Source organism: Triticum aestivum, chromosome 5B, assembly GCF_018294505.1.
Source record: "Triticum aestivum cultivar Chinese Spring chromosome 5B, IWGSC CS RefSeq v2.1, whole genome shotgun sequence".
NCBI lineage: Eukaryota > Viridiplantae > Streptophyta > Magnoliopsida > Poales > Poaceae > Triticum > Triticum aestivum.
Window position 1 is genome coordinate 256,036,171 of NC_057807.1, and position 72,089 is coordinate 256,108,259.

General features: G+C 45.3%; 1 long non-coding RNA gene across 4 annotated transcripts; it reads left to right on the forward strand.

Annotated features, from left to right (window-relative positions):
* Positions 1-49,270: 49,270 nt before the first annotated feature.
* On the forward strand, positions 49,271-51,465 carry LOC123111242 (uncharacterized). 4 transcript variants are annotated; one of them, XR_006454316.1, is made up of 5 exons: positions 49,271-49,688; positions 49,867-50,152; positions 50,228-50,243; positions 50,335-50,493; positions 51,099-51,465. It is a non-coding gene; the product is annotated as an uncharacterized lncRNA (long non-coding RNA). The 4 variants fall into 4 exon arrangements; XR_006454317.1 differs by having other exon boundaries at positions 49,867-50,126; XR_006454314.1 differs by having other exon boundaries at positions 50,228-50,493.
* The last annotated feature ends 20,624 nt before the right edge of the window (positions 51,466-72,089 follow it).

Sequence of the window (72,089 nt, forward strand, 5' to 3'; positions counted from 1 at the left end):
CAAGTTATACCGATACTATCGCAGAGAAGACTTGAAAACATGGGTGCAAGCTTGTCTGGTTGCATCATCTTGGCTATCCAACTTGAACCTCATCTGTTGAAAATTATGGGAGTCTCATTATCAGCAACCTAGAAAGTATGGGATAGAACAAGATGATGTTACTAGTTTCCATACATAACCATACATACAAATAAATGATAGAGGAAGGTGTTGAACTGGGTTTCGTCTTTGTCATTCATGTACTGAATCCATGTTGGGAGGATACGTACATGACACCTAACGGCAACCGCTGCCTCTGATACTAACTTGGCTGACTATGTAGCATCACGTGTCCTTTTTAAACCTACCTCAAAACGGATCTCCATTCTTGCTCCTCTAGATTTAGTTAACCTATCAAGCATTATCCCTGATGTTTGTTTCCTCTTGCACCTAGGTGCTAGTCCAACAACGAACATAGGAAGTTTTAGTGTACATCAAACTGTGAGACTACATATAAAGAAGCACGCAACTATAACTTGACTCCAGCAACTACCTTCTTGTTGTTGAAGCTCACAAGGTCCATCTGATCTTGCCAACTTGTCTTGTGTCAAGAGTGCTTGGGAAGTAGTGTCAGGTGGCAAGGGAGCTTGGGAACGTGCTGCTAGCTCGGTGGACGCACGATTAACTCGTGCAGCTGGTAGTACTATGGAAGGTGTTGCAAGAACTAGGGTTGTCTCTGCTTGTTTGGTGGCAGCTATTTGTTCCTGTTTGGCTTTTTCTATAGCTCGTGTAGCATGGGATACCCTGTTTGTAGAATTTTCCGCTAGACTTTGACCTTCTATTGCACCATCAGTACCAGCAGAATCTGCAGGATTCTTCCGGTTCCTATTCCCCGCCATTCTGTGTTTCTTCCTCTTTCTCTGTGCCATGTTAAGTCAAGCCGGCAAGAAAAATGAATAACAATTTAGTTCTTCAGAACAAATTCATGTGTGATACAGACGAACTTAACTTTGATGTTAGACAACTACATGATAGGAGGATGTAATATGTACGAAAAACAGGACGGAAGAGATAACCAGAACTATGATGTGTAAACTAAGCAGAAGACATTTCACTAAATTAGAAGCGATGCAATGGAAGGTAGACACCATATGAAAGATGCTACAAATATCGCTCTGCCAAGTTAACAGTGTCTCATCATAAATGGTGTTTAAACAAATGTGAAGCAGTACAAGAAATAAATCATATGCAAGATGCAAACAACATCACACTACCAAGTTAGAGGTCTCTCGTCATTAGTGCCATTGCATATTCACAGCTTATGATGTGTAAACTAAGGAGAAGGCATTTAAACAAATTAGAAGCATGAAAGCTAGACACCATATGAAAGATGCAATGAATATCACTCTACCAAGTTAAAACTGTCTCGTCATAAGTGTCGTTTCAACAAATTAGTAGTACATGCTAGAAAAGAATGCAAGATGTAACCTATATCACACTCTGAAGTCAAACGTGTCTTATGATAAGTGATTGTTGCAGGTTACACAACAGTAGTAATTTGATGTAAGAACATGGTGTGATAGACATATATTGTATGTTCTAGAAACAGGAACACGTGTCTTATTAAAGTATATTGTGTAAAGTAAGCAGATGGGATTCAACAAAATTAGAAGCAATACAAGCTAACATCACACATAACATGCAACCACATATAACAGTGCCAAGTTAGAGGGAGCACCGGTGATGGTGCACTAGGGGAGACGTGCTCATCATAAACACATCTACGTTGAGTGTCTATGCATGTGTTGTCTTGGAAATCATCTTGGGGAGTGGAGGAGTAGAAACTGTAGAGGCCCCCCGTTTGGAAGGAACACCTTTATCCGCTACCTTGCTAACTTCCTTCTACTTTATTGATTTTGAATTGTCAAGTAAAACCGACAAGAAAAAGCAACAAAATTCTCTCTTCAGAACTCATTCATGCATGATAATGACAATCACTACTTTGATGTAAGGCAAACACATGATACCAGGATGGAATATGTACAAAAAACAGGATAGCATGGCATGTTCACAACTGTTTGTGTAAACTAAGCAGAAACCATTCCAACAAATAAGAAGCAATGCAAGCTAGACACCACATGAAAGATGCAACCAATATGACTCTGCCAAGTTAAAAGCGTCCCATCATAAATGGAATTTCAACAAATTAGAAGCAGCACATGCTATAAATCATATGAAAGATGCAACTAATATCGCACTGCATATATTAAAGGTATCTCCTCATATTGATTGATGCAGGATACAAAAAAACAATAGTTTTATGTACTTGCTTAATAGACAAATGTACTATGAACTAAATACAGGAAGGCATGTCACATTAACAGGTATAATGTATATGCTAAGCAGAATAGCACATGCAGTTTAACCAGATTGGAAGAATTACAATCTAGACACCATATGCAACATGCAACCACATATCATGCTGCCAAGTTAGAGCAAGCACCTGCAATGCTAGTGTAGGGGAAACACGGTAATCAACTACAGATCTATGTTCACTATCTTTATCTAGCCTTGTTGTTTCTTGAGAATCATGTCGGGAGGCTGACGCTGCATTCTTTAAATGAGGAGTAGTACACTTTCCTGACTGCCTCATCATAAGTGATTGATGAGGGATACACAAGAACATTAGTTTGATGTAAGAACATGGTTAATACACAGATGTACTAGTATGTACCAAAAACAGAAAGGCATGTCATATTCAAAGGTATAATGTGTAAGCTAAGCAGATGCAATTTAACCAAATTGGAAGCAATACAAGCTAGACATCCGGCTGGAGTGGTGAGCATGATCATCTAGGACCTGAGAGCCTGGTGGGAGGCGGGCTGCTTCGCCACCATCGCGGCTTTTTAGGTGGCTTCCAGGTGATGCCTGTCTTTGCTGGGCTTGTCACTGGCTCGGCCAGTGCCCTGACTAGCTATTTATCTTCTGGTGCTCATGGGATGGTGGTTCATGTAAAAAATATATTTCCTTATCTTAATAAAGACCGACTTTGGCCTTTCAAATACAAGCTAAACACCATATGGAACATGCAACCACATATGACACCGCGAAGTTAAAGCAAGCACCTAGGATGGTGGTTCACTGCGAGCGAGGTCATCAACTCCAGAGCTACGTCCCCCGTCTCCATCTACTGACACTACACCCTTTATAGTCTTGAAACGTGACTGGCCTAGCCGCGTACCACGCTGGAGCGACTTCTCTCTTTTGTTTCCTTCTTCGGTCAAGGAAGGGTCTGAAATACCCTTGCATAAAAACACAATAGTGAGAGTATGGGTGAAGTGTGTGCAGACCTAGTGCACTGTAAAAGTAGCAGGTAGCAGGTGGCTGAAAAATAAATGACAGGAGACATATGATAGCTATACAACATTGCATGGCAAACAAAATTAGATTCTACTCCGTATGATTTTGTAATATATGAGCACAGGAAATGCAGGTACTCCTCCAGCACACCACCACATGTGGTCCTATCAAGATAACAGTCGACTGAAAATAAATAGGTCAGTCGATTTTTTTATGAACCATCCGATCTATAAGGAATGGGCAGATGGCCTTCGTCTACCTCCCGCCAGGCACTGTTGACGATCTTTCTCGAACCACCAGCGACCACCGGCCCAGACCCCTGCCTCCGCCGCCCTGCCCTCCCCTCGACCTCACACCACCGCCGTGCTTGGCAGCGCCCCCAGGCCATCCCTTTAAACCAGACCGACCTCCAGATCGGGCACTAGCAGCTCTAGGCCCCACACACCCCTAAGATAAACACCGAGGCGCTGCTTCCCCGGTGAAATAGGCGGACTAGCGCTTGTTACGCCGAGGAATGCTTCCGTTAATTGGGAATCAATTGACCAGGAATTGAAATCCAGGGGGCGACGGACCTCTAGCTAAGGTGAAATAGTATATGAGGAGAAACCTTGTGCATCGTGAGTAACTAGGAACATCTAGTATCAAGAAGAAGCGATCAACTAGTGTATTCTGTGTGATGAATATCGTGCAAGCAGACACGTAAGATTTGCACGAATAAGGGAAGAGGAGTACCATTTTTGGTTGCCGGTGTGGTTGCATCCACATGTCGCGCTGATCTTCTTCTTTTTGCCGGGGAAACCGATGTTTTGGAGGAGGGTGCAGGCTTGGACGAACCCATGGACAAATTGTTGATTGTGTTGCCATGGTTGTATGTCGGCGGAGGGGAAGCAGATCCGAGGCGGCGAAGGACGGCGTAGCAGGAACAGCTCCGGTGCGGTGGAGGGTGGCGAAGTTGGAGCGGCAGCTGTGAGGCGCAGGACGGCTTGGTTGAACTAGATCGGGTACGGACGGCTCAGCCTTGGCTTCAACTACTAGCCGTGGAGAGCTTTGCGGTTAAGGTTGCGGTGGACGACGACGTCGGGGTATTGGCTCCGGCTCATGGAGGAGGGCTGCGGTTGATGGGTGGGATGGAGTGGCGGACGGAGGACGCTGGGGTTTCGCGGCTGGTGGAGAGGTAGTTTTTGCGCCCATGGAGTACGAATGGGGAATCCGATGGGTGGGCACGGGGAGGGGGGAGAACCATGTTTCGGTCTGGGACGCGCTTGTTTTTGGCTGTTTTGAACAGAACATGGGACACACTTGTTCGAAATTGGGGGAAAGTACAAACTTTGCCCCCCTCTTAAATTTCGGACCTACTACGGGTCGGGAGTAGGATGGTAATCCCAGGTGTCCCAAATAGTGGGCGGGAGCAATTTGGGCTACGCGCATGTGTGCTTAGGCGGCCATTGTGTATGAATGTTTTTCGGAGGCGGTTGCGTGGCGTCTATATGAAGCTACAAACCTACCCCGGTTTAGACCTTTGGACGTCGGGCCAGTAGGTTTCACGGGTCCGAGTTATTAGAAAAGTAATTTCCTTGTACTACCAAACATTGGTCTCACGCGGATTCGGGCGAGTAGAGGCTCTTTTGGCGCTTCGTTCGAAATTTTGAAACACAAGCATTCGCGTTTAGAGTACTCTTGAACTTTGAGGATTGACCTAAATAGACAACGTTAAATTTGACCTTGTATGTTTGAAAACCTCATTAAATTATCCGCTTCTTTTTGAAATTCTGACACTTGAAAATCCTATAACTACAATTATTTTGGAATGGAGGAGCTAAATTTGAATCTATTTTGTACACGACTACATATGCTATTATGTACAAAATCAGAGCAAAGATTGGTGCCCCCATAATTTAGGTATGATTTACAAATGCCATGATATCAAATTCAAATAATAGAATGGACTTCATGTTGAATTCGATTTTTTTAAACCACCTTAAGTTGAATTCAAATGTATGCTAGTTCATAGGTAGCTATTTATAATGTTCATTGTGTAACTTTCGTATGTATAATGTGCTTTACACGCACAACATGAACTATACTCACGTTTATATTCGATTGCTAAACCGATGCATTGTATGGAGTTCAAAATACTAACTATGTGGATCAATTGTGTCGAATAATAACGTAGACATGCTCAAATTCGATAGAATCTAGATGTTTGATGGATCAATGACCGTTCCTTACGCGAATTGCAAATATCATGATCCCATCCTAATATTTGGATACAATTTATATCTTTAATCAATGTGTACATTAGTCTTTTACGTGTAGTTTCACTCTCCATCGGTGGTCTCTCACACACTCTCTCCCGAGGTGTCTTTCTCGCACACATGCTCTCGATATAACCCTCACTCCCTCTCGTAACCATTTACTACTGTTTTCACTAACCTTTATCACAAGCACTCTTCCTCTCGCAAGCATACACACGCACAATCCCCATCGACCATTTCTATATACATAGACCTGCTTATGTGTCTCCTGTACGCACATTATCTTTAGGCCTGTCTCTCACGCATTGTCTCACACCTCTCTTCCTAATTGACGAGTATGATTCTAGCAGAGCATTCTGTAGGATGCCCCTTAAAGTTAGGTTGGATGAATAGTAATATCAGAGATAAAGGGGTGACCTTAGTCCAAGAACCTAGGGTTACAAATCCTAGCCAGCTTTGTCAGTGGACACATAGTCCTTCATAGTTATGCTATCTTTGTCTTGTACGACTAGTCATCCATGGGTCTCCCTAAATGCGTCACGGGCCGACCACTGTGGCGCGGGACAGAACCGAACGAAGGGCCTCACCTCGACCCACCGGACCTCATGCGGTGACACACCCTCTGTCCCCACGTCTCGTTATCTTCTCACACCCACACATACCAACACAGACACCACACACAAAAAAGATATTCTCCTAGTGCCTCTATCCACTCCCCCCCATGCATATACACACTCAAGGGAATCTCTCGTCGTGACGTCATATTTGTCTCTCTCTCTCTCTCTCTCTCTCTAGACCACTCTCATTTCTCGTGCTATCTCTCCCACGCCCCCCCCCCTGTCGGCCCCTCTATCCATGCCTCTCTCGAATACATAATACACACACATACCTCTCTAGGCCCTGCCAAATGCGTCAACTACACATTCACACATGTTACATCACGTACCCCATTGATCTAAAAAGCCCTCTTTTCACGTTTATTTTGCATACAACATTCCTTTTGAATAAAGTGTGGCCAAAAAATTATTTTAGAATTTCTACATATATACAACATTACAAAGTTATATGGAGGAGTATGAACGCTAATTTGCATTGCATGGTGCCCACAATGATATTTATTCCGCACTGTGAATTTGTATATTTTTATACTATATATAAAGTTAGTCATAATAAAGAGAAATGAAGAGCATCTCTCTCTCCATCGCATACCCCCCCTCTACGCCCCTTTTACGTACGCACACAAACAATCTCCAGGTCCTCTAAAAGTAAGCCCCCAGCACATTCATGCATGTTTCATCTTTCTCTCGCGATATATACAGTGACGATCATAATATTTCAAGCGAAAGCACGATACGTACATTGGACTTCAGAATCCACTCATTATGGTCACCATTTATGTTTTGTGGTTATTATATAGTCACGGGCTCACCGTACAACTCTGTATTTGCTCAAGACACGACTAGTTGACCAGTTAAACGCTCCACGTGGCACCTCTAGTGTTGCATCACATTATCTCACTACCATTGGGCCCACTCGTCGGCTTGTATCTACTATACATCTACACTCTTATAAAATACACTTAAAATAAACTCTTATAAAAACAGAGTTGGTGATGATGGTGTGCCCGCCATCCTGCAATATAGGCCGTCCGATTTATATCTGACGGATAGGAAAGAAACTATGGCAATTTTGCAAAAAGGTACCCACACACCTCTCCACATTTGCAAATAAGACCTTCCCTCGTTCATCCTTTTCTCTCACAAGATAAACTACTCATACAAATGCATCTTGATGTTACGTGCAATGCACGGGCATCTTGCAGGTAAGAATGAAAACAAACAACAACAAAATATTGGACGGTGGTTCGAAGTCATGACCGCGGGCACAACGGACAAGGTGGCCTTGTATTGGTATGCTGAGCCGTCTATTTTAACACACAGGAGCTGGTGTGGTAATTATACACACACGCACACATGCACACGAACTGCATGCACGCAACACTCACACAAACACATGCACCCACGCACGCACGCAACACTCACACGTACACACGCAGCCACGCACGCGCGCAGCACTCACACGCACGCATGCATGCACACACCAGTACACCACACAACCAACACACACTCTCACGCTCAAGTGCTCAACCTACACGTGCATGCGCACACATTAGGCCCTGACAAACACATACACAACCAGGTGATTCCCACGCACGGGTTGGAGTCTTGTCACGCATGTGTAAATTTGTTTTTGTCTGACCTTTTCCCTATGCGAACTGACAGGTGGGACCCACAAGGAACGTGGTCAATTTAACTAGTCAACATGGTGCCACGCAGACTATTTGGCCGGTCAACAGAGTGCAATCCGATGCTGAACCATGAGCAAGTGACTGTATAATCACCACAAAACATATATAGTGACCGTAATCAGCTTATTCTGAAGTTCGGTGACTGTATTACGTTTTTCTCTCTGTAGGCCCTCCGAAACTACATCTCTACACGTTATCACATGTTACATCTAACAACTATGCAATATAGCACTACTACTACACTCTAACACAATAAATCATATGTGTTTTTAGTTTTACTAGATATCATATTGTTACTTAATTATTCAGTTTGCATACATTAAAATTTCCTTTGAAATGTATGGCCAGTATCATATACCACGCGGGAAAAATACCGCCCTTTCCTGTTTAATCGGGTTTGTGTCGATGGATCATGCGAAACAACAAAACTATAGTACTATACAGTACAAGTGACAGTTCACTGTGCCATCGTGTCGTGTACTCCTCCGTCGTAAGAGTGGAGCGTTCTCTTTCATAAATCTTCTAGTCCCTTTCGCCGACATGTGGGACATCAAGCTAGCGGGTCCACGTGCCATGCCGTAATACAGTACAGAGTAGCCGGGGTGAAGCACCAAGTCATGGCGCCGGCGTAGTAATGAGCAATGAGGCGTCAAATCACAAAGCTGCACCTTTCCCACAGTTAAGTTGGAGGGACGAAGTAATAATGCTCAAAAAAGAAGTTGGAGGGACGAAGCAACCATCATTTCACTCGTTGCTGAATCTGCTTCTCCCTCATCTTCTTCAAGTTAACCACGTGTTGCTTCTACCGTTATTCTGCCTCATGTGGGACGCGGACCGGCTTGGTAAAGCACTGGCACGTGGGACCGCATGTTAGCAAACCGCCAGGACAATGTCCTCTAAAAATAAGAAACCTCCCCCACCATCCGCGCAGCAAAATCACCTCCTTTTACTAATCTTGATTCTATAATTTTTTAGATCAGTATAATTGAGATTTGTATAGATAGCACACAGGAGCAAAACCAAGTGGTACAGTTAAGGACATCCACAATGTGTAGCCAAATATGAACATAGCTTTTGGCATCGTGGGAACCATTGTGGACGGTGTTGCCAAAGCCAAAAGGATGGAGTCGAAGCTCCCTGATTGATTGATTGAAGGAATAGAAAAATGCAACGTCTCTCCTCTTTCTCCCTTGCTTGGAGCATGTACCGTATAGAGCATAGAGTCTACTCCCCTGTCCCTTCTATCACAAATCACAAAGCAGCGAGGCATCAAATCACAAAGCACGGAGGAAGCAACCATCATTTCACTCTTCGCTGACTCCGCTTCTCCACCGTCTTCTTCGACAAACCATCTCACCACACTAAGCTGGACGGACGACGCTATTGTGTACGAGTAGTACTAGTACATTTATGCATCCTTTGGTTCAACGGACTTTCTGGATGCAAATAAGACGGTTGTCTCGGCTTGCAGGCGACGCTTGCGAACGACTTACCGTGGTCTCCCTCAATGGTGTTCTCCATCGAGTGCACTTCGCCAAACCACAACGTTCGAGATATCGTCGATGTCACCGTGATGTCTACTACGCAACCTTCTTCTTGTAGACGTTGTTGGGCCTCCAAGTGCAGAGGTTTGTAGGACAGTAGCAAATTTCCCTCAAGTGGATGACCTAAGGTTTATCAATCCGCGTGAGGCGTATGATGAAGATGGTCTCTCTCAAACAACCCTGCAACCAAATAACAAAGAGTCTCTTGTGTCCCCAACACACCCAATATAATGGTAAATTGTATAGGTGCACTAGTTTGGCGAAGAGATGATGATACAAGTGCAATATGGATGGTAGATATAGGTTTTTGTAATCTGAAAATATAAAAACAGCAAGGTAGCAAGTGATAAAAGTGAGAGTAAACGGTATTGCAACGCTAGGAAACAAGGCCTAGGGTTCATACTTTCACTAGTGCAAGTTCTCTCAACAATAATAACATAATTGGATCATATAACTATCCCTCAACATGCAACAAAGAGTCACACCAAAGTCACTAATAGCGGAGAACAAACGAAGAGATTACGGTAGGGTACGAAACCACCTCAAAGTTATTCTTTCCAATCAATCCGTTGGGCTATTCCTATAAGTGCCACAAACAGCCCTGGAGTTCGTACTAGAATAACACCTAAAGACACAAATCAACCAAAACCCTAATTTCACGTAGATACTCCAATGTCACCTCAAGTATCCGTGGGTAAGATTATACGATATGCATCACACAATCTCAGATTCATCTATTCAACCAACACATAGAACCTCAAAGAGTGCCCTAAAGTTTCTACTGGAGAATCAAGACGTAAATGTGTGCCAACCTCTATGCATAAGTTCATGGGCGGAACCCGCAAGTTGATCATCAAAACATACATCAAGTGAATCACGTGATATCCCATTGTCACCACAGATACGCATGGCAAGACATACATCAAGTGTTCTCAAATTATTAAAGACTCAATCCGATAAGATTACTTCAAAGGGAAACTCAATCCATTACAAGAGAGTAGAGGGGGAGAAGCAACATAAGATCCAACTATAATAGCAAAGCTCGCGATACATCAAGATCGTATCACCTCAAGAACACGAGAGAGAGAGAGAGAGAGAGATCAAACACATAGCTACTGGTACATACCCTCAGCCCCGAGGGTGAACTACTCCCTCCTCATCATGGAGATCGCCGGGATGATGAAGATGGCCACCGGTGAGGGTTCCCCCCTCCGTTAGGGTGCCGGAACAGGGTCCCAATTGGTTTTTGGTGGCCACAGAGGCTTGCGGCGGCGGAACTCCCGATCTATTCTGTTCCCCGAAGGTTTTAGGGTATATGGATATATATATAGGCGGAAGAAATACGTTAGGGGAGCCACGAGGGGCCCACGAGGGTGGAGGGAGCGCCCTAGGGGGGTGGGCGCAGCCCCCTACCTCGTGGCTCCCTCGTTTCTTTCCTAACGTGCACTCCAAGTCTATCAGGTTGCTTTCCTTCCAAAAATAACTTCTCCAGAAGCTTTCATTCCGTTTCGACTCCGTTTGATATTCCTTTTCTTTGAAACACTGAAACAATGGAAAAAACAGGAACTGGCACTGGGCTCTGGGTCAATAGGTTACTCCCAAAAATAATATAAAAGTGCATAGTAAAGCCCATTAAACATCCAAGATGGATAATATAATAGCATGCATACTTCATAAATTATAGATACGTTGGATACGTATCAGCATCCCCAAGCTTAATTCATGCTCGTCCTCGAGTAGGTAAATGATAAAAGAAAGAATTTATGAAGTGTGAATGCTAGCAGGTGCACAAGTTTTATCAATGATAATTTCAATCACCTTTTCTAGCATCACTATATGTCATAACAGTAGCTCAACTCATAGAACCTTTCATGATCAAGTAACAAACTATTCACATGTTAAAGTATAGATCATAAGCTTTCTTGAAAACTAACAAACCATGTTATTAGTCATCAAACAATTACAGTTCATCTTACTTTCAGGAAGAGTCTATGTCAGAGCTTTGATTTAGCAAACTTCACATACTCAACTATCATTTAGTCCTCCATGATTGCTACCACTCAAAGCATATTTTTAGAACAAATAGTATTCATCAAACACAAAGAAAGATAGGGGCTTAATGTTTCGCCTCCCAACCTTTTACCTCAAGGGTAATGTCAACAGTAATAATTCATGCTCAAACATATTTGAATGGTCATATATGCTTAGATCTTTCCATCACATGATGCTTGCCAACTAAAGAGTAGGTTGGAATGAGAAGGGATACTACTGACTCTTGCATAAAAGTAAAAGATAGGCCCTTCACTGAGGGAAGCAAGGATTTGCAGAGGTGACAGAGCTCGAAGCAAAAACAGAGATGAAAATAATTTTGAGAGGTATGCTTTAATTGTCAACATAACGACCAAGAGTTCCCAATATCTTCCATACTACATACATAATAGGCGGTTCCCAAACAGAAAGGTAAAGATTTTTACTCCCCCTCCACCAACAATCATCAATCCATGGCTTGCCCGAAACAACAGGTGCCTCCAACTAACATCAAACCTGGGGGAGTTTTGTTTGCAATTATTTTTGATTTGATTTTGATCTTTTTGATCATGGGACTGGGCATCCCGGTTACCAGCCATTTTCTTGTGAATGATGAGCGGAGTCCACTCATCGTGAGAATAACCCACCTAGCATGGAAGATACTGCTAACCCGTAGTCGCTACATGAGCAATTTGGGCATACAAAACAAATTATTACTTGAAGGTTTGGAGTTTGGCACATGCAAATTTACTTGGAACGATAGGTAAATACCGCGTATAGGTAGATATGGTGGACACTCATGGAAGAAACTTGGTTCAAGGAGTTTGAATGCACAAGCAGTATTCCCGCTTAGTACAGATATTTTGGCTAGCAAAGGGTTCTAAATAGCAAGCACCACATGTTAGAGGATCCATAACAATATAACTTCTATACAAATATACCCAAGCATAACTCATTACGTTGTCTTCCTTGTCCAACTTCAACTAATTTGCTCAGGTTTGAAAATAATTAATGGGGCTCACAATCATAGAAGATGTCCAAGATAGTATATTTATATGTGAAATCTCTCTTCCTTCAATATTCTTTCATGAATTATTCAAGTGATCAATACAATGTTTGCTAACCTTCAATAAATTTACCACCTCTATATGTGAAGTCATTACTCCCCATGGGATAAGCATATGAAACATATATAATTTCAGATTTATGACATTCAAATCATTCAACCATTTACTCATAGGATATAAGTGAGGCACACGAGTAAATGACAAACTACTCCAAAAAGATATAAGTGAAGATCAATAAGTAGTTAAACAATTATGTAGCTATGTGAAAACTCTCTCTCATTTAAGAATTTCAGATCTTGGTATTTTATTCAAACAGCAATCAAAGCTAAAGAAAATAAAATGACGCTCCAAGCAAAACAGATATCATGTGGTGAATAAAAATATAGCTCCAAGTAAAGTTACCGATGGAAGTAGACGAAAGAGGGGATGCCTTCCGGGGCATCCCCAAGCTTAGGATCTTGGTTATCCTTTAATATTACCTTGGGGTGCCTGGGCATCCCCAAGCTTAGGCTCTTGCCACTCCTTATTCCATAGTCCATCGAATCTTCACCCAAAACTTGAAAACTTCACAACACAAAACTAAACAGAAAATCTCGTGAGCTCCGTTAGCGAAAGAAAACAAAACACCACTCCAAGGTACTGTAATGAACTCATTATTTATTTATATTGGTGTTAAACCTACTGTATTCCAACTTCTCTATGGTTTATAATTTACTATCCATAGATTCATCAAAATAAGCAAGCAACACAATGAAAGCAGAATCTGTCAAAAACAGAACAGTCTGTAGTAATCTGTATCAAATGCAAACTTATGGAACTCCAAAAATTCTAAAATAAATTGGTGGAGCTGAGGAATTCGTCTTTTAATCATCTGCAAAAAGAATCAACTAAATATCGCTCTCCAGTAAAAAGTTGAAGCTAATCTCGTGAGCGCTAAAGTTTCTGTTGTTTACAGCATGATCATAAAGACTTCACCCAAGTCTTCCCAAAGGTTCTACTTGGCACAAACACTAATTAAAACATGAAAACACATATAACCAGAATATAGATGGATTATTTATTCCTAAACAGAACCAAAAAGCAAGAAACTAAAATAAAATTGGGTTGCCTTCCAACAAGCATTTTTCTTTAATGCCTTTTCTAGCTAGGCATGATGATGACAATGATGCTCACATAAGAGATAAGAATTGAAATATATTGGGAGCATCATGAAGCATATGACTAGCACATTTAAGCCTAACCCACTTCCTATGCATAGAGATTTTGTGAGCAAACAACTTATGGGAACAAGAATCAACTTGCATAGGAAGGTAAAACAAGCATAACTTTAACATTTTAAGCATATAGAGAGGGAACTTGATATTATTGCAATTCCTACAAGCATATATTCCTCCCTCATAATAATTTTCAGTAGCATCATGAATGAATTCAACAATATAACCAGCACCTAAATCATTCTTTTCATGATCTACTTGCATAGAAATTTTACTACTCTCCACATAAGCAAAATTCTTCTCTTTCAGAATAGTGGGAGTATCATAAGAGACTTGAATACTATAAATTGTTTCAACATTAAAAGAGTAATGTTCAGAAAAAGGGGAATCATAATCATGACAAGTTTTATAAATATAATCACCACTACTTTTTATAGCATAAGTTTCATCACAATAATCATCATAAGTAGCAACTTTGCTCTCATCATAATCGATTGAAACCTTTTCCAAGATAGTGGACTCATCACTAAATAAAGTCATGACCTCTCCAAATCCACTTTCATAAATATTATAAGATTCAACATCCTTCAAAATAGTGGGATCATTACTTCCTAAAGTTGACATTCTTCCAAACCCACTTTCATCATCATAGGTAGAAGGCATGCTATCATCATAACAACTTTGCATATCAAAACTTGGGAGGCTAAAAATATCATCATTATTAAACATAGCATCCCCAAGCTTGTGACAAACATTAATTTCAGCAAATATATTCTCAAATATGTCATTCTCATCAAACATAGCTTCCCCAAGCTTGGGCCTTTTCATATCATAAGCATAATCACTCTCATCATTAATAGTATGGATAGCACCGATAGTATAGCAATTGTCATATTCCAAGCAAGTGCCAAAAAGATTTTCAGGATCATAAGAAGTATCATTATCTTCCCAATCATAATCATCACAACAAGTGTAGGCATAACGAGATCATCATCAAGGCATCATCTTCCACAATTATTTTTGATTCATTTTCATGAGGCACAACAATAATAGGAGCAACATTATTTGGGAGGGATACATTTTTACCTCTCTTCCTTTTTCTTTTCTTCTTCTTCACCACATCATGTGTGGGTTCAATCCTCTTTTTGGAGCTCCTTATTAATGAGATTGGTTGAAATGAAGGCTCCTCCTCGTTACCTGATTCATCATAAGAAATAATAGGAGGACATTGGGAAGTCTCTTCCCTTTCGTTAGTATTCTCTTTATCCTCTATTTGTTTTCTTTTCTTTATATAATTGGAAATATAAGGATTTTCATTGCAATTCACCGCGCAATACATATAAATTTCCTCTAGATCAAAATGAAGAACTGTATCAAGGGCAAATTTTGGAATATCCTTAGTTATACATTTCATTTCTTCATAACCCAAGAGCAAACTAAGTTCATTATGATGTGCAAGGGAAATCAAGTCATCACAATTTTTGGACACAATACAATCATGAAACAATTTGCATTGGGTACTAAAATGATCATGTTCATTGCAAAGTTCACAAGTATGGCTAAGAAAGTTTAAACTTTCAGCACACGCATCTAGCCTTTCTTGCAACCATTTAGTTTCTAAATGCTTATACCTCTTGCAATATCTATCTTCTCTATTTGGTGTGTACTTGCAAACCCAATGCACTCCACAAAAATTTACATGTTTATAGGAGACATTTTCATCATAACTAGTGCAATCATCATTAGTACCATGGATATTCAAGGAGTTCATACTAACAACATTGCAATCATACTCATCATTAAAAGATTTAGTGCCAAACATTTTAATGCATTCTTCTTCTAACACTTTGGCACAATTTTCCTTTCCATCATACTCATGAAAGATATTAAATAGATGAAGCGTATGAGACAAATTCAATTCCATTTTTTTGTAGTTTTCTTTTATAAACTAAACTAGTGCTAAAACAAGAAACAAAAAGATTCAATTGCAAGATCTAAAGATATACCTTCAAGCACTCACCTCCCCGGCAATGGCGCCAGAAAAGAGCTTGATGTCTACTACGCAACCTTCTTCTTGTAGACGTTGTTGGGCCTCCAAGTGCAGAGGTTTGTAGGACAGTAGCAAATTTCCCTCAAGTGGATGACCTAAGGTTTATCAATCCGTGGGAGGCATAGGATGAATATGGTCTCTCTCAAACAACCCTGCAACCAAATAACAAAGAGTCTCTTGTTTCCCCAACACACCCAATACAATGGTAAATTGTATAGGTGCACTAGTTCGGCGAAGAGATGATGATACAAGTGCAATATGGATGGTAGATATAGTTTTCGTAATCTGAAAATATAAAAACAGCAAGGTAGCAAGCAATAAAAGTGAGCGTAAACGGTATTGCAATGCTAGGAAACAAGGCCTAGGGTTCATACTTTCACTAGTGCAAGTTCTCTCAACAATAATAACATAATTGGATCATATAACAATCCCTGAACATGCAACAAAGAGTCACTCCAAAGTCACTAATAGTGGAGAACAAACGAAGAGATTATGGTAGGGTACGAAACCACCTCAAAGTTATTCTTTCCAATCAATTCGTTGGGCTATTCCTATAAGTGCCACAAACAGCCCTAGAGTTCGTACTAGAATAACACCTAAAGACACAAATCAACCAAAACCCTAATGTCACCTAGATACTCCAATGTCACCTCAAGTATCCGTGGGTATGATTATACGATATGCATCACACAATCTCAGATTCATCTATTCAACCAACACATAGAACCTCAAAGAGTGCCCTAAAGTTTCTACCGGAGAATCAAGACGAAAACGTGTGCCAACCTCTATGCATAAGTTCATGGGTGGAACCCGCAAGTTGATCACCAAAACATACATCAAGTGAATCACGTGATATCCCATTGTCACCACAGATACGCACGACAAGACATACATCAAGTGTTCTCAAATCATTAAAGACTCAATTCGATAAGATTACTTCAAAGGGAAAACTCAATCCATTACAAGAGAGTAGAGGGGGAGAAGCAACATAAGATCCAACTATAATAGCAAAGCTCGCGATACATCAAGATCGTATCACCTCAAGAACACGAGAGAGAGAGAGATCAAACACATAGCTACTGGTACATACCCTCAGCCCCGAGGGTGAACTACTCCCTCCTCGTCATGGAGATTGCCGAGATGATGAAGATGGCCACCGGTGAGGGTTCCCCCCTCCGGCAGGGTGCCGGAATAGGGTCCCGATTGGTTTGGTGGCTACAGAGGCTTGCGGCGGTGGAACTCCCGGTCTATTCCATTCCCCGAAGGTTTTAGGGTATATGGATATATATATAGGCGAAAGAAATACGTCAGGGGAGCTACGAGGGGCCCACGAGGGTGGAGGGCGCGCCCTAGGGGGTGGGCGCGCCCCCTACCTCGTGGCTCGCTTGTTTCTTTCCTGACAAGCACTCCAAGTCTATCAGGTTGCTTTCCTTCCAAAAATAACTTCTCCAGAAGGTTTCCTTCCGTTTCGACTCTGTTTGATATTCCTTTTCTTCGAAACACTAAAACAAGGGAAAAATAGGAACTAGCACTGGGCTCTGGGTCAATAGGTTAGTCCCAAAAATAATATAAAAGTGCATAGTAAATCCCATTAAACATCCAAGATGGATAATATAATAGCATGAATACTTCATAAATTATAGATACGTTGGAGACGTATCACACCGCAATGTGGAAGGAAGTCAAATATAGTTACTACCCCCATTTTTTGTACACAAGGCCAGTATATCAAAATTACAATTTGAAAAAGGCCACTAACACTAATTGAGGCAAAATTGATGGGGTTTGCCTCGTACTAGCAACCAAGGACATTATTATCCCCTGCATGCATGCGGAAGTGAGAAGGTTGGATTGCATGGCGCTGCATTAATCAAGTGATGAGGAGTGAGATGGTTAGCTCTTTGGGCTTTGGAGAAAAAAATACGCATTAATTGACACGTGAAACGAGGATTTGTATCGATTAATCCCGCGAAGGAAAACCCCGCCTTTCTTTATTAACACTAGTACTCCTAGTACGTGATAACCCACAAGTATATGGGATCAATTGTAGCCTCTTTCGATAAGTAAGAGTGTCGAACCCAACGAGGAGCTAAAGGTAGAACAAATATTCCCTCAAGTTCTATCGACCACCGATACAACTCTACGCACGCTTGACGTTCGCTTTACCTAGAACAAGTATGGAACTAGAATTACTTTGTAGGTATTTTTGGATAGGTTTGCAAGATAATAAAGAGAGCCTAAATAAAAAGTAGGGGCTGTTTAGATAAAGAAGCAATAAATTAAATATAGTGAGTGTGTAAAAGTGGTGGTAGGAGTTGTGAAATTGTCCCTAAGAGATTGACTACTTTACTAGACCGATAGCAAGTTTTATGTGGGAGAGGCCACGGCTAGCATGTCATCCCTGACTTGGAATTCTATGCACTTCTGATTGGAACTATTAGCAAGCATCCGCAACTACTAACGTTCATTAAGGTAAAACCCAACCATAGCATTAAGATATATTTGTCCCCCTTCAATCCCGTATGCATCAATTTCTATGCTAGGTTGAAGCTTCTGTCACTTTTGCCCTCCAATACATAGTCCTATCAACATACACCTAACCCTATGGTGTGATCCACGTATGCGCTCATATGATGGGAATCAAAGGACAGCAACATAACCATAAGCAAATTAAACCAATCATAGCAATTCATCAATCACCGATAGGACAACGAAAATCTACTCAGACATCATAGGATGGCAACACATCATTGGATAATAATATGAAGCATAAAGCACCATGTTCAAGTAGAGCGTACAGCGGGTTGCGGGAGAGTGGACCGCTGAATAGAGATGGGGGAAGGTGATGGAGATGTTGCTGAAGATGGCGGAGGTGTTGGTCTAGATCGCGGTGATGATGATGGCCCCCGGCAACGTTCCGGCACCATCGGAAGCAAGGGGGAGAGAGCCCCCCTTCTTATTATTCTTCTTCCTTGACCTTCTCCCTAGATGGGAGAAGGGTTTCCCCTCTGTTCCATGGTCTCCATGGAGTGGGAGGGGCGAGAGCCCCTCCGAGATTGGATATGTCTCTCTGTCTCTCTCTGTTTCTGCCTTCCAGATTCTGGCCCTTCACTATTTCTTAAATTCCCAGAGATCCATAACTCCGATTGGGCTGAATTTTGGACAAGATCTCTGTCCGGGTATTAGCTTTCTTGCGGCAAAAGAAGGGCACCAACCTCCTTACGGGGTGGCCACGAGGGCCCAGAGCGCGCCTGACCCCCTGGGGCGCACCCCCTGCCTCGTGGCCCCCTCGGGCATCGTCTCGCGTTGATTCCACTTCCCAAAATTCATAAATATTCCAAAAAAAATCTCCGTCTGTTTTTATTCTGTTTGGACTCCGTTTGGTATGGGTTTTCTGCGAAACAAAAAAAATGCAACAAACAGGAACTAGCACTGGGCACTGGATCAATATGTTAGTCCCAAAAATAGTATAAAAATTTGCCAAAAGTATATGAAAGTTGCATAATATTGGCATGGAACAATCAAAAATTATAGATACAATGGAGACGTATCAGCATCCCCAAGCTTAATTCATGCTCGTCCTCGAGTAGGTAAATGATAAAAAGATAATTTTTGATGTGGAATGCTACCTAGCATAATCTTGATCACATAATCTAATCATGGCATGAATATTAAGATACGAGTGATTTAAGGCAATATTCTATCATTTGACATAAAAACAATAATACTTCAAGCATACTAAGCAAGCAATTATGTCTTATCAAAATAACATAGCCAAAGAAAGCTTATCCCTACAAAATCATATAGTCTGGCTATGCTCCATCTACACCACACAAAATATTCACATCATGCACAACCCCGATGACAAGCCAAGCAATTGGTTCATACTTTTTAATGCGCTTCAGCTTTTTCAACCCTCACGCAATAAATGAGCGCAAGCCATGGATATAGCACCATGGGTGGAATAGGGTATGATGATAGGGGTTATGTGAGAAGACAAAAAAGCAGAAAGTCTCACATCAACTCGGCTAATCGATGTGCTATGGAGATGCCCATCAATTGTTGTCAATGCAAGGAGTAGGGATTGTTGGGGAACGTAGTAATTTCAAAAAAATTCCTATGCACACGCAAGATCATGGTGATGCATAGCAACGAGAGGGGAGAGTGTTGTCCACGTACCCTCGTAGACCGTAAGCGGAAGCGTTATGACAACGCGGTTGATGTAGTCGTACGTCTTTACGATCCGACCGATCCAAGCACCGAACGTACGGCACCTCCGTGTTCTACACACGTTCAGCTCGATGACGATCCCCGGACTCCGATCCAGCAGGGTGTCGGGGATGGGTTCCGTCAGCACGACGGCATGGTGACGGTGATGATGTTCTACCGACGCAGGGCTTCGCCTAAGCACCGCTACGATATGACCGAGGTGGAATATGGTGGAGGGGGGCACCGCACACGGCTGAGGAACGATCATGATGATCAACTTGTGTGTTCTAGGGTGCCCCCCTATCCCCGTATATAAAGGAGCAAGGGGGGAGGCCGGCCGGCCCTAGGAGGCGCGCCAAGGAGGGGGGGGAGTCCTCCTCCTAGTGGGAGTAGGACTCCCCTTTCCTAGTCCAACTAGGAAGAGAGAGGGGGAAGGAAAGAGAGGGAGAGGGAGAGGGAAAGAGGGGCTGCGGCCCCCTCCCTAGTCCAATTCGGACTCCCCATGGGGGGCGCCACCTCCTGGGCTGCTGCCCTCTCTCTCCCCTAAGGCCCAATACTTCCCCGGGGGGTTCCGGTAACCCCTCCGGCACTCCGGTTTTCTCCGAAATCACCCAGAACATTTCCGGTGTCCGAATATAGTCGTCCAATATATCGATCTTTATGTCTCGACCATTTCGAGACTCCGCGTCATGTCCGTGATCACATCCGGGACTCCAAACAACCTTCGGTACATCAAAACTTATAAACTCATAATAAAACTGTCATCGTAACATTAAGCGTGCGGACCCTACGGGTTCGAGAACTATCTAGACATGACCGAGAACTGTTTCTGGTCAATAACCAATAGTGGAACCTGGATGTTCATATTGGTTCCTACATATTCTATGAAGCTCTTTATCTGTCAAACTGCATAACAACATACGTTGTTCCCTTTGTCATCGGTATGTTACTTGCCCGAGATTCGATCGCCAGTATCCAATACCTAGTTCAATCTCGTTACCGGCAAGTCTCTTTACTCGTTTCGTAATACATCATCCCGTAACAAACTCATTAGTTACAATGCTTGCAAGGCTTAAGTGATGTGTATTACCGAGAGGGCCCACAGATACCTCTCCGACAATCGCAGTGACAAAACCTAATCTTGAAATATGCCAACCCAACATGTACCTTCGGAGACACCTGTAGAGCACCTTTATAATCACCCAGTTACGTTGTGACATTTGGTAGCACACAAAGTGTTCCTCTGGTAAACGGGAGTTGCATAATCTCATAGTTGTAGGAACTTTGTATAAGTCATGAAGAAAACAATAGCAACATACTAAACGATCAAGTGCTAGGCTAACAGAATGGGTCAAGTCAATCACATCATTCTCCTAATGATGTGATCCCGTTAATCAAATGACAACACATGTCTATGGTTAGGAAACATAACCATCTTTGATTAATGAGCTAGTCAAGTAGAGGCATACTAGTGACATTATGTTTGTCTATATATTCACACATGTATCATGTTTCCGGGTAATACAATTCTAGCATGAATAATAAACACTTATCATGATATGAGGAAATAAATAATAACTTTATTATTGCCTCTAGGGCATATTTCCTTCAGTCTCCCACTTGCACTAGAGTCAATAATCTAGATTACATAGTAATGATTCTAACACCCATGGAGTCTTGGTGTTGATCATGTTTTGCTCATGGAAGAGGCTTAGTCAACGGGTCTGCAATATTCAGATCCGTATGTATCTTGCAAATATCTGTGTCTCCCACCTGGACTTGGTCCCGGATGGAATTGAAGCGTCTCTTGATGTGCTTGGTCCTCTTGTGAAATCTGGATTCTTTTGCCAAGGCAATTGCACCAGTACTGTCACAGAAGATCTTCATTGGTCCCGATGCACTAGGTATGACACCTAGATCGGACATGAACTCCTTCATCCAGACTCCTCCATTTGCTGCTTCCGAAGCAGCTATGTACTCCGCTTCGCATGTAGATCCCGCTACGACGCTTTGTTTAGAACTGCACCAACTGACAGCTCCACCATTTAATATAAATACGTATCCGGTTTGCGATTTAGAATCGTCCGGATCAGTGTCAAAGCTTGCATCGACGTAACCGTTTACGACAAGCTCTTTCTCACCTCCATAAACAAGAAACATATCCTTAGTCCTTTTCAGGTATTTCAGGATGTTCTTGACCGCTGTCCAGTGATCCACTCTGGATTACTTTGGTACCTCCCTGCTAAACTAATAGCAAGGCACACATCAGGTCTGGTACACAGCATTGCATACATGATAGAGCCTACGGCTGAAGCATAGGGAACTCCTTTCATTTTCTCTCTATCTTCTGCAGTGGTCGGGCATTGAGTCTGACTCAACTTCACACCTTGTAATACAGGCAAGAACCCTTTCTTTGCCTGATCCATATTGTACTTTTTCAAAAACTTTATCAAGGTATGTGCATTGTGAAAGTCCAATCAAGCGTCTTGATCTATCTCTATAGATCTTGACGCCCAATATGTAAGCAGCTTCACCGAGGTCTTTCATTGAAAACCTTTTATTCAAGTATCCTTTTATGCTATCCAGAAATTCTATATCATTTTCAATCAACAATATGTCATCCACATATAATATCAGAAATGCTACAGAGCTCCCACTCACTTTCTTGTAAATACAGGCTTCTCCAAAAGTCTGTATAAAACCATATGCTTTGATCACACTATCAAAGCGTTTATTCCAACTCCGAGAGGCTTGCACCAGACCATAAATTGATCGCTGGAGCTTGCACACTTTGTTAGCTCCCTTAGGATCGACAAAACCTTCCGGTTGCATCATATACAAGTCTTCTTCCAGAAATCCATTTAGGAATGCAGTTTTGACATCCATCTGCCATATTTCATAATCATAAAATGCGGCAATTGCTAACATGATTCGGACAGACTTAAGCATCGCCACGGGTGAGAATGTCTCATCATAGTCAACTCCTTGACCTTGTCGAAAACCTTTTGCAACAAGTCGAGCTTTGTAAACAGTAACATAACCGTCAGCGTCAGTCTTCTTCTTGAAGATCCATTTATTCTCTATTGCTTGCCGATCATCGGGCAAGTCAACCAAAGTCCACACTTTGTTTCTCATACATGGATCCCATCTCAGATTTCATGGCTTCAATCCATTCTGCGGAATCTGGGCTCACCATCGCTTCTTCATAGTCCGTAGGTTCACCATGATTTAGTAGCATGACTTCCAGAATAGGGTTACCGTACCACTCTGGTGCGGATCTTACTCTGGTTGATCTACGAAGTTCAGTAACAACTTGATCTGAAGTTTCATGATCATCATCATTAACTTCCTCACTAATTGGTGTAGGTGTCACAGGAACTAATTTCTGTGATGAACTACTTTCCAATAAGGGAACTGGTACTATTACCTCATCAAGTTCTACTTTCCTCCCACTCACTTCTTTCGAAAGAAACTCCTTCTCTAGAAAGGATCCATTCTTAGCAACGAATGTCTTGCCTTCGGATCTGTGATAGAAGGTGTACCCAACTATCTCCTTTGGGTACCCTATGAAGACACATTTTTCTGATTTGGGTTCGAGCTTATCAGGTTGAAGCTTTTTCACATAAGCATCGCAGCCCCAAACTTTCAAAAATGACAACTTTGGTTTCTTGCCAAACCATAGTTCATAAGGAGTCGTCTCAACGGATTTTGATGGTGCCCTATTTAACGTGAATGCGGCCGTCTCTAAAGCATAACCCCAAAACGATAGCGGTAAATCGGTAAGAGACATCATAGATCGCACCATATCTAGTAAAGTACGATTACGACGTTCAGACACACCATTACATTGTGGTGTTCCGGGTGGCGTGAGTTGCGAAACTATTCCACAATTTTTCAAATGTAGACCAAACTCGTAACTCAAATATTCTCCTCCACGATCAGACCGTAGAAACTTTATTTTCTTGTTACGATGATTTTCAACTTCACTCTGAAATTCTTTGAACTTTTCAAATGTTTCAGATTTATGCTTCATTAAGTAGATATACCCATATCTGCTTAAATCATCTGTGAAGGTGAGAAAATAACGATATCCGCCACGAGCCTCAATATTCATCGGACCACATACATCTGTATGTATGATTTCCAACAAATCTGTTGCTCTCTCCATAGTACCGGAGAACGACATTTTAGTCATCTTGCCCATGAGGCATGGTTCGCAAGTACCAAGTGATTCATAATCAAGTGGTTCCAAAAGTCCATCAGTATGGAGTTTCTTCATGTGTTTTACACCGATATGACCTAAACGGCAGCGCCACAAATAAGTTGCACTATCATTATCAACTCTGCGTCTTTTGGCCTCAACATTATGAATATGTGTATCACTACTATCGAGATTCATCAAAAATAGACCACTTTTTAAGGGTGCATGACCATAAAAGATATTACTCATATAAATAGAACAACCATTATTCTCTGATTTAAATGAATAACCGTCTCGCATCAAACAAGATCCAGATATAATGTTCATGCTCAACGCTGGCACCAAATAACAATTATTCAGGTCTAAAACTAATCCCGAAGGTAGATGTAGAGGTAGCGTGCCGACCGCGATCACATCGACTTTGGAACCATTTCCCACGCGCATCGTCATCGTCCTTGGCCAGTGTTCGCTTATTCCGTAGTCCCTGTTTCGTGTTGCAAATATTAGCAATAGAACCAGTATCAAATACCCAGGTGCTACTGCGAGCTCTAGTAGGGTAAACATCAATAACATGTATATCACATATACCTTTGTTCACCTTGCCATCCTTCTTATCCGCCAAATACTTGGGGCAGTTCCGCTTCCAGTGACCAGTTTGCTTGCAGTAGAAGCACTCAGTTTCAGGCTTAGGTCCAGACTTGGGTTTCTTCTCTTGAGCAGAAACTTGCTTGCTGTTTTTCTTGAAGTTCCCCTTCTTCTTCCCTTTGCCCTTTTTCTTGAAACTAGTGGTCTTGTTGACCATCAAAACTTGATGCTCCTTCTTGATTTCTACCTCCGCAGCTTTTAGCATTGCGAAGAGCTCGGGAATTGTCTTGTTCATCCCTTGGATATTATAGTTCATCACGAAGCTCTTGTAGCTTGGTGGCAGTGATTGGAGAATTCTGTCAATGACGCTATCATCCGGAAGATTAACTCCCAGTTGAATCAAGTGATTATTATACCCCAGACATTTTGAGTATATGCTCACTGACAGAACTATTCTCCTCCATCTTGCGGCTATAGAACTTATTGGAGACTTCATATCTCTCAATTCGGGCATTTGCTTGAAATATTAACTTCAACTCCTAGAACATCTCATATGCTCCATGACGTTCAAAACATCGTTGAAGACCCGGTTCTAAGCCGTAAATCATGGCACACTGAACTATTGAGTAGTCATCAGCTTTGCTCTTCCAGACGTTCATAACATCTGGCATTGCTCCTACAGCAGGCCTGGCACCCAGCAGTGCTTCCAGGACGTAATTCTTCTATGCAGCAATGAGGATAATCCTCAAGTTACGAACCCAGTCCGTGTAATTGCTACCATCATCTTTCAACTTTGCTTTCTCAAGGAACGCATTAAAATTCAACGGAACAACAGCACGAGCCATCTATCTACAACAAACATAGATAAGCAAAATACTATTAGGTACTAAGTTCATGATAAATTTAAGTTCAATTAATCATATTACTTAAGAACTCCCACTTAGACAGACATCTCTCTAGTCATCTAAGTGATCACGTGATCCAAATCAACTAAACCATAACCGATCATCACGTGAGATGGACTAGTTTTCAATGGTGAACATCACTATGTTGATCATATCTACTATATGATTCACGCTCGATCTTTCGGTCTCCGTGTTCCGAGGCCATATTTGCATATGCTAGGCTCGTCAAGTTTAACCTGAGTATTCTGCGTGTGCAAAACTGGCTTGCACCCGTTGTAGATGGACGTTGAGCTTATCACACCCGATCATCACATGGTGTCTGGGCACGACGAACTTTGGCAACGATGCATACTCAGGGAGAACACTTCTTGATAATTTTAGTGAGAGATCATCTTAAAATGCTACTGTCAATCAAAGCAAGATAAGATGCATAAAGGATAAACATCACATGCAATCAATATAAGTGATATGATATGGCCATCATCATCTTGTGCTTGTGATCTCCATCTCCGAAGCACCATCATGATCACCATCGTCACCGGCGCGACACCTTGATCTCCATCATAGCATCGTTGTCGTCTCGCCAACTATTGCTACTACAACTATCGCTACCGCTTAGTGATAAATTAAAGCAATTACAGGGCGTTTGCATTTCATACAATAAAGCAACAACCATATAGCTCCTGCCAGTTGCCGATAACTCGGTTACAAAACATGATCATCTCATACAATAAAATATAGCATCACGTCATGACCATATCACATCACAACATGCCCTGCAAAAACAAGTTAGACGTCCTCTGCTTTGTTGTTGCAAGTTTTACGTGGCTGTTATGGGCTGAGCAAGAACCGTTCTTACCTACGCATCAAAACCACAACGATAGTTCATAAAGTTAGTGATGTTTTAACCTTCGCAAGGACCAGGCGTAGCCACACTCGGTTCAACTAAAGTTGGAGAAACTGACACCCGCCAGCCACCTATGTGCAAAGCACGTCGGTAGAACTAGTCTCGCGTAAGCGTACGCGTAATGTCAGTCCGGGCCGCTTCATTAAAACAATACCACCGAACCAAAGTATGACATGCTGGTAAGCAGTATGACTTGTATCGCCCACAACTCACTTGTGTTCTACTCGTGCATATAACATCAACGCATAAAACCTAGGCTCGGATGCCACTGTTGGGGAACGTAGTGATTTCAAAAAATTTCCTACGCACACACAAGATCATTGGTGATGCATAGCAACGAGAGGGGAGAGTGTTGTCCACATACCGTTGTAGACCGTACGCGGAAGCCTTATGACAACGCGGTTGATGTAGTCGTATGTCTTCACAATCCGACCGATCCAAGCACCGAACGTATGGCACCTCCGTGTTCTGCACACATTCAGCTCGATGACGATCCCTGGACTCCGATCTAGCAAGGTGTCGGGGGTGGGTTCCGTCAGCACGATGGCGTGGTGACGGTGATGATGTTCTACCGACGCAGGGCTTTGCCTAAGCACCGCTACGATATGACCGAGGTGGAATATGGTGGAGGGGGGCACCGCACACGGCTGAGGAACGATCACGATGATCAACTTGTGTGTTCTAGGGTGCCCCCTGCCCCCGTATATAAAGGAGCAAGGGGGGAAGGCCGGCCGGCCCTAGGAGGCTCGCCAAGGAGGGGGGAGTCCTCCTCCTAGTGGGAGTAGGACTCCCCTTTCCTAGTCCAACTAGGAAGAGAGAGGGGGAAGGAAAGAGAGGGAGAGTGAGAGGGAAAGAGGGGTTGCGCCCCCCTCCCTAGTCCAATTCGGACTCCCCATGGCGGGGGGGGCGCCACCTCCTGGGCTGCTTCCCTCTCTCTCCCCTCAGGCCCACTAAGGCCCAATACTTCCCCGAGGGGTTCCGGTAACCCCTCCGGCACTCCGGTTTTCTCCGAAATCACCCGGAACATTTCCGGTGTCCGAATATAGTCGTCCAATATATCATTCTTTATGTCTCGACCATTTCGAGACTCCTCGTCATGTCCGTGATCACATCCGGGACTCCGAACAACCTTCAGTACATCAAAACTTATAAACTCATAATAAAATTGTCATCGTAACGTTAAGCGTGCGGACCCTACGGGTTCGAGAACTATGTAGACATGACCGAGAACTGTTTCCGGTCAATAACCAATAGCGGAACCTGGATGCTCATATTGGTTCCTACATATTCTATGAAGATCTTTATCGGTCAAACCGCATAACAACATACGTTGTTCCCTTTGTCATCGGTATGTTACTTGCCCGAGATTTGATCGTCGGTATCCAATACCTAGTTCAATCTCATTACTGGCAAGTCTCTTTACTCGTTCCTAATACATCATCACGTAACTAACTCATTAATTACAATGCTTGCAACGCTTAAGTGATGTGTATTACCGAGAGGGCCTAGAGATACCTCTCCGACAATCGGAGTGACAAAACCTAATCTCGAAATATGCCAACCCAACATGTACCTTCGGAGACACTTGTAGAGCACCTTTACAATCACCCAGTTACGTTGTGACGTTTGGTAGCACACAAAGTGTTCCTCTGGTAAACGAGAGTTGCATAATCTCATAGTTGTAGGAACTTTGTATAAGTCATGAAGAAAGCAATAGCAACATACTAAACGATTAAGTGCTAGGCTAACAGAATGGGTCAAGTCAATCGCATCATTCTCCTAATGATGTGATCTTGTTAATCAAATGACAACACATGTCTATGGTTAGGAAACATAACCATCTTTGATTAATGAGCTAGTCAAGTAGAGGCATACTAGTGACATTATGTTTGTCTATGTATTCAGCCGCCCAAAAAATGATTCCTGGGGCGCACCGTTTCGGAGGCTGACCTGTGGGCCTACTAAGTTGACGCATACCAAGGGCTTTGTCAACTCAATCAATATAAATGATTCTAGCTACAATGACCGTACGATGTCCATCCAACGGCTGTCGTGCTTCTTCAAACTCTGGTCTTCTTGCTCCAGCCGCCCAAAGCAGTGTCGGTTGTGCCGCCGGCTCCTGCCTCCTGTGGTCGGTTGTGCTATCGCGGAGGCCTCACCGCCCCCTACTACTCTCACCGGTGGCCAGGCCATCCCTCTGCCCTTCCTACTTTTGCCGCTCAAACAAGCGCCGATGGGACTACCTGCTCCCTCCTCCCGTGGCCGGCTATGCTGCTGCGCAGGCCTCACCGCCCCACTGTACTCCCATCGTTGGCCTAGCCATCCCTCTACTCACCCAAACCTGTTGTTATTCTCCAGCGACGGCAGACGAACCAGTAAACCCTCGTACTCCCCTCCGCGTGGGAAACAACTGCCGAGTCTTTCCTGGCTCTGTGTCGTTCCCTTCCTAGGCCTCACCGTCGTCCACCACCCTGGTGCTCTCGTCGCGGCATGGTCAGCGTGGTCAACGAACGACATCCATCGGAAGTGGACTGTACGTGGAGAGGCTGACAACTGGGTCCATGGCCGCACGCAAGGAAATGCCTCCTTATTACACGCAAAATAATGATTCCTCGACCTGACAGCTGGGACCCACCGGAAGGGCCTCTGTATTTCGAGAAAAAAATGTTCCCCCCGCTGATAGGTCAAGCCCACCAGCTATATCTTCGCACGCAAGGAAGTGCCTCCTTATTATGCACAAAAAATGAATACTCCCCCTGCTAGCTAGGACCCACCATAGTGGGAGGCTGACTTGTGGGCCTACTAAGCTGATGGGGATGGAGGGCTTTGTCAACTTAGTCAATATGAACGATTCTAGCTCTAGTGACCGTACGATGTCCATCCAATGGCCGTAGTGCTTCTTCAACCTCTGGTATTCTTGCTCCAGCCACCCAAAGCAGCGCCGGCCGTGCCACATCTCCTTCCTCCCGTGGCCGGCTGTGCTGCCGCGGAGGCCTCACCGCCCCCTACAGTTCCCACCGCTAGCCAGGCCCTGCGGCAACGGCAGCCTCACACCGCAGCTGAACTAGTGAACCCTCGTACTCCTCTCCGCATGAGCATCCACTGTCGCTTCTTCCTCGGCTCCGCGTCGTCCCCTTCCTAGGCCTCGCCGTCATCCCCGCCCTGGTGCTATCGGCGCGGCATGGTCAACATGGTCAAGGAACGAATTCCATCGGAAGAGTACTGTACATGGAGAGGCTGATAGCTGGGTCCATGGCCTCAGCAAGGAAGTGCCTCCTTATTACGCGGAAAATAATGATTCCTCCACCTGACAGTAGGGACCCACCAGACGGGCCACCGTATTTCGCAAAAAAAATGTTTCTCCGTGACTACTAGGACCCACCAGCTACATCTTTGCACACAAGGAAGTGCGTACATTTTATGGGCAAAAAAATGATTCGCCACCCTGATTGCTGGGACCCACCAGCTACATCTTCGCACACAAGGAAGTGCCTGACAGTCGGGACCCGCCTAGTTGAAGCATACGTAGTGCTGTCATTCTGGTCGCGAACGTGTATGTACATACGATCGGTCTGTCTGTAGGCTGCACCGATGAACCATGGCCGTGTAAGGAAGGGCACGTGTCATAGTAGAGGCACGCACGTAGCATGTCACGCAGTCCCTTTAATATCGTGTACATGTACGTACAGCGGCCAGGGTGCAAGAAAGTAAAAACGGCCACGTACGTACATACGGGCGTGGTCTCGGATGCCTACTCGCGCATACGTACGGCCAAGGCTCGTGTACATGGCTGGGTCGAAACGGAGAAACTGCGTCATTGTCGTGTTCATCGGGAGGCAACGGAATGCATCGTGTTCATCGGGAGGCAATGGAATACATGGTGTTCATCGGGAGCCAACCGGCTTGCTTGGACGGAACAGCTGATCGAAATGAGACCTAGCGTACTACAGAATGAAGGAAACGGCCTTGTGTTCAACCGTCCAAGGTCGAAAAGGGATCCTGTTCATCTGGAGGGGTCTGGCATACCGCAAAACGGAGGAAACAGACCTACTACGGTCAAAACGGGGTCCTGTTGATCGGGAGGGGTGTGGCGTACCGCAAAACGGAGGAAACGGACTTGTGTTGGAGCGCTACGGTCGAAACGGGGATCCTGTTCATCAGGAGGGGTGTGGCGTACCGCAAAACGGGACTCCATGGGATACTGTTCATCTCCACCGTCGACCTCCTCCAGCCTCCACGGGCTACTGTTCATCCACCGTCGACCTCCTCCAGCCTCCACCTACGACTGTTCATCCACGGGGTCTCCCCTCCTGCCTCCACCTGCGACTGTTCACCCATGGGCTCATGTTCATCCAGCCTCCACTGCTCCTCCACCGGCTACTGTTCAACCAGCCCTCTCCACAGGGTCCTGTTCAACCACCCCTCCATAGGGTCCTGTTCATCCAGCCCTCCACGGGGTCCTGTTCATACACCGGCTCGATTGACCGGGGTCCTGTTCATCCAGCGGCAACGGCCTCTACTACCACGGGGTCCTGTTCATCCAACCGCCACCGGGAACTGTTCATCCAAAGCCCCAACAACGTTGACTATTCATCAAACGAAGGAGGCAGCAGTGTTTGATCGGCTTCAGTTAGCAGCAGTAGCGAAGGAATCGCTCGGTCGAGTTCAGTTAACAGCCATTGATCGATCGCTCGGGTTCAGTAGCACGTAGCCTGTAGTGCAATCGCTTGGGTTCAGCGAGAGCGCAACGCCTTGCACACACATGCGTACATACGAGAGAAACGTGCATCGCTCGGCCCCCGACCTCCCACTGTAACCGGGAACTCCCTCGATATTTTCCTCGCCCTCGCTTCTACCACGGTTTTCTCCGTCATGGACGGCCCAAAGAATGTCATGCAGCTGCGTCTCCGGCCCGCACAGGACAAAAAGCCCATTTTCTATCATGACTTTTTGTCATAGTAGGAGCCCACAACATCTATGATGATACATGGTTTTGTCACAATTATCGTCATAGAAGTGTCATAAGCATGACAGAAAAAAATTCATTCGGCCCAAAATGTCACGGATGTGTCTTTTTTTTGTAGTGTGACTTTCATTTTCTCTCTATCTTCTGCAGTGGTCGGGCATTGAGTCTGACTCAACTTCACACATTGTAACACAGGCAAGAACCATTTATTTGCTTGATCCATTTTGAACTTCTTCAAAACTTTATCAAGGTATGTGCTTTGTGAAAGTCCAATTAAGTGTCTTGATCTATCTCTATAGATCTTGATGCCCAATATATAATCAGCTTCACCGAGGTCTTTCACTGAAAAACTCTTATTCAAATATCCTTTTATGCTATCCAGAAATTCTATATCATTTCCAATCAACAATATGTCATCCACATATAATATTAGAAATGCTACAGAGCTCCCACTCACTTTCTTGTAAATACAGGCTTCTCCAAAATTCTGCATAAAACCATATGCTTTGATCACACTATCCAAACGTTTATTCCAACTCCAAGATGCTTGCACCAGTCCATAAATGGATCGCTGAGCTTGCACACTTTGTTAGCATCCTTTGGATTGATAATACCTTCGGGTTGCCTCATATACAACTCTTCTTCCAGAAATCCATTCAGGAATGTTGTTTTAACATCCATTTGCCAAATTTCATAATCAAAAAATGTGGCAATTGCTAACATGATTCAGACGGACTTAAGCATCGCTACGGGTGAGAAGGTCTCATCGTAGTCAACTCCATGAACTTGTCGAAAACCTTTTGCAACAAGTCCAGCTTTGTAGACAGTAACATTACCATTAGCGTCAGTCTTCTTCTTAAAGATCCATTTGTTCTCTATGTCTTGCCGATCATCGAGCAAGTCAACCAAAGTCCACACTTTGTTCTCATACATGGACCCCATCTCAGATTTCATGGTCTCAAGCCATTTTGCGGAATCTGGGCTCACCATCGCTTCCTCATAGTTCATAGGTTCGTCATGGTCAAGTAACATGACTTCCAGAACAGGATTACCGTACCACTCTGGTGCGGATCTTACTCTGGTTGACCTACAAGGTTCGGTAGTAACTTGATCAGAAGTTTCATGATCATTATCATTAGCTTCCTCACTAATTGGTGTAGGAATCACAGGAACTAATTTCTGTCATGAACTACTTTCCAATAAAGGAGCAGGTACAATTACCTCATCAAGTTCTACTTTCCTCCCACTCACTTCTTTCGAGAGAAACTCCTTCTCTAGAAAGGATCCATTCTTAGCAACAAATATCTTGCCTTCGAATCTGTGATAGAAGGTGTACCCAACAGTCTCCTTTGGGTATCCTATGAAGACACATTTCTCCTATTTGGGTTCGAGCTTATCAGGTTGAATCTTTTCCACATAAGCATCGCAGCCCCAAACTTTAAGAAACGACAACTTGGGTTTCTTGCCAAACCACAGTTCATATGGTGTCAACTCAACGGATTTAGATGTTGCCCTATTTAACGTGAATGCAGCCGTCTCTAAAGCATAACCCCAAAACGATAGCAGTAAATTAGTAAGAGACATCATAGATCACACCATATCTAATAAAGTGTGGTTACGACGTTCGGACACACCATTGCGTTGTGGTGTTCCAAGTGGCGTGATTTGTGAAACTATTCCGCATTATTTCAAATGAAGACCAAACTCGTAACTCCAATATTCTCCTCCACGATCAGATCGTAGAAACTTTATTTTCCTGTTACGATGATTTTCCACTTCACTCTGGAATTCTTTGAACTTTTCAAATGTTTCAGACTTATGTTTCATTAAGTAGATATACACATATCTGCTCAAGTCATCTGTGAAGGTAAGAAAATAACGATACCCGCCGCGAGCCTCAACACTCATCGGAACGCATACATCGGAATGTATTATTGCCAACAAGTCTGTTGCTCGCTCCATTGTTACGGAGAACAGAGTCTTAGTCATCTTGCCCATGAGGCATGGTTCGCAAGCATCGAGTGATTCATAATCAAGTGATTCCAAAAGCCCGTCTGCATGGAGTTTCTTCATGCGCTTTACACCAATATGACCCAAATGCCAGTGCCACAAATAAGTTGCACTATCATTATTAAACTTATATCTTTTGGCTTCAATACTATGAATATGTGTGTCACTACTGTCGAGATTCAACAAAAATAGACCACTCATGAAGGGTGCATGACCATAAAAGATATTACTCATATAAATAGAACAACCATTATTCTTTGATTTAAATGAATAACCGTCTTGCATCAAACAAGATCTAGATATAATGTTCATGCTTAATGTTGGCACCAAATAACAATTATTCAGGTCTAAAACTAATCCCGAAGGTAGATGTAGAGGTAGCGTGCCGACGGTGATCACATCGACTTGGAACCATTTCCCACACGCATCGTCACCTCATCCTTAGCCAATATTCGCTTAATCCATAGTCCCTATTTCGAGTTGAAAATATGAGCAACAAAACCAGAATCAAATACCCAGGCACTATTGCAAGCATTAATAAGGTACACATCAATAACATGTATATCAAATATACCTTCACTTTTCCATCCTTCTTATCCGAAAAATCCTTGGGGCAGTTCCGCTTCCAGTGACCAGTCCCTTTGCAGTAGAAGAACTCAGTCTCAGTCTTAGGTCCATACTTGGGCTTCTTCACTTGAGCAGCAACTTGCTTGCCATTCTTCTTGAAGTTCCCCTTCTTCCCTTTACCCATTTTTCTTGAAACTAGTGGTCTTGTTGACCATCAACACTTGATGCTCCTTCTTGATTTCTACCTCCGCAAACTTTAGCATCGCGAAGAGCTCGGGAATTGTCTTATCCATCCCTTGCATATTATAGTTCATCATGAAGCTTTTGTAGCTTAGTGGCAGTGATTGAAGAAACCTATCAATGACACTCTCAACCGGAAGATTAACTCCCAGTTGAGTCAAGTGATTTTCGTACCCAGACATTTTGAGTATATGTTCACTGACAGAACTATTCTCCTCCATTTTGTAGCTATAGAACTTATTGGAGACTTCATATCTCTCAATCCGGGCATTTTCTTGAAATATTAACTTCAACTCCTGCAACATCTCATATGCTCCATGACGTTCAAAACGTCGTTGAAGTCCCGATTCTAAGCCGTAAAGCATGGCACGCTAAACTATCAAGTAGTCATCAGCTTTGCTCTGCCAGGCGTTCACAACGTCTGGTGTTGCTCCTGCAGCGGGTCTTGCACCTAGCGGTGCTTCCAGGACATAATTCTTCTATGCAACAGTGAGGATAATCCTTAAGTTACGAACCCATTCCGTGTAGTTGCTACCATCACCTTTCAACTTAGCTTTCTCTAGGAACGCATTAAAATTCAAAGGAACAGTAGCACGGGCCATTGATCTACAACAACATAGACATGCAAAATACTATCAGGTACTAAGTTCATGATAAATTAAAGTTCAATTAATCATATTACTAAAGAACTCTCACTTAGATAGACATCCCTCTAATCATCTAAGTGATCACGTGATCCAAATCAACTAAACCATGTCCGATCATCACGTGAGATGGAGTAGTTTTCAATGGTGAACATCACTATGTTGATCATATCTACTATATGATTCACGCTCGACCTTTCGGTCTCAGTGTTCTGAGGCCATATCTGCATATGCTAGGCTCGTCAAGTTTAACCCACGTATTCGGTGTGTGCAAAACTGGCTTGCACCCATTTTATGTGAACGTAGAGCTTATCACACCCGGTCATCACGTGGTGTCTCGGCATGATGAACTGTAGCAATGGTGCATACTCAAGGAGAACACTTACACCTTGAAATTTAGTGGGAGATCATCTTATAATGCTACCGCCATACTAAGAAAAATAAGATGTATAAAGGATAAACATCACATGCAATCAATATAAGTGATATGATATGGCCATCATCATCTTGTGCCTTTGATCTCCATCTCCAAAGCACTGTCATGATCACCATCGTTACTGGCTTGACACCTTGATCTCCATGGAAGCATCGTTGTCATCTCGCCAACTTATTGCTTATACGACTATCGCTACCGTTTAGTGTTAAAGTAAAGGAATTACATGGCGATTGCATTTCATGCAATAAAGCGACAACCATAAGGCTCCTACTAGTTGCCGATAATTTTTACAAAACATGACCATCTCATTCAACAATTATATCATCACATCATGACCATATCACATCACAACATGCCCTGCAAAAACAAGTGAGACGTCCTCTTCTTTGTTGTTGCAAGTTTTACGTGGCTGCTATGGGCTTAGCAAGAACCGTTCTTACCTACACATCAAAACCACAATGATTTTTCGTCAAGTGTGTTGTTTTAACCTTCAACAAGGACCGGGCGTAGTCACACTCGATTCAACTAAAGTTGGAGAAACAGACAGCCACTAGCCACCTGTGTGCGAAGCATGGCGGTAGAACCATTCTCATGAACGCGGTCATGTAATGTCGTTCTGGGCTGCTTCATCCAACAATACCGCCGAATCAAAGTATGACATGCTGGTAAGCAGTATGACTATTATCTCCCACAACTCTTTGTGTTCTACTCGTGCATATAACATCTACGCATAGACCTGGCTCGCATGCCACTGTTGGGGAACGTAGTATTTCAACAAATTTGCCTACGATCACGCAAGATCTATCTAGGAGAAGCATAGCAACAAGTGGGGATGGTGTGTCCACGTACCCTCGTAGATCGAAAGCGAAAGTGTTTAGTAATGTGGTTGATGTAGTCGAACATCTTCGTGATCCAACCAATCAAGTGCCGAACGCACGGCACCTCCACGATCTGCACACGTTCAGCTCGGTGACGTCCCTCGAACTCTTGATCCAGCTGAGGCCGAGGAAGAGTTTCATCAGCACAATAGTGTGGTGACAGTGATGATGAAGTTATCGGCGCAGGGCTTCGCCTAAGCACTACGACAATATGACCGAGGTGTAAAACTATGGAGGGGGCACCGCACACGGCTAAAGATCAACTTGTGTGTCTATGGGGTGCCCCCCTCCCCCGTATATAGAGGGGAGGAGGAGGGCCGACCACAAGGGGCGCGCCCAAGGGGAGGATTCCTACTCCTAGTAGGAGTAGGTTCCCCCCTTTCCTAGTCCAAGAAGGAGAAGAAGGGAAAGAGGAGAGAAGAGAATGAAGGAGGGGGGCGCCCCCCATCCCCTTGTCCAATTCGGACTAGGCAAGGGGGGGCGCCACCTCTGGCCGGCCCTCTCTCTTCTCCACCAAGGCCCATTGTGGCCCATTAATCCCCCGGGGGGTTCCGGTAACCTCCCGGTACTCCGGAATTTACCCGATACACTTCGGAACCATTCCAGTGTCCGAATATAACCTTCCAATATATCAATCTTTATGTCTCGGCCATTTCGAGACTCCAAGTCATGTCTGTGATCTCATCCGGGAATTCGAACAGCCTTTGGTACATCAAAACACATAAACTCATAATACCAATCGTCATCGAACGTTAAGTGTGCGGACCCTGCGGGTTCGAGAACTATGTAGACATGACCGAGACACATCTCCGGTCAATAACCAATAGCGGAACCTGGATGCTCATATTGGCTCCTACATATTCTACGAAGATCTTTATCGGTCAAACCGCACAACACCATACGTTATTCCCTTTGTCATCGGTATGTTACTTGCCCGAGATTCGATCATCGGTATCATCATACCTATTTTAATCTCGTTATCGGCAAGTCTCTTTACTCGTTCCGTAATGCATCATCCCATAACTAACTCATTAATCACATTGCTTGCAAGGCTTATAGTGATGTGCATTATCGAGAGGGCCCAGAGATACCTCTCTGACAATCAGAGTGACAAATCCTAATCTCGATCTATGCCAACTCAACAAACACCATCGGAGACACCTGTAGAGCATATTTATAAGAACCCAGTTAGGTTGTGACGTTTGATAGCACACTAAGTGTTCCTCCAGTATTTGGTAGTTGCATAATCTCATAGTCATAGGAACATGTATAAGTCATGAAGAAAGCAATAGCAATAAACTAAACGATCATAGTGTTAAGCTAACAGATGGGTCTTGTCCATCACATCATTCTCTAATGATGTGATCCCGTTCATCAAATTACAACTCATGTCTATGGCTAGGAAACTTAACCATCTTTGATTAACAAGCTAGTAAAGCAGAGGCATACTAGGGACACTCTATTTGTCTATGTATTCACACATGTACTAAGTTTCCGGTTAATACAATTCTAGCATGAATAATAAAAATTTATCATGATATAAGGAAATATAAATAACAACTTTATTATTGCCTCTAGGGCATATTTCCTTCACTTTGGACCCTATTTCCTGCTGGATTTGGTGTGGCCACCTCTTGTGTAGCCTCCTCCCGCTCACAATTGACATAAACGAACCATCTTTACAAATCAAGCATGCAAAACATGATAAATTTTACTTTGTCCATACAAATGAGATATCCCACTTAAACATACAAGTCGTCAATCAAGCTTCACAACAAAATACACTCCATGAAACAAAGCATGAGCTAACTCATCACGGAAGACATTCACAATAGGGAGGGAGCCCGGAGCCCCTCACGCATCCAGGGAGGAGCTCGTCATCGTCACTCTGGAGGAAGGCTCTGTAGATCCCAAGCCCCGGGAACCCCTCCGACGCTGGCGCTTGCGAGTTGAGGTCGACACCGGCATGGGTAGCAGGGCCGCTTGCCGATGACTGCGAACCAAATCTTTGGGCCTCTAGAAATAATGCAAGCCTCAAACTGAAATACCTAGAAAGGCGAACTGAATCTTTGGGCCTCTAGAAAGATTTAATAGCTCCTCAAGCATCATCAAACAATTCCATGCGTGCACCACAAATATATACCAAGTTTAATCAGGATCTACTTTTCCAAATCAGAATTAGTGCTAGAGCGAGCAAGATCAATGATATGGCTGTGAGACAGGGAAGGAACGAACAAACTCAACCCCTCTCGCGACCTCCCTGGTAGATGCGCCGCCGCCGCGCACGACAGAGGGAGAAAAATGATCGGTGAAGGGGAGCGGGGCGAGCTTCGAAGGCCAGAGGGAGAGGGCGACCGGAGGAGAGCGGTGGAGGCCGGAGTAAGAGGGTGGGAGGAGGAGAGAGAGGGCGAGCGGCGGAGTGGCGCTTGGGCGGGCGGCCCGATGAGGAACAGAGAGGAGTCGTGCGAGGGGGCGGAGGGAGCGATCTGGTGTGGACAGGGGAGATTTTTTAGTTCTATTTCAGTGGGCCCGAGGAGAAATAACCAAACCTCTCCACCGGGCTAGTTTTTTAGCTGGGTTAGAGCAAACTAGCTCAAACTAACCCCTCCTGTTTGGATAATTTGAGGCTATTTCAACCCAAACTAGCTCTAACTTAGGGATCCAAACAAAGAGAAGTAGTACTGTAGATGCTACAGTCTGGGCCATAGCACATTGTTTTTTATGGCCATATCACCACATTGTTTTCTACTGCTGGTTCACTGGGCTGCCGTGGTTCCCACTGCTGGTTCACTGGGCTACCGTGGTTCGCAGTCCTCCGACGTGAGTAGTAGTACTAGTATATACCACATGATTCTTTGCTCCTTCTTACTACGTACTTTGCCGACATGTGGGAGAGCCAGCATCTGGGTGAACGTGTCATGCACCAGATTAGAGTGCGGAATGGAAGGGGGGCATCAACCCGGTCGTAGCGCTAGTAATTCATGACTATAGTGAGTAGTCATATCACAAGTCTTTCCAGCAGTAACACGCCGTCAAATCGCACAACCCGACCTTTCCAACAGTAAGTAAGTTGAATCCGGTACTCCCTCACCCTCCTCGCCTCTCTATCAAAGAGCCTACGCGAAAACTATCGCGCGTACTGCCCGGGAAAATCCCCGCCCCCAACTTTTAACTACATGAAAATAGTTCGAGCTTGTTCGTTCTATATAAATACTAGTACCATATGTTTATTCACCCGTGGGGTTGTTCAATGAATGGAGAGCCGGGGAGCACAAGTGAACAATACTACTACTAGTAGTAAGTAGGAGTCATACAGTTAGTCACCTTATATAGGGAGTTTCTTTTGTTCACTGCCATGTACACAAATTGAAACGCTTGTTGTGGAGAGAAAAAGATAATCACTCCACTATATATGTACGCAGGGGCCTGAGCACTTGCTTTACTAGGGTTGCTCTCTTCATTCTCTCATCCTCTCCAGATCTAAACAAGATAGCAGTAGCGACATTTTCTCTTTGCTCATCGCTGGTCACGGATCCGGCCGGATCCCTTCGGCCGGTGTGTGTAGAGGACTAAAAGGTGCATCATTCACGCGGTCATCACCAGCGAGGGAGGAAACCCATAGCTGCTGGCGGGGCCCGATCCTCTGCCAGTGTCATTCTCTTCGACACAGCACCGACTCGGGAGGTCCTCCGACCCTTCTTCCTCCTTGCCGTATTGTGCGCAGATCAGACCTACCGACGCCGACAACGATGAACCTCAGGTACAAGTTCTTCGAAAGCGGCCTTGCTCTACTGTCCCAGCTCCCCACGTGTCTGCATGTGCATCTTTTTCTACTTACATCAACTCTTCCAAATCCACCTAAATTTTTAGTATTATTAGAGGTAAAGCTACTTCATGTATTCGAATCTTGGACTTGGTTCAAACAACGAAGAAGGGGGGAGTCATAGCATGCATCTAGGACTTGATTCAAAGAGGAAATAACAGGGGGAAAGTAGTAGAGACCGAATACCCAACCGGTCTCTTGGTCGAAAAGGGAAATAATGGGAAAACTCAGTACAAACTGGATAAGGAACAAATCTATTATTGGTTGGAAAAAGGATAGAAAGTGGCGGCTGGTGGACAAGTCAACAGAGTATGTCCAGGATTAGATTTGCTGCCCTCACATAGTAAAAGGTCTCCAGGATTATATTTGCTACCCTCACATAGTAAAAGGTCTCCAGGATTCGATTTGCTGCCCTCACAGAGCATGAACAAACTCGGCATCACCACTTTATGCCTCCTTGTACGTACATTGTGCTGATGCGTCCACTGTCGCATGTCCTTATACCAACCTTTTGTTGTTGTTAATGTAAGGGTGCATGTAAAATGAAGCGATCACACTGTTACCTTAAGGACATGTCTATCCATTGTTATTGTTAATCTAATGCCTCAAGTGATATGATGCAATTAAACTGTGTTACAAATGGTACTCCTGCTATTTTCCCAGTATGATAAGTAAGTTGCTTCTTTACGTTGTTGAGTGTCCTGGTGTTCCCACGGTCCCATGCCCTTAAACCAACTCTTTAGCTGTTGTTGATTTACTGTATCTGGTAAAGAAGCAATGCCACCATTAAAGTAATCCCATATTTGACGAATGTCATAGCTGATCGTAATGCTTCCGGTAACATGAAGCATTGCTGGCGTTTTAAAATTTCTACTACCCTTGCGTGATTGCCATGAACATAATGAAGATGCTTCTTTCCATTTCGTGTATGTTTCGTATATTCTTATTGACCAGCAATTGTTTACTTTCTATCTTTTTGTGCAGATAGGGATATCCAATTCACCTTGTTGCTATTGTGACCTTTTGGTGAACTACACAAAACATTTTTTTTGGAATGAGTGCCTTGTGCAGTCCAACTAAAATGTCATGTGGGCAACATCTCTCAATTTTGGTGGAACTTCACAAAATGGTGCTTGGAGTTTCAAAAATCTCCATCAAATTTTGCTGGTGATCTCATGCAACATTTTATTAGCTTTTGTTAGATGAGTCGTCACTGTCACCACAATGGCACTTTATTTTAGTGGAACTGCACAAAAGGATAAGTAAATTATAGTTGCACCTTACATGAGCAGGACAACCAACCTTAATGTTGCTCAATTTTAATGCAACGACTAAAGAAGAACCTGCCAGCTCACGAGATCAAGTACTTCTTGCTAGCTGAATGATTCAATCTTTGCTTCATTTCAGGTGAACTACAGAAAAAGGCGCATGAATTGAATCATCGAGTGGAGCTGCAGGTTGAGTTCAAGGAGTGCCACAATTATAGTAATCATGCTCTTTCTTATTTGTGTTGTGCAAACAGGAATACTCAACTACACATGCTGTGATGGTCAAGAGCATTCGCCAAGTTCTTGGGTTGTATGACATGGCTAGCCAAGATGGATTTAATCCCGATATTCACTTTATCAAAAGGCTCTAATGGGTTGGTTCTGAATCTTGCAAGCAGGGAATCAATGAGGTGTGTGGGCATCTTTGTTGTACTTATTATTTGAATCTTATTTGTTGGTTCTGAATCTTGCAAGCTTGGATTGAATGAGATGTGTAGGCATCTTTGTTGTACTTATTATTTGAATCTTATTTGTTGGTTCTGAATCTTGCAAGCTAGGAATCAATGAGATGTGTAGGCATCTTTGTTTTATTTAGTATTTGAATATTATTTGTTGGTTCTGAATCTTGCAAGCAGGGAAACACGGCATGATGATGCGGAGGACAGCAACCATAGCAAATAGTTCAAACTTGCTAGTATTATCTATGTGAAAGTGCGAAAATGTGCCGATCATGTGCATCCTGAGAATAATAATTCTTATTGTTGTGCATGTTGATCCTGTGGCACTGATAGAACGAGCCCATGAACTGAGATAATTAAATTTAAGTAAAGTAACCACTAACACTTGTTATTACAGTATCAATACAGACCCGCTCGTGAACCGACGTGTGGCCGGAATAGGTTTCTTAATGGAGGTGTTTGAATGCGCTGAGGGTGCATGTTCTGCCAGGCGTGCATCGGGTGAGGGAGGGGTAGTAACTGTTGTTGCATGTACACACTCAGTTTATTGTTGAATCCAGTTCCCCAAGAGCTGAAAAACGAACTGCTGCCGCTGCCTACCCACTCGTTCACTTGAAGAGACTCCAATGGCGATCCGAGGGGTGAGCCTGGTGGATATAGACTTCAGCAAGGAGTTCACCATTGAGTTCGCGGTTTAGTCCCATGGCTGCACCAAGTTGGATGTGATGTACACCAACGATTCGGACTCGGTGAAGCTCTGCCTCGTTGAATTCGACCAGTACCTACAGGACAACAAAGCAGAAGCACAAGGTCGTAGGACTAGACCTTGTGCCCATCCATTCGTCTCCTGATAATGGCCAGCAGATCGCCATCGCCCAGGTATGCGTGCGGGACGAGGTTATCGTATACCACTGATGTAGGGCCATCAGAGGTTCTGGGGCATTTGTCCGTTTCATCGGCAGCGCCAACTGCACCTTCGCTACGCTGGAGAGAAGGAAGAATGTGATGATTTAGCTATCTGGTGCAACAAGCTTGTTGACATCCAGAAGAAATACAAGATCATCGGCAACGGACAGGAGAAGGACTTCGTGGTTGACCTCACCGAGACCATCATCGACCCCTACTACGCTAACATGAAAGAAGACAATGATAGCAAGGACCTGAACATGTGGAAGGTACCTCTGAATCTAGCCTACATAACCTACACGGCCAAGGACGCATACGCATGCAACGACATGTACAGGCGGATCTTGGACATGAGGGCGTGCCTGCTTCCCGTAACCGACGTGTACACAGACAGCCGCAGCATCATGATCAAGCATGCCAAGAAGGTCTAGATGATGTACTTTATCTGTTTAAGAACCTTTATCATCTGAGTGTTTCATGCATTAGCCTATGTGTCGTAATTATCTGTTTTGTCCGAAATATTTCGTCTAAGAACTCATTGAGGGAGTCCTAGATTAGGGGGTCCTCGGACGTCCAGACTATGTGATGTGGGTCGGACTGATGGGCCATGAAGATACAAGACAGAAGACTATCTCCCGTATCCGGATGGGACTCTCCTTTGCGTGGATGGCAAGCTTGGCGTTCGGATATGAAGATTCATTTCTCTATAAACCGACTTTGTACAACCCTAGCCCCTCCTGTGTCTATATAAACCAGAGGTTTAGTCCGTAGAGGCAGAATCACAATCATACAGGCTAGACATCTAGGGTTTAGCCATTATGATATCAAGGTAGATCAACTCTTGTAACCCCCATATTCATCCAAGATAATCAAGCAGGAAGTAGGGTATTACCTCCATCAAGAGGGCTCGAACCTGGGTAAACATTGTGTCCCTGTCTCCTGTTACCTTCGATCCTCAGACGCACAGTTTTGGACCCCCTACCCGAGATCCGCCGGTTTTGACACTGGCATTGGTGCTTTCATTAAGAGTTCCTCTGTGTCTTCATCAGAAGGCTCGATGGCTCCATCAATCGTCTACAACAATGCTGCCTTGAGGGAGGTTTTCCTCCCCGGTCAGATCTTTGTGTTTGGCGGCTTCGCACTGCGGGCCAACTCATTTGGCCATCTAGAGAAGATCGACAGCTATGCCTCTGGTCACCAGATTAGTTTTGGAAGTCTGGATTATGTCACTGACATCCGAGGAGACTTGATCTTCCAAGGGTTCACGACCCCGATCTCCGCTCTGGCCTTGGATCCGGAGCGCGTCGCCAGGCCCGAAAACGGGATTCTAAAACACGACGGACTCTTTGCAGCTATAGAGCCTAATATGGGAGAATCAGAGGAAATAGTGCCACCGGCAATCATCATGAAGACGGACTCTACTCCGGACACTGGTTCCGGACCCTTGGAATCAGCACTGCCTAAGCTCGGCCCAGGAGTTTCCTTCCTGCCATACCCCACAAACTCTCTTCTCCCTGGCCAAACCTCGCCCTTAAGCGAGGCTCTGGACTTAATGCGATCCCTCATCATTACGGAGGAGCATCAGAACAGTATCCGGCCCACTCTAGGGGCTGAGAATAGGGAATTTTACTTCCCACCCACCACCCACTTCATAGCCACTGTCGAAGATTTAACCGACATGCTCGACTATGGCTCCGAAGACATCGACGACATGGAACGACGATGCCGGAGAGGAGCAGGCCCAAAATCCGCCGTTTACTGGCCGATGGACGGCCACCTCTTCGTATGACGTATACATGGTGGACACACCTAAAGAAGGCGACGATGATAAAGAGAAAGAGCCAGTTGACGACAAACCTCCTGAGACTCAACCAAAGCGCCGACGTCAGCGGCGCCGCTCTAAGCCGCGTCACGAAAAGGACAGTAATACCGGCACCGGAGACAATAATACTCTGGATAATGCCGAAGACCGAGAAGACCCCGTCGAGCCAACCTCCAAATAGGATGAACGGGAAGAAGGGCAGTTCAGCCCTGATGAACTTACAGTTAATGAAGACTTGGAGGACAGTAATTATCTACCACCCCCGAGGATGAGGCGAGCCTGGGCGACGAATACTTCATTGTGCCTGAGGGACCCCTTGAACAGGAACGCTTCAAGCGCCGGCTAATAGCCACTGCAAGGAGCCTGAATAAGAAGAAGCAGCAGCTTCAAGCTAACCAAGATCTGCTCAACGATAGATGGACTCACGTCCTGGCAGCCGAGGAATACGGCCTCGGACGCCCAACCAAGAGTTACCTGAAGCGTAAGCTGCTGCCTCAATTCGATGACGAGGTGCTAGAGCCCGTCCCAACAGCTAATAATACGGCTGACCGACCACCACGTGGCCGGGGCAGAACAGCAGCTCAAGCCGAACACCAACCTGTACTACCTCACCGTAAAAAGCAGAGATATAACAACTCAGGAATACACGTATGACCTACGACAAGACTTGGAAAACAGAGCAGGTCAGACAAGATCGATCTACGGATCACGGGGGCACGCCCCAATACACGAAGACGGCCACTTAGCCGGACGCACCAGGCATAACCCTGCCCGGGCCGAAAACCGCATACGGACTCCATCCGAACTGCGTCATGACTTGGCCCGATACAGAGGCGCCGCACACCCCCTCTGCTTCACTGACGAAGTAATGGAGCATGAATTCCCCGAAGGGTTTAAACCCCTAAATATCGAATCATACGATGGAACAACATATCCCACGGTTTGGTTTGAGGACTTTCTTCTCCATATTCATATGGCCCGTGGTGATGATCTTCACGCCATCAAATACCTCCCATTAAAGCTCAAGGGACTAGCTCGGTACTGGTTAAACAGCCTGCCGGAAAACTCCATCGGCAGCTGGGAGGACCTGGAAGACGCCTTCTGCGACAACTTCCAAGGTACATACGTCTGACTCCATACGCCGATGACCTAAGTCACATAGTGCAGCAGCCCGGAGAGTCAGCCAGGAAATTCTGGACTCGATTCCTAACCAAAAAGAACCAGATCATCGACTGTCCGGATGTCGAATCCTAGTGGCCTTTAGACATAGCATCTGCGATGAATGGCTCGCCCGACACCTCGGCCAAGAAAAGCCGAAGTCCATGGCAGCCCTCACGGCACTTATGACCCGTTTTTGCGCGGGCGAAGACACTTGGCTAGCCCGTAGCAGCAACAATGCAAGCGAACCTGGCACCTCAGAGGCCAGAAATAGCAACGGCAAGCCCCGACGCAACGGGCATAAGCGTCAGAACAACAGTGATAACAACGAAGACACGATGGTAAATGCCGGATTCAGTGGTGCTAAGTCCGGTCAGCGAAAGAAGCCATTTAAAAGAAACAATTCGGGCTTGTCCAGCTTGGACCGAATACTCGATCGACCATGTCAGATCCAGGGCACCCCCGATAAGCCTGCCAATCATACCAATAGAACATGTTGGGTCTTTAAACAGGCCGGCAAGTTAAATGTCGATAATAAGGAAAAGGGGTCGCCTAGTGAGGACGATGACGAGGATCCCCGTCCATCGAACACAAGGGGTCAGAAGAACCCCCCCCCCCAAGTAAAAACGGTGAACATGATATGCATCACTTACATCCCCAAGAGGGAGCGCAAGCGCGCGCTCAGGGACATCTACGCGATAGAGCCAGTCGCCCATAAATTCAATCCTTGGTCATCCTGCCCGATCACTTTCGATCGCAGGGACCATCCGACCTGTATTCGTCACGGCGGCTTGGTCGCACTGGTTCTGGATCCAATCATTGATGGATTCCACCTTACGCGAGTCCTCATGGATGGAGGTAGCAGCCTTAACCTGCTTTATCAGGACATAGTCCGGAAAATGGGCATTGATCCGTCAAGAATCAAGCCCGCAAAAACTACCTTTAAAGGAGTAATACCAGGTGTAGAAGCTCATTGCACGGGCTCAATCACATTGGAGGTCATCTTTGGTTCGCCGGACAACTTCCGAAGCGAGGACTTGATCTTCGACATCGTCCTCTTCCACAGCGGCTATCACGCACTCTTGGGACGAACCGCATTCGCTCGCTTCAATGCGGTCCCACACTATGCCTATCTCAAACTCAAGATGCCCGGGCCACGTGGTGTTATAACAGTCAATGGGAACATGGAACGCTCCCCCCGCACCAAGGAGCACACCGCAGCCCTAGCAGCAGAAGTACAGGGCGGTCTTCTCAAGCAGAATATCAATTCAGCGGCCAAGCCCCGGACACTATTAAACGAGTCCGGACTACTCAGTGCCACGACAGTCCGGCTCGTCAGGAGCTCGACTAGCAATTCGGCCTCCGTCTCCGTCCCGACCAAATTGCGACATATGTACCGCGCGTACACAACTACGCACTAAAAATACCATGGGCACAGACGGAGGCATAGCACGATCATGGTCCAACATACGGCTCGACCTTACCTGGACCCTAATTCTTTCACTTTTATTTTTATCCTTTTTAGGTTTCTTTCCCATGGACCCCTCCTGAAGGCCAGATTGTCGATCCTTTCGAAGGATAAACATACCAAGGAGGAAAGCAGCATAGACGTGTCACAGAACATCTTGATGGCCTTCTTGAAGATCGCTTTGCCTGTTCTCAGGACCCGTACGTAGCTCTCCCTTGGTTTCGGCATGTTAAATGGCCCTGTTGCTTATCACATCATTTGTACAAGTATGCTTTAACGTATTAATCAGACCATAATGGAAACAGTTCTTCAGCTCAACCTATAAGGTCCTGACTTACTTTTTCTTCCATATTTTACTATTTTGTCGATTACCCCATACACTTCGGCATGACTTACCTCGCCAGGGACTCTATTGAGCTCCCTACGTGTACGACAAGTCCGAATACTTTTCATAGTATAATTCGGTGCCCCGAATTTTGCATTATATGCATCGGCTCCGAATCATGTCTTTGGTCAATAGTTGGGTTGCCCGGCTCCTGTGCTTGCTACCTTACGTTCCGTCCTATCGGCTAGGGTAGTAAAGGGAGAACTACTGCGATTGTGTTTCCGGTTCACCCGGTTAAGCACCTCAGTAGAGAAAGCCGAAAACTTGTCATGATAAGGCGAGAGCTGGTCAGCTATTCGGCGGCCATATTCAAATCTCTTGCAATTTTTTCCACTATACGCGAAGGATCGGCTCTTAACCGATCAGGTGCCTACGGCGCCCTAGTCCGGATAGACGAATACTGACTAGGGGATGCGCAGACATTTCTATTGTCTATCTCCTATGGCTAAGTGAGGGTGATAAAGCCATATAGTTCGATTGCCTGGTTCGCAATGCTAACACCTCCTTAAAGGACCAAACTCTTGGATCAAGCGTGTTTTGGTGCCAACCGAACACCCTCGTACTACCTACGTGGGGGCTGAAGCCGACGACTGGCCAACCCTCAGATTGCACAAATGGACGCATAGCAGGAAATATTTTTAAACAAAAGCAAGCAATATATTTTACATAGGGCTTTGTCTCATAAGTACATGACTGAATTACATGAATATACTCGTTCAAAGATGACGTCCTTCGCACATTGGCCCTCCACAATGCAAGCTCCTTCCAGGACATTGTTAAAATATCGCTCAGGGGTGCGGTGCTCTTTGCCTGTGGGCGGTCCCTCGGCCGCGAGCTTGACGGCGTTCATCTTCGCACATTGCACTTTGACACGGGCGAAGGCCATTCGCGCACCTTCAATGCAGACCAACCGCTTTATGGCATCAAGCTGAAGTAACTGCTGGGCATGGCTTCAGCAAGCCATAGCCGGATTATTAAATCCTTCATGGCCAATACGACCACCCTCACTACAAAAAAAATACACTTCCGTGATGATACGTGTTTGTCACAGTAGGTCGCGTTTTTTGTCATGCATGTACATCCATGACAAATTTATGACAGAATCAAGATAGTCATACATGTGCTGTCGTAGAAGTGTTCCATGACATTACCAAAATTATCATCACGGAAGTGTCCACTTCCATAACGATAAATCACGCGTCACAGAAGTGCTTTCATCAAGGGTGACCGACACGTGGCATCCACCGTAACGAAACACCGTTAAGCTATTCGGTCGGATTTTGGATCCGATAACCCGTTAACAGCCCTGACCAATGGGAAATTTTCACATGTAAAATTCTGATTGGCCGAAGGGAACACCTGTCAGCTCCTCAGTGGGCTAGATGTCGCCCGTCCATTGAAGGAGACATGCCTATGATACGTCGACACGTGGCTGGGCCCAACAGAGGCCCATATAGGTTAAAAAGGCCAGCCCAGTCAAATGCCCATAGAACTTAATCTCTACTCCTAATGTCTCAGTACGTAGGTTGTTCGTTCGCTTCGTTCGTTTCCCACCTCCCCTAATCGATCCCTTCGCACGATCACCTCCCCTCCGTTTTTTTGGCCCAACCAATCTTCAGTCCAGCCTACTCAATAGTACGAACCGGAAAAACCAGCCCACCCCACCGGTTCCTCCTCCTCTCTCCTGCATCTCCCAGACGTGCAGAACCATCTAGGGCAAAAACCACACGCGCACATGCCACCGTCGCCGCCGCCGCCCATCCTCTCCCCCCGGCCCTCCATCTCCAGCCAAGTCCTCTCTTCCGTGCTAGAGGCCTCCCCCGATCTGATGCATCACCGTGGGATGAGTCATGGCGACGGTGACGGCGGACGGCGTGCTGTCGGGCTACCTAGTGGGGGTGGCAATGCTTGACCGCACATGGCGGGGCGCGCGTCCTGTGCTTGCGACAGCTGCTGATGGTAGAGCAGAAGACTTGCAGGGGTAACCATCTGCAAGCTCAACATGATCGTTCACATGACCGTCGCCGTCGCGAGATTTGTTATCAAGGTCCATGTCATCTCCTCTAACTCCGGCTTCACCCCCTTCCCATTCCTTTCCGAATTCGTGTGTTGATTGAACCAGAAATTAAGTTTGTCTATTTCTGAATTTCTAATATGTATCTCTTGAGTTCACGTGCAATGCAACATTTATTTATAAGTTCTGAACTTGAATTTTGTGCATACAGTTGCATACCTGCATATACAGTAGTGAACCACACACGTGAATGGGAGAGGAGGGGAAGAAGAGGATGCATCCTGAAGACAGAGGTCGAGAAGCTTGCGGAGGCAGGAAGATCGGGTACAAGGTGAGAATCTCTATAAACCCATGTTTGCTGTTGTCTTGGCAGGCCTTGCCCCTCACTGCTCCATCACCAGAGCCTCCATCTTCCTAGATCCCACTGTTCCGTGATGAACATATCCCTTGCCACCGAACGCTCCAGTTGTGGTACACTCACAATTCCAAATGATAGGGTACATATTTTGGATATATATAATTCAGATCTCTGTGTTCTATCAATCTTACTAAGACGTTTTGTATCCTTACAGGATATCACAATTGCAAGTAAGAGTTGAAGGAAACCATGTTCCAGCAGATAAAAGTCTACATAAGCTGGACTGATGTTGTTATTCCGATCATGGTTTTGTTTCTGCAGGCTTGACGGATTAACTCCTTGGTGTACATAAAGGCAAGGGACGTAGTTAGTTGTCTTCCAAATTCTGACGGTTACTCTGGGTTTCAAGGCTTGTTTAGTGTGGCATATGGTGCTCCTAAGTCATGCAATGGATGCACAATATGTATCATTCTGTACTGGGTATGTTCTTGGCATCTGGTTGTGCTTTTGCTCTATGGTAAATGAAAGGCCAAAGAATGAAAGAAAACTTTTGTCTAGCTCTTTGTCTTCTATCATGTGATTCTGCTGTTGAGGCATGATTGTGATCAGATATTCTTGCTTCCTTCGAACACCATTTTGTTGAATGATTCTGCACAAATGTGATGCCATATATGTTAAATATGTGCATTCTTTTAGGTAATATCCAAATGAAACTGACAAAAGTACCGGAGTATTTTCTTTCTTTGGTAAATAAAAGTACCATGCCAAAAGATGTTTTGTCTTACTAAGATTATTGAAGGAAAAAACATCTTCTGATTTCTTGAAACTATCATTTAGTATATAAAAGTTACATAATAATATTAGTAATGTTTAGTGTTAATCTTCATAATGAGTTATGTACTGTCTTGGGGTATTCTGAAATAATAATAATATCAGTTATATTGTAGGATATTTTCTAATAGCAATTGTTGTACGTACATTATCGCTGAAAGATTCTAAGATAGTTAATATCTTCTTTTGATAGATAATATTTTGTAGTTAGATAATATTTCATTGATATTTTCAAACTTTTTTCCGTTTTGCAGATTGCAGAGATTTTAGAAGTAATTATTTGATGGCTTTTGAGACTTTGTTTCTATATCATCTTCTAGATAGCCAAACTGAATCGCTCCGTAGACTAGCAGATCCACTAAATTGGTGCAGTGGATGCTAATTTCCAAGGCAACACCAATATGAGCATAAGGACCATCAAATGTATCATGTATGATTTGTTCAAGGAATACTAGATTATCCTCCCCGCAGAAAGGACTATCAGAGGTTTCATGTTGCATTGCTTCTAGATGGCAAGTCCGACCAATTGTTGAGATTTATGTGAATAACCATTCTGGTAAGAAGTTCACGCAGAGTGTGACAAAAGGGTTGGGTCAAAATAAAGTACATGTATTACTAAAATCCATCCGTCTCATCTCATGCATGCATAACCAGGTCGATGGTAATTTGTCTACTACTCTACTTACTGCAGTTCACGATAATTTGTCTACTACTCTACTTAAGCTTGAGGGTGAAGTAGATGATAAGTTGCATTATTAACCAAGTTCATCTTGGTCATAAGCCCGAGATTTTCATACACCATAGAAGCTGTAGAAGTCTTTGAGATGATCAGTCCATGGCTTACATTGCTGGTGCAAGAGGGCGAGGCAGTGGCAGGGGTACTCAGTGTGTTTAGATCTTGAACCAGTTTGGGCTTGCCCATCTGACTGCTGGCAATCTTCTTTGCGAAGAAGTCAAATCTGAGCAAGGGTAACAATCTGCTCTCTGTTTCTGTATAGATATCTTTCTAATGTCAGCCTGTTTCAGGTAGTACAATGATCAAGAAACTCATGCATGAAGGAAATCACGCGCCTTTTGAGATCATCATCAGGCTACTACTATACCACAATACCCACCACTAAGTTCGGCTGTTCCATTTCGCTACAGGAATTTTCAACTAATGCAGCGGATGCGTTACTATATTGATAACTGAGCTTGCATAGCAACACTTTAGACCAATCCATGAAATTGTTCTCTTATCAATATCATACATTTTATTGTCTTACTAATTAATGTTGTAATTAATTCATATTACAATACATAACATCCTCTCCATCTTTTAGATTGTTGGATGGACTGTTCTTGTTTTTTTTTGGAGTTTGCTTGACTCTATGCCTTGCAAACATAGTGGGGGTTCAACAAAGGCATGCATACTTACATTTTGGAGCAGTGAGCTAAGTCAGACCATCTTGGATTTTTAGTCAGAAAGTTTTTCCCTTATATCTGCAACCACATAATACAACCATCTACTATTTATTTATTCTTCAACCCTCATTTAAGCATATCGCATTCCCCTTCCATTTTATTTATTTACTTTTAAGAGCTCTGCTTTAGCGTTCTATGTCATATTGGTATCATCTCTATATAACATTTCTTTATAGAAACAGAAGTTGTGTGTGCAATGTTGAAGCTTGTTAAGATATTATTATTGTAGACTTGCCTTATCACCTATTAAATCTGACACTTTTTATTGAGGGCATTTATATTAGAGATGCTAAAAAAAGGTCCGGGCTTTTGCTGAAAATGCTCCTCAAAACATCGTATCATCAATTCATCATCCCTGAAGTCCATATTACACAGAGGCCCAAATTTACACGCAACAGTGTTACCATCTACAATCAAAGAACATCAGCTTGTGATATCCCATTTTCATATGATACTTTGCCTTATACACTGTATAAGTCGACTTTGATTGGAGTAACACTATGGCGGAAAACAACTTACTAAGCCCCCCTAGATAATTTCACACTTTCTCATACACTAAGGTGGCGTTTGGTTCGAGGGTGACGAGGGATTGGCTGGGGATACCCTCAGCCACGTGGTTGGGGATATCCTTGATTCTTGTTTGGTTGTAAGGATTAGAGATTGATGGGATGGCCATCTCTTTTTGTTTGGTTGGATGGATATGATGTAGATGGGTTATAGTGAAAATCTTTTTCCATTAAAGTAAATGAGGAGAATAAATGCATAGAATCAATATTTGCCCAAACTAATTAATTACAACATTGGTACATGTGAAATTGATACACCATGCATGTACAGTTACGTGTATACATCACACTGAGATCCCTCGAAATCACTTGCCTTCCGATGAAGAACACACATCAGAGTGGGACAACATCTTGCAGATCTTTCCTTGATAAAAACACTCACGCACACAGCACAAGTCAACGCAAAGGTGCATCTACCAACATGTGCACGCATCCATCAGGCATGATCAACACGCCTACTCATTTTCCTTGCTCTGGGTCGTCGTAAAGTGTCTGTAGCAATGAGAGATGAAGTCAGTGGGAACAAATATAACAAAGAGGGGAGAGGGACTGCCTCTCATGCCATCACATCGGCGGCCTCGAGCACGACCTGGCTTGCCCCACTGCTGCCCCATGGTTGGATCTGTCGCCCAACGCGCCCTAGCTGGCCTCACATTTCGCCACCCCGAGCCCCGATCCAAAATCGCCGCTACAGCCGTTGCTATTCATGTTTTAGAAAAACCGTGACTTAGAGGATTGGGGATATTTTCTGTTCGCTTGGGGAGTTTGAGAGGAGAAAAAACGTTTCGTGCACGTAACAGAGGGCAGCACACGCGGGTGGCTGGCCTCATCCGCCAGATTTTCGCGGCTCGCGGCAACCAACTTTTGAATGAATATTCGGAGGTATCTGGTTGTCCTCGTCCCCTCCCGCTCTCAAATCAAACGAGTGGAATCCCTAGGAAAATTGGCTGTCCCCAGCCCATCCAAGGATAGCCAGTGAACAAAACGTCACCTAAAGAGTATACTCTCTGCATCTCTTGTAGCATGGTGGCCTAGAGCTAGAGGTCCTTGAGCCTAAAATAAAATGGCATGCAGGAACAACGGCCTAGAGCTAGAGGAATTTATAGGAATGAGGGGTACCCTATCCCACCTGCACGTTAGATTAGGTCGACGACCCGTGAGGGACAACGGCCTTAATTACATATGTAATATGTGTTTTTGAGCTATGGATATTAGATGGGGAATGGTTGAAATATTTTATGCACCCATGGTTCCTAAATGGTACAAAATATGTGTTTTTTTGCAGTAGTTCCTAAATGGTCACCTCCGAGTGCCTTTTCATATGTAATAATTTGCCATGCAATTGCACAATGTAATCAAGTCAATGGATGTAGTATCTTGGAAACAATTGTTTTTGGGGAACACAATCCTTCATGTGTTGTCTTCAATTAATGGATAATAACAATGGGCATGCTTCGTGAGACGATCGGTCTTAAGCTTAGAAAGACATCAAGTGCTATCTGTCAATTACAATGCAGTGTACGATAAAGAGTCGTATATTTTTTTACCACTTTTTTAACTTTGTGCATCAAATCTGATATTACAAGTCACTGAATTACATTTTTATCAAAATTATTGCAAGTGGAGTGGGTTTCAACTATTTTTCATTTGTTACTCTGTTAAATTTGACATGCATTGTGTTTATATATGCAACAAGTACAAATTTTAAAAAGCTTGTGGCAACGCACGGGCAGTCTACTAGTCAGGTACTAGTGGGCCAGCCCAATAACGGCCTGCTTAATAAAGGCCCATTTATGGCCTGAAGCCAGATCTGGCCCGTTAATTGTTCGCCCAATATTTGGGCCCATTTGCGGCCCGAAGCCAGATCTGGCCCGTTAATTGTTCGCAGAATATTTGGGCCCAACTACAGCGGAGTGACTTTCGGCCTGTTAGAGGCCTGATGTAGACATGAGCCCATTTTAGTCCGGTGTGACTTTCGGCCTGGGAATGGCCCGTGCTGCCCATGGGCCATATATGGTCCAATGGGACATCGGGCCCACTAACGGCCCGTGTTAAAGGTGGCAACAGTTAAGCCCAATGTGACTTTGGGCCTGTTAAAGGCATGTCGCATAATTCGGCCCGTTGATGCCTGTGCTAAGCTTTCAGCCTCTTAAAGGCCCATGATATTGGTGGGCCAACTAAGGCCCGAGATATGTTTCGGCCTGGTAACGGCTCGTGAGCTAACTAGGCCCAAAATGGCCCGGTCTACATTTCGGCCTGTTAAAGGCCCATCAACAACTAATGAAAATTGAGGCCCAACATGCATTTTGGCCTGCTAAAGGCCCGTGGTTTCATCTCGGCCATAACAGGCTAGTACAATATTCAGCCTGTTAATGGCCCAACGCTACTTGGGCCAAACTAAGCGCTGGGTCGACAAAAGGACCAACTAAAATATAGGTCGGTGTAAGTTTGGGCCTGGCGCAATGTGTGAAGGCCCCAATCATTCGGGCCCAAGAAAGACGCAGGCCAGCCCAATTGTGGCCCGCTAAAAACCTGGCCCGTTAGGGTCAAATGTTTCAGTCCGGTCGACTACATCTGATTTTTTTCAGATAGTGAGTGATGGCAGTAACTAGTAGGAATTAAGAACAAACCTACTCTATACAATAAAGAAATTACGGCATAGTAACTAAGAATAAACCTACACTATACAATAAAGGATTTAAGGTATATTACATCCACTAGGCATCGAAGTTCGCCACCAGTGATCATAAAGCGCAACGAAGAAGAAGATTACAAAAACTGGGCACCATTGCAGCATAACAAAATAATACTGAACCGAGACCACTTCCAAGACAGTTCAAGAAAGGTTAGCCTTGCGGGGGAACTGCTGTGCAAGCTGCTGAGCAAGGCTGTGAGACCGGACTAGCATGTCGGTCATAGCTTCCAGGTGTAGCTGTTTAGCGATGAGGTTCTCGTTGGTGTTCTCCGCAATCTTTCTTATAGATAGGGCTTCAAGTCGAAGTTGAGTTGCAGAATGCCTTTCTGCTAGAACTTGGGACTGAAGAAGTCGAACTGATTCAGACACCGAATTCTATGAGCTTGTCAGACTGTTAGTCTCAAGTAACTTGAACACTGCATAAAGACAAGACTTTGGGGTTGTCTCGCTATCTTCAAGATGTTTTGCCTTCTTTGCTGCAATATATATTGGGTTTGTCTCACAGCCTTCAACAGACTTGTGCATGCCATCAGGCATATCACCCTGAAACAAAGCAGAGGGATGACAGGTTTTGCACGTGTATAAACAAAGATGATAATTGTTCTGTCATTTCTATCCAATTTCAAATTGGAAAATAAAGAGTAAGTTCAAAATATCAATAGCATAATTTGGCATTGTTCATAATGCGGGGAGCTTCACCACACTACTGGATTACCATGTCAACATAACAAGCATAGATGAAGGGCAAAGAAAATCATTGTATCTATTTTGGATAATGTGCATGGCATGTTATTCATATCATCAGCCACATCAGTAAGATAAAACAGGAGATGACAAGGTGCAAACGTGGGCTGCTTCACCACAGACTGGATTATAGATCCACAAAAACAAGCATACATATAGGGAGTATTAAGTAATGTGCATGGTATGAATAAGGAATTTGGTTTTACAAGTAAAACTTAGAACTTACGATTCTTACGAACATGCATTTTGGTAGAAACAACAAACTAAACAGCAGTAAACAATAGGGAGTATGAGCAAATTAAACAACAGTTGAGGATAAAGGCTTTAGAAGGACTGACTTACATTAACAGTTAACACCGGCTTTATAATGCCCTTCTCCATGTCAAGGGAAGGATAACTCAAGAATTTCAGCACAGAATCTTCTTCATAAGCATTGCCTATACTCTACATTTTGTAGAGAGTAATTATAGATATGATAATACTGGAAGGGATAGAGGATAATGAAGATAAGATGCAGATTGATGCTACATAATCAACTACCAATCCCTGGAAGTACAAGCATTACAGGACAAAATGTACTGACAAGAGCAATGGGCTACACTTCTGCACTGGCATTGTCTGTGTATTCTACTTGTTGGTAAGATTAAATATAGATCTGATCTTTTTTAGTAAATGGTGGGTGAGGGAGATAAGATGCAGGATGCTACAAAATGAACCAATCCCTCTTCCCATAATACAAGAGTGTTTTGAACATTGGTGTACTGTACAAAACGTTCTTATATTATGGGACGGAGGGAGTAGCTGTTAATGTAAGTACAGTGATAGACCACGTTCAGTCCTTACAAGAGGACTGCAGAGCTAAACCTCTTCAAAAGCATTGGGTTGATTCTAAATTTATGTAAAAGTCCATACGGATCTTATAATGTCCACCAAATGGACGATTACGAGGCTAACATGTGCAATGATGCTACATAATCAAACAGTTATGAAAGTAAGTATGGTCATACAGGGCAAGAGGTACTCACAAGAGCAATGCAGTGTGTAATATAGTTGCGAGATTCTGTGGTCCCTCGAGAACGAATGTTCTTGTGCTAACAGTTTTCGTACAAGTGAGACATTAAGGCAAATGCAGAAATGTAGTTCAAATTGTGATGTGATATCATAGACAGTACCTTACGCTGCAGCCGAGACCAATGTGTAACAAGATTATTCCAGTCACCGTCGGATAAATGTAGCACCGGAGACTTTATAGAAATTTCGTTCAGAGGCTTGCCATCGAAGTGCGCTTGCCTTAGGTAGGAACGATACTTCATCAACGAGTGATTGAAAAGCGCAACCAACCCTTGCTCGTCATCACAATCCAGTTTGCTCCTTGCCTATTTAAAAGAATGAAATCTTGTGTCTTCTATCAGCAGAAACATATGCAGTAATGACCATGAATAACATTAGTACATTACTTACCAGTAAGTTGCGGAGGAAGACTAGAAATTATTCTGTTCTGCGGTATAATCTTTCCATGAAGGAAAGATGCGCACAAAGTTCCTGACAACAACATAAGCTTCGTCTCCTAAACTGGGAAGAAATGGAACAGGGGTCCTATTTGCTGCAATTGGGGCTCTCTCTGGTTCGAAAAGGGATTTGGCAACTGGATTTGGTGTACTCTTTGCTGGAATGGGGGTTTTGTCGTACAGCTGGTGCTATGTCAACTGGCATAATCATACTGTTTGCTGCAGTTGGGGTCTACTGAGTTGGGGCATAAGAAATGACCAGTGTAGTAGGGCTAGAGTCTGCTAGAGTTGGGGTATTTTGTGGGTCAGGTCATATTGCAACTACACCTAATGGGCAATTTGATTTATCAGGTGCCACTACCTTTTCCAAATACTTTGCTTGTGCTCCTCCATGATCAGCAATTGCCCTCTTCCTTTTGAACGTCTGATACACAAGAACAGCATTTGAATGGATAAATATGGTATGATGATAGATGGAATATGTACTGAAAATGGATAGGCAGGGCGTATTCACATACACGATGTGTAAACTAAGCTAATGGCAGTTCAACAAAGTAGAAGCAATGCAAAGCATCAGTTGCAAGATATGTGCGAGCAATGTAACCTTGGAAAGTTAGAGCAAGTACCTTGATGGGTGAATAAGATAGGGAATCTTCCTCTGACTCCTCCACTAGGGAGCTACGTTGACTTAGGTCTCGCTCTAGCTCAGAATCACTGTTAGGATCATATTCTGAGCATGAATCTGTAGGTGGAGAGCGTTTGCATTGCATTGCATCCAGACTTGATTTCGGTCCCTTAATGCCAAGTTTGACAGCCATGGCATTGTTCTGCTTTATTCTTTTCATGCACACAAGCTCATAATCATTATGATGTTGTTCAGAATCTGAGATTCATAATCATTATGGAATGCATTGCAGATTCAACTCGAAGAGTGTCTCCCTATAAACCCCTGCATATGCAAAGTTCACCTCCCCAACCATGCTGACCAGACCACACAGAGAAATACAAACCCCTTATGTCTCTATAATAGGCAGACACACATTTCAAAACTGAAGTAGGAACATTAGAATCATATGAAATTCGTATTTGAACAAATAAACTAAGCAATTATGAGTGGCGTAATGTTTAGCTTCAAGGGCAGAGTGTTGCTAGTGCGACACAAAGAAAGTAGGCAGATTGTATTCCATGTAAAAGATCGAAACCTATGTAAAAGCTGGAAATGACACTTTCTTTCTATACAATGCAGTGTTCGTTACCCACACATGATGGAAGAGATCACATAGAGAAATACTATTCCTCATGTCTACGGTTCCAGTATTTAGAAACAGGGTGGTCCACCCTAAAAGAATATAGACAACAAATATGACAAGGCAAGCATAGATGTAGTGAATCAATCATTTACTTGTGAGCTTACTAGGACAAGTATGAAGAATTGTAACTACAGTAAGAGACCGTCCAAAATCTGAATGAAGAAGTTTGTCTAGCACTTATTGTTTGCAACTAATCGACATGAATAATTGGATATTATATCGAATGAGTAAGAAAGACAAGTAAAATTGTCAACAAACCTGGCTTGCAGTAGTAATCTGGGTCAATGTCACTACTACCAACAATCCAAAATGACTAGTTTCTGTTCCGAGGGCCGGAATTTTGAAAACCCTGTGAACTTTAGAGGTACTAAAGATTACCGAAATACATCTGAACCATTAAGTGTAGGTAGCACTGAGCACACAACAAACCCTAATGACAGTCCTACCTAATGAGTAATGAATCAATTAGAAAATGGGTGATGAGGAGTGGCTGCTGAGTGTTGAGGATGTATCTCAGGATAAATCGGGTTCACTTGCTGGGTGTTGCACGCCCGAGCCCTGAACGGACTGGGAAGGTAGGCACGGCGGCGCGCCCGGGCAGCGGTGATGCTGTTGGGCGAGCGGCTCATGGCCTCATGTTAGTCCGGCGTCTCCTCCTAGAGTCATGCCGTCCGGGGACAGCAAGTCGCCGGCGAGGCAGGCGGCTGGGGGCGAGTAGAGATCGGAAGCATGCAGCAGAACAGAGGGGAATCGGGGCCTGGGACGACCCAAAATCCTAGGGTGGGCCGGCCCACCGTGGGCACCCTGTAGAGATACACACCCGAGCGGCGAACATGCATTTTCGAAACTAATTTAGGAACATTTAGCTGACCAATTAAACAACTCTGTTTTAATAATATTAGATTCGTATTTGAACAACTAAGCTTGTTTAGCTTGATGGGTGGAGCAGTGTATTATGACACGAAGCACGTATTCTGATCGTATAGTGATCATAAAAGGGGGAAACTCTAAGCATATTTTTTTTAGCAAAAGAGGGTTTCCCCTTCAATTTCTATTAAAGAAACCACCATGGAACCAACATGATCAATTAAACCCTAAGCATGATCAATTAAACTGTATTATGGCTGTGCCATGGCAGATTTGAAGCTACAAAACGGAGAAATGATATTTAGCATCCATTGTTTGCTTCGAACTAAGAGCTAAATTCTAAGAGCTGAAAAGAAAGTAGAGTAACCAAGTTAAGATCTACTTTCCGGTTGAGATCAAAAATTTGAGGAGATATGAAGTACCACCTCTCTTGCGGCGCCGTGTAGGCATCAGCGGTGCGATGGCTGTCGGTGGCGTTGAAGCAGATCTGCGACGGTAGACGGGTGCATCGGGGGATAAGTCCCGTTACGATAGAAGAGAAGGTCGTGTGAGTGGCCCCGGCAAAGAGGACGACGGCGCCGATGAAGCGAGAGGACGCGATGCAAGGCTATTGGTTCATCACCATGGATGAGAAACGTCCATCTCTAGCAGTGGACGACGCGGTCTTGGTAGGCGCTTCGGCATGGTGGAGGATGGTGGCGATGGATGTGGTGGAGGACGGCGGCGATGGATGGGGTGGCGGACGGAGGCTGGTGTGGGGATGGGGTGTTCTAGCACGGACGGTGTATGAATGGGAAAATGGAGGGAGAGGTACGGGGAACCATGTTTTTGGGACGCGCCTATCTGAAATATGGGAAAGTTACGAACTTAGCCCCCGTTTATAATTTGGACGTCTTGTCGGTTGGGGATAGGACGGTAATCTTGCATCTTGCCAATATTTGCCCAGAGCAATTTCGGGCGAGGAGAGGGTGGTTGGCGCCCATGGTTGGCACCCACAGTGTATGAATGGAGCTGACAGGTAGGGCATTTGTGTCACGTCTGAGTCAAGTTACAAACCTGTCCCTATTGAAAATATTTGCCTACATCGATTTCGGCCGAGTCGAATTTGTTTTACCGCCCACCATGTATGAAGGGGGAATGGAGGGAGAAACAGAGGTCTTTCGAATGAGCTTGAATCAAATGAGTTTTGACGCCCATGTTTGACGCCCACAGTGTCGGAATGGGCTCAGAGGCGGTCATGTCACATCTAATTGAAATTACTAACCTACCCCTATTTAGAGTAGTGGAAATCGGGCCGATGGATTGTCCGTGTAATGGGTACACAGTAATTTCTATCTCCAAAACACTTGGCTTTGGGCAGCCGACGTGGGAGTGGACATTTTGCTGCGACTTTCGAATTTTGGGACAAAAAGAATCCACGTTTACCCTGGCAACTAAATTCGAATCCATTTTGTATTCCTATATGAATCTTTATAAATCATTCTATATGTTTTTATATATCTTCAAAAGGACGACAAAGATGTATTCCACTGTCATATATGAATATGGTTTACAAATGCCAATACTCAAATTCAGAAACTAGAATCCAGTTTAAGGTGAATTCGAATATTTGGAACACTTCATGTCCAACTCAAATGTCACACGCAGCATAATGTGTACTCCCATTTAGATATGTACACAAGCGATGTATCAAGATTCAAATACCGAGTCAATCAACCAAGAATGTACAGAACTAACAGACATATAAACACTTATAGAGTATATGGATCAATAATATCAACTAACATACATAAGCCAGGCCGCTGTACTTTTTTTGGCTACAACAGCATCCTTTTTTAGCTAGCATCTTGGCCCTTTCCGATGCGTGCCACCTATGGTCCATCTATAATACTACTATTACTGAATGCACATTCAGCCCGATTGGCATATTTGTAGGTCTGGCACAACAATCCAAATGAAATGTCTCCGAGTCTTATCAATTAATACAGACTTGTGCTCAAATAAAATTACAAACCAAAAAACAAAACAAAACAATTATTACATGATCTCTAAAACAAATGGTTTGATTGATTACATGAATAGACAACACAAAGGTTATTCAACTATGGAAAGAACATTTCACCTATGATTTACCAAGTAGGAATTTAATTTCTTTTTTCCTTCAGGACCTTAACAATCTGGTCAGTCTCAGCTTGCTTCGTTTTGAAATCCACCAAATATTTAATGGTTGTCTTGAGTACTGCTTGTGATTGTGCTATTTGCTTCCTCAACATGTCAACTTCATCTCTATGTGCAGAAGCAGAATCTCTTTCTACCACTAGTTTAGCCTCTAGAGCATCAACAGTTGGCAATTCATAATGCACGATTGGGCCGGTGCCACTGCTGTGGGATGATGCAACGTCCATGGGGACCTCGCTCTTTGATCTTGGGCTAACCTGTTTTGCCATTAAAGTTCCGATTGGATTCAGAAAAGTTGAAGTTAGCAAAACATCTCAACTGGGAGTTATAATAGCAAATTAGTTAAACAAACAAGGAATTAAAGAGTTTCAATTGGATGTTGAAAAGTAGTTATTAACATCATTGCAACCCGCTATTGCAGCAGCAAAGCAGTTAAACAAACAAGTAGATATTTAAGTTAAGGCAAACAGGTAATTCTTAACAGTAAGTATCAAACACATAGATAGGCGCAGTCTACAATATGATTAATAGGCTGTGCCATTATGTAATCGGTAGCAAACTAAATTAAGCCAAGCAACGTAATTGAACAATTTTGCAATGAGTGGCTAACTAAAATTCCGAGAAGCAGGTAACTGAACTTACGTTAGTTCTTTGTACAGGCACACTGCAACTTCTTTTTCGCTTACAAGGTTGTACGAAGGAGTCCATGGCATCAATTGCTTGGATACGCAGTCTCAATACTTCTTTCTTCCCACACTGCATGGGTAAGTCGAATGGTTAATCTGGTAAGATGGTGCGTCCTTGATATGTTATATGAGGACATGTAGTCAGACTAGTTGTAACCAAACACATCACACTGGCTTTTACTGTATATTTCATGCGATTACTTTTGGCATATCGAGATCTAAGCAATCTACAATAGGATGAAAAGACTGGCATCCTTCACATTATTGGCGAACTCAGTTCATAGAAACAAGCAATTCAACCATTCTGTGGGTAAATCAAAAGTGCCACTGGAATATTTTTCACTATCCAATCATACACACAAAAAGGGGCAATGCCACCATAGGGGCTTGTATGGGCGGCCGCCTCAGGTGGCTGGAAAGTGTGCACCTAGTTTGAGTCGTCCAGGTTGGCCCATGCTAGTTTTGTTCGTCCCAACAAATGAGCAGGCAATGTAAAAAATGAAGAAAAATGTTTCAATTTGGATGGGCCAATAACATAAGTGCAAGGTAGGCCCTATAGCAGGCTCGCGGCCCAAACGAGCGGCTCCCATATCGATCGACAGCAGGAAAAATCCCAATTCATTCACTCCAGCTTCCAGTCTGGTTCGCTCCTAACCTAGCCGCCGCTGGACAGACCGACACAGCACTTCCTCACGCCCTCGTTGGAGGGCGGTCGCCCGGCTTCAAGCGAACGGAATGACAAGAAGAGGAAGATCCAACCCTGGGTGTAGCCTGCATGGGAGGCAGCGGCGGCAGCACGGGCATGGCATCGAGCTTGCGCAAACGGACAGTCGCAGCTTGCAAGAGTAGCATGTGCAACGAGCAGGTACATCACATCCTTGATTATATCTAATTCAACTCTTCAATTTCTGGCCAATAGTTAAACCTGACGGTGTTGTAAAACTGCTTGTATGTAGGTGGCTAGTCCTATTTATAGGTGAAGGCCCCGGGCCTCTTCCCAAATATTGAGCGGGAAGGGCGCCAACAATTGGCCAATTTGAAGGGGAATATCTGGTACACTTATCCTGACTAAAGTTGGTCCTCGCCTGCCAAAGGCCCTGACGATGACGCTGGCTTGGGCTCCACGATGACCTCCGTTCTGCCGTCCTGCTGGTCTTGGTCTTTGAGGGAGTCCTAGACTAGGGGGTGTCCGGATAGCCGAACTATCATCATCGGCCGGACTCGAAGACTATGAAGATACAAGATTGAAGACTTCGTCCTGTGTCCGGATGGGACTTTCCTTGGCGTGGAAGGCAAGCTTGGCGATACGGATATGTAGATCTCCTAGCATTGTAACCGACTCTGTGTAACCCTAGCCCTCTCCGGTGTCTATATAAACCGGATGGTTTTAGTCCGTAGGACATAACAACAATCATACCATAGGCTAGCTTCTAGGGTTTAGCCTCCTTGATCTTGTGGTAGATCTACTCTTGTAATACCCACATCATCAATATTAATCAAGCAGGACGTAGGGTTTTACCTCCATCAAGAGGGCCCGAACCTGGGTAAAACATCGTGTCCCTTGTCTCCTGTTACCATCCGCCTAGGCGCACAGTTCAGGACCCCCTACCCGAGATCCGCCGGTTTTGACACCGACATTGGTGCTTTCATTGAGAGTTCCTCTGTGTCGTCACCGATAGGCTCGATGGCTCCTTCGATCATTAACAACGACGCGGTCCAGGGTGAGACTCTTCTCCCCGGACAGATCTTCGTATTCGGCGGCTTTGCACTGCGGGCCAATTCGTTTGGCCATCTAGAGCAGATCGAAAGCTACGCCCCTGGCCGTCAGGTCAGATTTGGAAGTCTGAACTTCATGGCTGACATCCGCGGAGACTTGATCTTCGATGGATTCGAGCCACAGCCGAGCGCGCCACACTATCACGATGGGCATGATTTAGCTCTGCTGCCGGACAGTGCCCTGGAGGCCGCACACGAGTCCGCTCCGACCCTCAATTTAGAGCCGGCTGTGCAGATCAAGGAGGGGTGGTTAGACACTGCCTCGGGGACTGCAACCTCTACGGCGATAGAGCCGAATACTGACCTTGTCCCTTGTGAAGCTCGTGACTCCGAGGTGCCGGACTCCTTGCCGGACTCCGAACCTCCTACGCCCCCTCCAATCGAATCCGATTGGGCACCGACCATGGAGTTCACCGCTGTGGACGTCTTTCAACACTCACCTTTCGGCGACATCCTGAATTCGCTAAAGTATCTCTCGTTATCAGGAGAGCCCTGGCCGGACTGCGGTCAGGACGGTTGGGATGCGGACGATGAAGAAATTCAAAGCCCACCCACCACCCACTTAGTAGCCACTGTCGACGATCTAACCGACGTGCTAGACTTCGACTCCGAAGAGATCGACGGTATGGACGACGATGCCGGAGACGACCAAGAACTAGCGCCTACTGGGCACTAGAAAGCCACCTCGTCATATGGCATATACATGGTGGATATCCCAAAGGATGGGAATGGCGAGGGAACATCGGAGGAAGACCCCTCCAAGAAACAGCCCAAGCGTTGGCGTCAGCGGCGCCGCTCTAAATCCCACCACAGCAAGAATGGAGATTCCGGCACCGGAGATAATAATACCCCAGACAGTGCCGAAGACAACCCCCCTCCAGCAAGATTCAGCGCAGGAGGACGGAGAGCCAGCCCTCATGAGAGAGCGGCAGACGAAGAGGTAGAGGATGATAATTACATGCCTCCCTCCGGAGACGAGGCAAGCCTCGACGACGACGAATTTGTCGTGCCTGAGGATCCCGTCGAACAAGAGCATTTTAAACGCAGGCTTATGGCCACGGCAAACAGCCTCAAGAAAAAGCAGCAACAACTTAGAGCTGATCAAGATCTGCTAGCCAACAGATGGACTGAAGTCCTTGCGGCCGAAGAGCATGAGCTCGAATGCCCCTCCAAAAGCTACCCCAAACGCAAGTTGCTCCCCCGATTAGAGGAGGAGGCATATAAACCTGCATCACCAGCGCACAATACGGCTGACCGACCACCTCGTGGCCGCGATAGAGAGGCCTCTAGGCCCTCCACTAGAACCATACCCCGGCATCGCTCGAAAAGCACAAGGCCACAGGGGAACGCTCCGGACTTGCGAGATATATTGGAGGATAAGGCAAGACAATCAAGATCGATCTACGGATCGCGTGGGCGCCCCATGATACGTGACGATAACCGTCGCGCCGGACACAGCAAGTCCGGCCGGGCCGAACACAGCAGACAAAGCTCGCTTGAGCTCCGTCGTGATATAGCCCAATACAGAGGCGCCGCACACCCACTATGCTTCACAGATGAAGTAATGGATCATCAAATCCCCGAAGGGTTTAAACCCGTGAATATTGAATCCTATGATGGCACAACAGACCCCGCGGTTTGGATCGAAGACTATCTCCTTCATATCCACATGGCCCGCGGTGACGATCTTCACGCCATCAAATACCTCCCACTCAAGCTTAAAGGACCAGCTCGGCATTAGCTTAACAGCTTGCCAGCAGAATCAATTGGGTGTTGGGAGGACCTGGAAGCCGCATTCCTTGATAACTTCCAGGGCACGTATGTGCGACCACCAGACGCTGACGACCTAAGCCACATAATTCAGCAGCCAGACAAATCGGCCAGACAATTCTGGACACGGTTCTTAACTAAGAAAAATCAAATCATCGACTGTCCGGATGCGAAGGCCCTCGCGGCCTTCAAACATAACATCCGCGGCGAGTGGCTTGCCCGGTACCTGGGACAGGAAAAGCCGAAATCCATGGCAGCCCTCACATCACTCATGACCCGCTTCTACGCGGGAGAGGACAACTGGCTAGCCCGCAACAACAACCTCAGCAAAAATTCTGGCAGTCCGGATACCAAGGACCGCAACGGCAGGTCGCGTCGCAACAAGAACAAACGCCTCATTAACGGCGACAATAATGAGGATACGACAGTCAATGCCGGATTCAGAGGATCCAAACCCGGTCAGCGGAAAAAGCCATTCAAAAGAACTACTCTGGGTCCGTCCAATTTGGACCGAATACTCGATCGCTCGTGATAGATACTCGGCACCCCCGAAAAGCCAGCCAACCACACCAACAGGGACTGTTGGGTATTCAAGCAGGCAGGCAAGCTAATTGCCGAAAACAATGGCAAGGGGCTGCATAGCGATGACGAAGAAGAGACCCGACCGCCAAACAATATAGGATAGAAGGGTTTCCCCCCACAAGTGCGGACGGTGAACATGATATACGCAACCCACATACCCAAGAGGGAGCGGAAGCGTGCACTCAGGGACGTATACGCGATGGAGCTAGTCGCCCCGAAGTTCAACCCATGGTCCTCCTGCCCGATCACTTTTGATCGAAGGGACCACCCCACCAGCATCCGCCACGGCGGATTCACCGCATTGGTTTTAGACCCAATCATCGATGGATTTCACCTCACCAGAGTCCTGATGGACGGCGGCAGCAGCCTGAACCTGCTTTATCAGGACACAGTGCGCAAGATGGGCATAGACCCCTCAAGGATTAAACCCACAAAGACGACCTTCAAAGGCGTCATACCAGGTGTAGAGGCCAATTGTACAGGCTCAGTTACACTGGAAGTGCTCTTCGGATCCCCGGATAACTTCCGAAGCGAGGAGTTAATCTTCGACATAGTTCCGTTCCATAGCGGCTATCATGCTCTGCTCGGACTGACCGTGTTTGCAAAGTTCAACGCGGTGCCGCACTACACATACCTCAAGCTCAAGATGCCAGGCCCTCGAGGAGTCATCACGGCCAACGGAAACACTGAACGCTCCCTCCGAACGGGGGAACATACAGCGGCTCTCGTGGCAGAAGTACAATGCAGCCTCTTAAGGCAATTCTCGAGTCCGGCTGTTAAATGACCGGACACGGCTAAACGCGCCCGGAGTAACCTACAACAAGACCACCTGGCACGTTCCGAGCACGCGTAGCAATGCGGCCCCAACCCCAGCCCTCGCAAGATTGCAAGACTGGTCCTTCGCGTACATCATTACGCTCTGGAGATACCATGGACATAGGGGGAGGGGAACGACCACGACAGGCCCAGAATGCGGCTTAACCACACTAGGGGCTCCCAAGTGTGTCATTCTTTTTTTCTTTTTCTTTCTTACCCATAGGACTCCGTTCACCAGGGGCCCTGTCCGGCAGTAGACCGGCCGAACTCACGATGCAGCAGCCAGGGAAGGAGAAAGGCTACGACGAATATCCAGGTGGTCTCCATTACGAGCATTAAATCTATTTTATACACCATTCCGCAGCCTACCCCTAGAGGGGAACATGTTTAATAGTCCCATCCCTTGCTTACCGCACTACTTGTATCGTTCTGCATTCATGGCAGTATTTTTTGAATAAACAATGCAACACCTTTTTGCTTATGATTGCATTCCTTTCTTATACATATGTTCATTTATGACATGTCGCATCCGTACACTTTGGTACGGCTAAATACACCAGGGGCTTAAGTTCCCCACATTATGGTGTGATAAGTCCGAACACTTTCACAAGTGCGGCACCCCGAACTTATAGCATTATATGCTTCGGCTCCGAATCATGTCTTGGGTCAATAGGGTTTGCCCGGCTCCCATGTTTTGGTACCTTACTGTCGGTGTACTAGAGTAGGGGTACCCTAGTATCCCGAACTTGTGCACAGGCAGTTGCAGCACCCCGCGACAAGGCTTGCCGGGTGACCGCCAAGGTCCTCCGTGGTTCCTTTGGAGCCATTCAAGAACAAAGTATTCAAGCCAAGGAGACAAGACCCCGGCAAGAGGAGCTTGCCGGGAAGGCCAACCAAGGCATCCCAAGGAACTTGCCACGACGCGCCATGCATCCCAGCAAGGCCCGGCGAGCGACAAGCTTCCGGACGCGACAAGACAACGACCGCGGCAAGCGGCCACTCTGTACCCTCGCTCCAGCGCATCCACCAACGTGTCGCCCTGGGGCCTTTCTAGGTGCACGTGGCGGGAGGCTGTGCAGCCAGCGGTGCGCGGTGGCAAGCGGCGCTGACAAGATCGCCATCGTGGCGAGCGGTGGCGCCCCTGACGGTCCCTTTTCGCACTGTTTGGGCGATGCAGACGGGCATTTAATGCCTTTGTCCCCTGCCGTCAGGGTTAGGTAGGATACACTGTACGGGTAGTTGTACCAACCGCAACTCCCTTTTCCATTTTTGCCCTTACCTACATTGCCACCTGTCGGTGACCCCTTGAGCATATAAAAGGAGGCCCATGCGCAACGTAGAAGGGGGTTCGACTCCAGAAAACCCATACGCCCGGTTTCGTTAGCAGCTCGAGTGTAGTGTAGCACTCAGCGCTCCCGAGCAAGAACTCAATACAATCAGACAAGCAGCAGTAGAAGTATTATCTCTCTGGAGAGATCCGAAGCTGGGTAAATGGCTCGTGTGCTTCACCTCGATCTGCTCTTCGTGCGATCTCCGCCCCCCGCCGAACCGAAAGGGGCTCGGTCCGCCGGTCCCATAGGTGTTCGTGGATCAGTTTCCCCGACATCTTTGGCGCGCCAGGTAGGGGGCGTCGAGGTTGTGTGAACCTGATCCGGCGTGCGCACGAGCTAGATCTTCATCTTCTTCATCAACATGCCACCGAAGAAGAAGGCTTCGGCGGCAGATGTTCCGTCCACGTCGATCCCACCGCCACCGGAGCAAACGGGTGGTGGGGTAGACGCTGGCGGAAGAACGAACGTCGATGAGGGGGCCCACGGTGCTGCCAGGTCCAAGGACAAGGTTGCGCAGACCTCGGCGTCCGTACACGTACCGCGCCCGCCTCAGGAGGCGCAGGACCGACAGCGTCATGGTATTCGCAGTACCATACGCTTGTTGGACGAAGATCGAGCTGGTGGATCTCGGGATGCTCAAGACCCGCATGCACGCCAACGTGCTGGCATGAGCGAGACATGGTCGCCTGGACGGGGTACTGCTCCTTCTAACATAGTTAGGAGTCTGAGCATATCCCGCTCCTCGCACCGTGCGCCACTGCCGCCCACCACTCGAGCAGAAGCTTTGACGCGAGCTCAACTGCTCCTGGATTACCCTCCAACAGCGGACAAGATCGACGAATGGAGGGCCACCATTCAGAGTCTCATCGGCTACACCAACGGTGACACTCCGCGGCAGCTGAGTACATCGCTGCCGCGGCAGGACTGCCAGGAAAGAGCCGGTGGCGACGAAACTGGTGGGGGTGCAACCACCATGCACTCTCCACCCCGAAGGCCAAGATCACCGACTCACCGGATCCACCTTGACAGCGACTCCACCGCGTCATCGGATCCACGAGCTCGTCGCGATCAGCGCCAAGTTCTTCACGAACGACAGCAAGAAGACGCTCGAACTCGCATCGAGCGCCAAAGAGAAGCGCGGCGTCAATCCGACCAGCGCACTGGGCCCTCTGTCGACATGCATGCGCCAGGGGAACCAGGCGACTTGCCGTACGCGGTAGGTTACCCTGCGTTTACTCGTGAGCTGCGGCAAGTCCAGTGGCCCAGCAAGAAAAATTTCAAGCCAGACGTACCAGAGAAGTATGACGGCAAGACGCATCCGTCGGAGTTCCTCAGCATCTACACCATCGCGGTGCAAGCTACCGGGGGGCGGGACGACAAGATCCTTGCCAACTACTTCCCGCTGGTACTCAAGCCCAACGTCAGATCCTGGCTCATGCACTTGCCGGACAACTCCATATCCTCCTGGGCAGATCTATGCCATCAGTTTGTCGGCGCCTTTACAGGCGGCCACAAGCCTCATGGCCAAGAGAGTGACCTTCATCTGCTCGCTCAGAAGGAAGGAGAGCCCCTGCGCAAGTACATTCAGAGATTCAGCCGCGTGCAGCACAACATCCCAGATGTCCACCCTGCCGCGATAATCAGCGCGTTCCATCAGAACGTGCGAAACCGCAGGATGCGGGAGGAGATGGCGATGTGCAAGATCAGAGACGTCAGTGAGCTATACGCCCTGGCCGACAAGTGTGCACGTGTTGAGGAAGGGAGGAGACTCCCCGGAGAGAATACAGGAGCAGCAGGATCTGATAGTGAGGAGACTGCCCCGGCAAAGAAAAGCCGGCGGCGGAGCAACAGGAAGAAGAAAGGCAAAGATGTGCTAGTTGTTGAGCAGTTCGGCAATGGAGGCAGCGCCAAGAAAGCCAAAGCTGGTAGCACCGGCGAGGCTGTGGCGGTCGCCGACAAGCAGGACGGCACGAACAAGCAGTACTGCAAGATCCACCGCGCCAAGGGCCATGATCTCCAGAGTTGCAAGAAGGTCGAGCAGCTTGTCGAGCAGCAAAAGGCTGAATATGAGCGACGCGACAAGGAGAAGGTCCAGGAAGGTGCTGGAGGAGCTGGCAAAAAACGTCCCGGCCGAGGAGGACGCCGCGGCAAGGCCAAGCAGCGGCAAGGAGACAGGCCTCCCCGCGGCCGCAACAAGGATGAAGATGACAACGACGATGAAGATATGGATGATGATGAGACCGATGAGCAGGAGTTCCAGAAAGCCACAGAGGTCCTATGTGTTGACGGCGGTGCTTCTCTGCATACTTCACACCGCCAGCTCAAGCAGTGGGTGCGGGAAGTCAATGCGGCAGAACCACCCGTCGAATCACGCAGGCCTCTGAAATGGTCCAGCACGCCTATCATCTTTGATATCGAGGACCATACTGATCGCATAACTGCGGTCAGGTGCTTGCCGATGTTGGCTTCACCAACTATCCGCAACCTCAAGGTCACTAAGATGCTAGTTGACGGCGGGGCCGGCTTGAACCTGATCTCCTCCGCGGTACTCCAGAAACTCCAGATCCCTGATGGCGAGCTCGAAGAGACTGGCACGTTCCAAGGAATCAATCCGGGAAGGAGCAAGCCGAAGGGGAAGATCACGCTGCCGGTGACATTTGGCAGTGAGTTAAACTTCAGGACGGAGAGGGTCACTTTTGACGTTGCTGATTTCCCATTACCTTACAATGGGATACTCGGCCATCCAGCACTCGCCAAATTCATGGCAGCCTCTCACTATGCATACAACGTACTGAAGATGCCAGGCCTGATAAGCGTCATCTCTGTCCCTGGTGACAAGAAGGATGCTCTTATCTGCACCGACAAGATCTACCGGGAAGCAGCAGCTGCAACAGATCGCAAGTCACTTGCCGTTGAAGCTCCCGGGGCGAAGAAGACCAAGTCCGGCAAGAG